We start from the raw sequence: 72,089 nt of genomic DNA on the forward strand, positions 1-72,089 counted from the left end.
GGTAGACTAGGACATATTAATTATGAATCTTTGCGTAGATTAATTAATATGTAATGTTTACCTAAATTTGACATTGATTCAAATCATAAATGTGAAATTTGCGTTGAGGCAAAATTATCCAAAACTCATTTTCATTCAATTGAGAGAAGTACAGAACCACTTGAATTAATTCATAGTGACATTTGTGATTTTAAATCAATTAAAACTAGAGGTGGGAAAAAGTATTTTATTACTTTTATAAATGACTATACTAGATATAGTTATGTTTATTTAATTCGAACCAATGATGAAACTTTAGAAACTTCCATTCAATATAAGAATGAAGTTGAAAATCAACTTGGTAAGAAAATTAAGAAACTTAGAAGTGATAGAGGTGGTGAATATGAATCACCTTTTGGTAAGTTTTGTAAAGAACATGGAATAATTCATCAAACCACTACTTCTTACTCACCTTAGCAAAATGGAATTGCTGAAAGGAAAAATAGGACTTTAAAAGAAATGATGAATGCTATGTTAATAAGTTCTGGATTATCTTAGAACTTGTGGGGGGAGGCAATACTTTCTGCTAATTGTATACTTAATAAAGTACCCTAAAAGAAAGTAAATCAAACACCTTATGAAATGTGGCATGAGAGAGTGTCATCCTACAAATACTTAAAAGCGTGGGGGTGTTTGGCTAAGGTGGCTATTCCTAATCCTAAAAAGACTAAGATTAGTTCTAAAATTGCTGATTGCATTTTCATTGGTTATGCCAAGAATAATAGTACATATCGGTTTTTGATTCATAAATCAGAACATTCTAAAATGCATGTAAATACTATTATTGAATCTCGGAATGCATCATTCTTTGAACATGTATTTCCAAATAAGACCGGACAAGAGACTAGTAATAATAAAAGATCTCATGATGCTATTACTAGTCAGGATCAAGAACATAATCAAGAACAAGAGCAAGAGATAGATCAAAATGAGGAAGAGGAACTTACGCGTAGTAAACGTGTTAGAACCTTACAATCTTTTGGTCTAAATTTTCTAACATTTTTGTTAGAAAATGAGCTCTTAGCTTTTAAAGAAGCTATGTCCAGTCCTGAGGCTCCTTTATAGAAAGAAGCTGTAAACAGTGAAGTTGAATCCATCATGTAAAATCACACTTGGAAATTGGTCGATCTGCCACCAGATTGTAAACCACTTGGGTACAAGTGGATTTTCAAGAGAAAAATAAAGTGAATGGATCAATAGACAAATACAATGCAAGACTTGTGGTCAAAGGTTTTAGATAAAAAGAAGGTCTTGATTATTTTGACACCGGTTACTAGAATAACATCCATTAGAATGCTAATTGCTATTACATCGTTGTACAATCTAGGAATTCATCAAATGGATGAGAAAATCACTTTCTTAAATGGCGAGTTAGATGAAGAAATTTACGTAGAACAACCAGAAGGATTTTCTGTTCTAAGAAAAAAAAAGAAAATGTATAAATTGGTTAAATCATTATATAGTTTAAAACAAATGCCAAAGCAATAGCATGAAAAATTTGAAAATGGCTATGCTATACGATGTTTAATGAAATCTATATTTTGGTTACGAATTGTTCTATATGATAAGTATTTTCTGAAATGATGAAATATGTTATGAACCTCCGACATGTTTATGATATGATGAGTTTTTCGAGTAATTTCCCCAAAATGACTAGATATTTTGCTATACATGAATGAGTTTTCCATTTAATAAATTATTGTGGCATGCTTGATGAATGCCTTATGATGAACTTGAAATCATTCTGCCTTATTTGTTATAAGTTAGACCGAAGGTTGTTCTGTCAAAATTTAAATAAATTTAATACTATTGGGAATTATTCCATCATCTGATAATCTTTGAAAGGTCTGCTAAGTTTCTGAATAATATCTCTGAATAACGTATTGTGTGAAATTATGAAAGGTTTGATGAACTTTGTGTATTATATATTTTTTGAAAATGTTTTTGTCTATGATGGTTTGATGAACATTGATGACATATTTTTGATGGTTTGGAAAAGGTTTGATGAACTTTGATGACATGATGTCGATTTTAAGATCTTCCAAGCGAATATGGATTTTAAATAATTATTACCTTACTGCAATTGGGAATTGTGACCATTAAGGTTTGATCCGTATTTGATTTTGCTAACAATTTATTTTGGAATTCGGGTTACCATTTGAAGTCTGTTAGGAATCTGATTTGAAGTGATAAGTTTAATTCTGATTATTTGAGCCTTCGTTGAAGTTGAGGATCTGAGCCTGAATTTGAATATTCAAAATTTAGACCTCACTTATCCTATCTGTTATGGAAGTAAAGTGCTTGAGGATACTTCAAATTACTAAAACTATTGCTCTGAATATTTAATTTATCAGTGAGCAAGGGTTATAAAGTCGTTAATGTAGAACACATCTGTTTATTCTAGACCTAATTGTTATAGTATGTTTGTACCATTTGAAACCCGATTGAGTAGTGAATGTTTCCTTAACCTTTGAGGAATTATGATAATTGAGGAGTGTTGAATACCCTAGATGAAACTCGACTTGTGGCAGGGTAAATCAAGTTTGGAGGACCAAACTTTTTAATGTGGGGAGGATGTAACGACCCCTTATGGCCTTATGGGTTAATGCATTTTAATTTAAGGATATCTGTTCAAATTGAGGAATTATCTGTTGAGCCACGACTTTAAAATTGAAATTACCGACCTTTACGGGTTCAGAAATCACAATTGAGTACTTGGGTATGTTAATGGGAATTTTTAGAACTATTTGAGAAAATTAATTGGAAATCCAATTTGTCTGATTCGTTAATGCACGTTTGTGAAGGCCTTAGAGGCTTCAGAAACCAGAACAGATGACATATTTATGATCAGCACAATTTTTAGAGTCACTTGGGAACTTTAATTGAAATTTGATTTCATGCAATTTGTAAGGCCACGTTTGGCTCTCCTTATTGTGTTAAGCCATGTGTGTGTTTGTTTATATATGTGGATGTGCTTTTGAGTGGTGGATCTCATCTTTTGGGAGCCCAAAATATCTAAAAAGAGAGAGAAGAGAACCGTGAGAGAGAAAGAGTGAAGAGAGACCAAGATTCTTGAAGAAAAGCTCAACAATCATGGGGGTTTGAAGATGATTGAGGGGAATTGAAGAAAGAGTAGGGAAATCAACCATGGAGGCTTGAGGAAATGAAGGAGAATTGAGAGGAAGACAAAGATTGAACTAAGGTATGATAATTTATCTTGAATTCTTGTGCTTAAGACATCAATTTCATGAAATTAGGGTGATATGGAAAGATTTGAGACCATTTGAGTTAAGGTTCTAAGTATGTATTTAATTGAATTCAATTTAAAGAATAAGACCCTGGGTTCTATGGTTTTGTTTATGCTTGGGTCTCAATCTTATGAATGCCATATGAAATGCACTTTAAAATTGTCCAAAGAATAAAATCAAGCAAGAATTAAGTGAATTTGTGGGTTGTGGGTTGTGTTCTAAGACCCTTGAAGATCATGAAAGATTAAGCATGAATCTTGAACCTTGAAACCAAGATTGATTTGTTTGAGATGAAAATACATTTGGTTGATGTTAAATTATTATGTTGTGGGGCAATTTTACATGTTTTTATGTGATTTATATTATAAATCAAGTTTAAGAATGGAAGAACCAAGTGGTGGCGCAAAAAGAGCCATTTTCGGACTCCAAATTGCCCAGTGCCGCACGTGCGGCGGGTTTTCCCGCACGTGCGGCAGCACAGTCCCAGAACCAAAGTTGAATCTGCTAAAAAAGCACGTTCTCCCGCACGTGCATCTCTGTTTCCCGCACGTACGGGAGACAGCTCTGTTCAGCCAACTTTGAATAAGCATATCTTTTGCCTCTAGACTCCGTTTTAAGTGATTCTTAAGCCTAAAATCAAGCCCCGGAAGTCTAGTTTCCAATGGTGGTTGTCTCACTCCTAAATTCTAAATACAGAAATAGTTATGCTCAAATTAATGACGACTGTTCACTTTCTGTCAACCAGTTTTGTACCGTTTCTTCGTCTGAACCATTTTTCTATCGATTCTTCCTATTTTCTGGGGCATAGATTACAATCTATGGAGGATTAATGAGTTTAGAACCACCATGGCTATTGATTAAAAATAAGAATGAGGTTGATTTTATCCTCATAATCTGCTATGTGCATTGTGTTTGCAAGTCAAGACGAGGACATCGTCCCATTACTACCGGGAGCTGATCACTGTGAGTAATAGTAGTGTAACGTTACGTTTCACTTACTTCTATGATTATAATTTATGTATTGTTGTTTGTGAATGGCCTATTCCATCGATATTGTGCTTTGATTAAATGAATAGATATGTTTGAATAATGGCATTGATATGGACCAAAGGTCATTCTGTCCCTATTAATAGAAGTGGGCTCGAGGCCATTATGATGTGAATGGTTCTGTCTCTATCATAGTACTGTAGTGATACATGTGCCTTTTGGTAATAGTTATTATTAATGTTCTGTTATTCGCAAGACAACTATGTCTGTAATAAATCATGGGGAAATGTATGTGCACTATGGTGTAATGGTATTCTGATGAATCTGGAGTTATTCTGTTCTGTTTACTCGTACCGTTTATGCTATGACATGATATGAATTGTTCGGTCTTTAAGACCTAATGATTTCTGGTATAGAACAAAGTGCTGTACGGAACTAAGTGCTGCAATGTGAGTCATCTCTAGAATCCGTGCGAGACACCTCTTGAGTCAATACATACATGAACTGGGCTTAAAGCCAATCTGGGCATATGGCCATTCTGTATGATCTGTTAGGCCTGAGGCCAATCTGTATTTTCTGGTATGAAATAAAGTGTTGTACGGAACTAAGTGCTACAGTGCGGGTCACCTCTAGAATCCGTACGAGACACCTCTTGGGTTCATATATGCATGAACAGGGTTGAGGCCGTTCTGCATTCTGGGCTCAATGCCACTCTGTTTAAGGGCATAATGCCACTCTGTTTAAGGGCTCAATGCCATTTTGTTCAAGGGCTTAAAGCCATTCTGTTTAAAGACTGGGCCTATGGCCGTTCTGTAAGATCTGTGGGCTTAAAGCTGTTCTGTATCATATCTGTAGGCTTAAAGCCGCTCTGTATTATATATGGGCCCGAGGCCGTTCTGTATTATTATATGGGCCCGAGGCTGTTCTGTATTATACGTGAACTTGAGACCGTATTGAAATATAGTTATGGATAAGACTTGGATATGGTTGGTATCTGTCTATTTATTTTATCTAAGGTTTTGCTTATTCAATTAACCTTCTTAAGTTGCTATTCTTCACTGAGCCTTGCTCATCCTGTTTTATGTATACTTCTGTAGGTGAGCCATCGGGGATTGATACTAGAGTTGTACTGAGGTTCGCTTGTCTGCCAAGTCACCTGGGGTATGCCTCCACATGGAGGCCTTAATTTATTGTTGGGAGTCTTATAAATTATTAAGTCTTATGTAAGAGTGTGTGAGATCTATATAAAATCTGTGATTGTATAGGTATATTTGGAATGTATTTAAATGCTTAAATCCAATTAAACCATCCTGTACGCACAAGCTCAATGGATGCTGTTTTTTTTTTTTTTGATATTGCTTTCGCTTAAGGCCCCATATGTGTTTAAATATTATTCTAAATTCTGTTTGAGGCTTATGTACGGGCTAGTCATGAACCAAACTTTTAGGGGTGGGTTTGGGTCGTGACAGTGAACTAGGCCGGTTCTATGAGATTTGTGAATGGGCTACAATTCTCTAGAACACTCATGAAAGACCAGGTTGTTCAGGGCCAAAAAGAACACAATAGTGAGAACTAAACTGTTTTTGGTGATATACTATGTGAGTTCTATTGTCTTGGTTTACACAAATGACTGAACAGTTCAAGACATCATGTTCACTGGTTAGATAGTAAATCCGATAGTGTCTCACAATGGGAGGTTCAAAGCCAAAAGCTACCTATCCTTTGTAGAATATTTTCAATTTCTGTACTCTCTGTAATTAGATCATGTTGTTGCATTTTCTCTCCATCAAATTCCATTTATGTGGGAGATTGTTGGAAAATTAGTTTTTTATAGGCTTATTTTGGGCTAACTTTGAGCCCAATTTTGAGTGGGCCCCAAACGTCTTTTGGGGGGGTCTGAAGAGGTGACGTGTTCTTTGCCGCATGGCAAGTCACACGGTGAAGACGGTTCGTCAAAACCATTTATGAGTGAATGGAAAGTTGATGTCATTTTCAGGTTTGTGGAATGAACATTTAAAAAATTAAATGTGGATTTCCTTGTTAGGCTTGTCCCACATTGAAACTTTAAGAGAACTTATATGTGTATATAAGTTATAAGTAACAACACTTAAGTTGGGCTCCAAGGGACACCCCAAGTTTTAGAAGAGATGAGTTAAGGATAAATGGAACCTTGGCTCAAACCACCATATATGCGTGCGCGCACGCTGCCGCCATCCGGCCGAGCGGAGCTGGGTGCAGGTGTGGGTTGTGGGTTGGGTCAGTTCTAACATTAATTTTTTGGACAAAAGTTTTTCAAATTCTTAAAGGAAATTATTTAAATTTCAAAATGAAATTTAATTCAAAATTTGAAATCAATTTTTTTGTCCAAAAATTGTGCCTCTTTTCAGTCCGAAATTCCAAGAGTTTCAAACTGTTTTTACAGTTATAAAACTGCCCAGACAAATTCAAATCTGTCCAACAGTTACCAACAGATTTGAAAACTGTTTTGCACATTTTTCATTCAAAACCAGACCTATTTGGGTCTATATATTCAAGGCCTGTTCCAGCAGATTTTGGTTGATAAAAAACATCCAGAAAATTCAGTCCAAACAGCTTTTCAATCTGTTGAATTTCAGACAGATTCATAACTGCCCAGACAGATTCAAAATCTGGACAGTTTTATAACTGCAGTAGTTGTAGATTTGTCCAGTTTCCAAACTGAATCTGTTCAAGGGTTTTGCATCTGTTCAAGTTCAAAAACATACATGTTCAGACAACCTTTGTATGTTTATAAATACCAACCATTTCAGCAGTCTTTGGATCAAAAAATGTACTAAAAAATTCATTTTCTTGCTGTCTAATTTTTGTTCTATTGCATATATTATTCATATCATTTTAGGAAAAAAATTTAGAGAGTATAGAACACATGTTCTAGTTCACCGTATAAATTGTTTGGAGTGCTACTACAATTTGTGAAGATCATTGTATCCTGGGAGATAGACGCCATTTGTCCGTAAGTACCGTAGCGGGGCGAATCTGTCTTAAGAACAGAGTGTTACACACTCGACTTGATCTTTTTATTATTCTATCGGTTTGGTAAGATAAATTCTGTAAGTTATTTATTTTATTTTTTCTGTAGCGGGGCGAATTTGTCTTAAGAACAGAGTGTCACACACTCGACTTGATCTTTTTATTATTCTTTCGGTTCGACAAGATAAATTCTGTAAGTTATTTATTTTATTTGTTTGATTTGGTTTCAATTTATTTATTTTATATAGAAGATTGTTCTAACAACGTTAATGTGCTTTCCCAGATTCTATCTGTACAGTGATGCTAAAGTTTTATTTCTTATAATTGTTTGAGATGATCTAAATAAGTGCACTTATTTGGATCACACCAGTTTTTTACTTTTTTACATATCTTTTAAAAAAAAGTCAAAAAATACACAAATAAGCAAATCACAAACAATCCCAATGGTACCATTTGGGAACTTAACTATTTTAGTTGACTTTTTGACTATTTTAGCTAAGCTAAAAAAAATTGTATTTGAGATGATTGTTGCCTTTTTTTTTTTTTTTTTCCAATTGGCTTGATAATTTGGATGTAATATTTTATTTTATTGATTATTTTAATTTATTTTGTCTTTATTGATTATTTTAGCTAAAAAAGCCATACAAACGGGCTTATCGACTATTTCCAAAATTTTGAGAATCGATTAAAGGAACTGTTGGGCTTAGATTACATGTTTGGGTTGCCCAATAATCTTATTCATTATTTCTTTTGTTGAGCAATAAGCTCATGGAATGGTGAGGTTGGGTTTGGCACACGGGTTTGGCGAGCTGGGCTTATAGATGGGCTCAGTGTTTGGGCTTAACCAAAGGCCGAAAACATCACATATGGGTTGGGACGGAATAAGAACAAAGTGGGCCGTGCCGGGCCACAAGCTTGTGGGCTGAATTGAACAATGTTAGGTTTGTAACCTGCGGCCCATTTGATGACCCTCAAAACGGAAATGGTTTAGTTGATAGAGATAACCACATGTGTCAAAATAATAAATAATGTTATATGTACTAATTAGTGTATTAATAGATGATGTGATATAATTTTAGAGGTTTTGGATATTTATAATTTAATTAATAGGTGGGGTCAATAATAATGACATAACACTAATTGGTATACTAATTAGTACACTAATTGGTATATGTAGCACCACTACAATATAATAGGCACCGAAGGGCTAAAAAAATAATTTTAATCTTTGACAAAAGCAGAGTGAAAAAAATAATTTTTTTGTTAAAAATTGATTTGATTTTTTAAAAATTGTTTTCAAATTTATTGTTTTTTTTTAAAGTGAATTTCTTTCCCATTTTGGTCTTCTTTTTTTTTTTTGACTAAAATATTAAAAAAATTATAAAAGACAAAAGGAAACTCCCAAAAATTATAAATGTACTAAAATTTTAGCTTGTTATTTATTTTGTTTTTATTGATTTTATTTTTTCTATATTTTAATCTTTTTTTTAAAAATATAAATATAACTAATCTAAATGCATGTAAAAAGTTTTAAAAAATTAATCAAAATATGAAAAATAAAAAGTTTGAAAACAATTTTGAGGAAATATGAATTTCTCCGATAATTTTAAAAATTACAAATATTTCATTATCAGAATTTATCATTTAACATAATTAAGAGAAAAAATAAAATTTTTAACTAATCACCTATATAAAATAAAATTACAAATATATTTTTGATATTATTAAAAATTAAGGTCTCGTTTGAGAACATACTTTTTTAATAACTTTTTAATTTTTTTGTTAAAATATGATGTAAAAAATTAGTATGTTTAGAATAACATTTTAATTTTTTAGGAAAAGATTTGTAAAAAGTACCTAGAGGAAAGAATTTTTAACTTTTTGATTTAAGTAGATGATTTTTAAAATTTGTAATGACTTTTAATTTTTAGACTAAAAAATGATATTGCCATTCATTAATAAAAAGAGATTATCTGTAATGAGATTGAGAATTTAAAAGAGTGAGATATAATTTTCACATCAAAGAGGAGAACTAGAATTTTAAACAAATCTTTGCCCTAATTTGTACTCATGTTAGAGAGAGAGTTGGAGCGAGGAGTATTGGAAGGTTTGGTCTGCCACTGTTATCACCGGTCATCCCTTGGACACAGTCAAGGTCTGCCTCTTTTCAATCCATTCCATATTTGTTCCATTTTTTTTGGGTCCGTGCGCATAAATTGACGGCATTTGTAATGGGACTAGGCGATTAGTTTCTTAATTGTTCATCAATTGTCTGCATTGCATTTTTACTCCATTTTAATTAGTTTTTTTTTTTTTATAAAAAGATGTACATAAATTGACGTTTTAACTTAGTGGCTATTTTGATCCCCAACCCTACTTGCCAAATGGGCCTAAGTGTTCGTTTGGGATTAACTTCTTTAATGTTTTTTTAGTTTTTTACAGGAAAATGTGAAAAAAATAAAGTGAATGGATTGACTTTTTGTAGCGGTTTTTTTAGCTAAATGTCGTCTTCCCAAATGAGGCCAAAGTGCCCTAAATTATTGTCAAATATCATCTTACCTCTTATCTATGAACCAATACATATTATTGACCCTCAATTACAAAAACCATATAAATGCCTTTTTTCTGGCTGGAGGGAGGTCAAAAGTGATACATATTTTGTAGTTGACCATACATATTATTGATCCTCAATTACAAAAATCATATAAATGCCTCTTTTTTGGATGGAGGGATGTCAAAAGTGATACATATTTGTAGTTGGGATCAATATGTCCAGATTCATAAATAAGGATATCATGTGATAATCTCGAGCAATGCTACAATCACACCTCTTTACACACCCATAGAGGCAATGGGTCTGTAAGTGGGTGTGTTACTATCGTTTCTCATAGTTGAACTTGAGGGGGTCATGGTATAATTAAAGTGCCCTGAACTTTAGGCATAAGTTGATACTTGTTGGTATGGACTCTCACAATTCCGGTAAGTGGGTTGGTGACTGCACCCTAACAATGATATATAAATTTTTAGATGAAAGAAACACACGAGAAGCATCATGCAAATTCATCAAGAGAAATTAGTTATGAGCAATAATTAGTAAGAAACTAGAAATCACACAGATTGAAGCAACAATACGATAGTTGAATTGTTCAAAAACCATTCTTTAATGCTGGTTTTGTCGATTTGGGTTGGTTGGAGAGGTGCGGATGTGGCCTACATTTATTTGTAGAAGTGGTTTGCCTGGAGACTCAAAACTGTGTTTTCACTTTTACAAATAAATGAAAACACTTTCAAAATTAAAAGATCTCCTCTCATGATGCCAAGTATTCGTTTGTAGAATCTGAGTCCTTGTGCTGCCAACCTGCCATGTACCCCACCCCCTGATAGCCCAATGTTCTATGGCATGAGTTTTCCCGTCCCCAACTATGCGCCACTTCCATCCTTCTCTTAAATGTCCCTGCCACGATCCTTTCTTCACCCTATGAGCTTCGATAGTTTGCCCTTTCCTCAAATTCCACTCACATAGGAACATTGTATATTTTCACACCAGCCCCAATTTTGATCTTTGCCAGATCATTGTTCCATCACCATGAGCCAAATTTCTTGCCCACCAAAGATGGGTCTCTGTCTACACCAATGAAGCCTCCACAAATGTTTCCCAATGTCCTTAACACTCTTTCATCCAACAAGAAGATTGAGTGTCTGTCTTGTCAGATAGATCACTAGTAGTCCCAAAAGCTTAAACTATTAGGAAAGAGACCCAACAATGCATATCCAGCTCTCAGTGGTGCGGCAGTATGCACTTTTTTTAATTTTATTTTTATTTTATATATATATATTTATTTTTATTTATTATTTATTTTTTTAAAGGGTAGTGGTATTCGCACTCTCCATTTGTAATTACGCCCTTCTTTTTTTTTTGTCTGATTAAGAGTAAAAGGAGAATTACTCTTCTTCTAATTTTTACTCGGAAATTATTATGGACATAATTGTCTTTCTATTCCTAATAAAAAAAGAAAGGAAGTGTATAAGGAAAAGGGATAGTGGCAATAGCAATGCCTTTTTTAACTAAACAACACTGATTGGTGGCTCAAAAAATTATGGCTCGAATGGCTCGAAACACCAAAACGATGTCGTTTTGGGTGCAAAACGACGTCGTTTTGACACGTTCGAGTTATTTGAGCCACAAAAATTCGGGCCACCAAACATTTTCCTATTCTTTTTTGACAGAAAAATGAGAAATAGCAGCAAGTACTTTTATAACCTAACCTATCTTTGAATGAAGGACTAAATTTTTCCTGTTCGAAAATGCTCCCTTGTTTTAATTTATTTATTTTTCTCTAAATTTGATTTCCTCCAATTTTTTTTTCTTTCCCCAGTTCTGATCTGCTGTTCTGCCTTTGGATGTGGCAAAAACCATGATTCAGACTTCCCCAGATAGAGGTTCCATAAAAAATCCATTCCAGATTTTGAAATCGATTTAAGTATCCTGATTTAATGTATGTTTAGACTTTGAAATGAATTTCCCAAGAGCAATAAAAGGAGGAAAAAAATAAAATAAAATAGAGATGCTCTTATTGTTAGAATAAAGAAATTATATTCACATATTTTATTCTGATTTGTTTTATTCCTTGATTGATGTAATGGCTTGTAATGAGCAGGCCCAAAATTCATGTCTTATGGCACTCCTGTAATTATACGTTATTCTTAATATAAAAGGGGATGAGGTCTCACTCATTCTCTATCTCGTTCTCTTCTCTAAACTTACATGGTATCAGAGCCATAATAGGAGGAACCTATCACCTTGTTTCCGCCAAAGGCCACCAAAACCCAAACCCTCGATTGCCCAGGCAACCAAACCCAAACCCTAGCCTGCCTAGGCCACCCACACCCTTGTCTGGGTTAGTCACACCCCACCCAGCTCAGCCGAAGGTCAGTTGGCTCTCTCCTAGGGTAGCTGGAGCCTCCTCTGCTCTCCTCTAGGTCAGTCGGCAGCCCTAGCCTGCCCTTTCGGCACTCCTAGAGGATTTGTAGTCTGCTTCCAGTCAACTTGGTTGGTTGACTAGTGTCTCCTAGTTGGTCGACTGGGTTGTTACGCATGGATTGACCTCTTGTTGTGGTCAATACATCTCTAAAGCCTTCTTTTCTGTTTTCTTCTCTTAAAAAAAGAAAAAGAAAGAAAAAAACATCTCTGTGAGTTCTTAGTTTGTTATGCTTTTACAGTGGTCGTTGTGTCTTTTCTTCCACTATTATCTTCTGGGTTTGTGATTGGCATTGTGTTTGAGAGTTACATAGGAGAGTATCCAGATTCCCTTAGCGAGTCCACTACTTCTCAGCCCCCTAAGAGCGAGAGTTCCATTATTCCTCCTACTATGACTGATAACCTCAACCTTGGCCTAAAAATCACAACCTCTCTATTCAACGGTTAGAATTATCTAGCTTGGTCACAGAGTTTGACTATTTTTTTGAAGAGCAGATGGAAGATTGGGTATGTTGATGGAAGGATACAGGCATCTAGTACCATGGACCCTAGTTATGACTAGTGGGAGATCACCAACTTTTTCATTATGGATTGGTTGATACATTCTATGGTACCTAAGATTGGAGAGGGCTACTTGTCTATGGACGCTGCTCAAGATATTTAGAAGGCTGTCGTTACTACTTACTCCAAGAAGGGGAACTTCTCACGAGCTTTCAAATTACATTGCTTCATTGAAAGGTCGGTACAAAGTGAGATGATTGTTCTCCAGTATTTTACCTTTCTTAGTAATGGGTGGAAGCGACTTGATCACCTTCAGGATTACAAGCTTGTTTGTCTCACTGATTCTACTAGTTACTAGAAGTTTGTGACACAAGAGTGAGTCTTCAAGTTCTTGGAAGGCTTCAATGTAGAATATGATCCAGTTCGAAGTAGAGTATTTGGCATGGACGTGCTTCTTTCTCTCCAAGAAGCCTTTGCGTTTGTGTAGAATGAAGAGAGTTGCCGCTCTGCGATGCTTCCTTCTGCCACTATTGATCACTTGGCCTTGGTTTCTGTACTCCCTCGCGATGGAGAGCGTGTGACTCGTGGTTGTCGTCCTTCATCTGAGAAGGAAAATCTTTTTTGTGACTACTGCCGTAGACCTTGACACATAAGAAAGACTTGTTGGAAGCTGCATAGGACTCTTTTTGGTGACCGAGGAGACTGTCTTGGTACTTAAGGGGGCAGGTCTGGTCAGTCTAGAGGCCGAAGGGCTAATGCTCGGGCACATCTTTCAGACACAGTTGAGCCACCACCTTCATTTTCAGTTGTCTCCCCTACTGCTGATGTTTCGGGGTTATCTGCCTCAGATTTTGAGATTGCCCTCCTCCATTTGCTAGACTGTCGAGCCTCTACTTCCACCACAGGTGCATACTCTTTTTCCTTGGTTAATTCAGGTAACTTGGCTTCCTTCTCATGTGCATTGCTATCTCATACGACTGTGTCATGGATTATTGATTCTGGTGTTTTCGACCATATGTCTGGTTCATCTCGTTTGTTCTCAGAGTATAACCCCTCCTTAAGTCAGGAAAAAGTGCGTATTGCTGATGGTACCATTTCGTCCGTGTTAGGGAAATGTTTAATTCATGTCACCTCTTCCTTTCCTTTATCCTCTGTTCTCATATTTCCAATTTTAGTGTTAATCTTTTATTTTTGAGTCGTATTACTTGTGGCTTGAATAGTAGCGTAACGTTTTTTCTTGATCATTGTCTTTTTCAGGACCTTATCACAAGGAAGATGATTGGTAGTGGTAGACCGAAACATGGTCTCTACATTCTGGATCAAATAGACAAGCTAGCTCATTCATCTAGTTAGTTACCACCCACCAAGGATGACCTTTGGTCGTGGCACCTTCATTTAGGACATCCCTCATTTTTATTACGCATTCATTTCCTTCTGTTTTTGAGAAAAATAGTGTCTGATTTTCAGTATGAGTCTTGTCAACTTGGAAAAAAAACATGGAGCTTCTTTTGCTCCTTCTATTAATAAAAGTTAAGTTCCATTTGCTTTGATTCATTCTGATGTATGAGGTCCCTCACGTTTTGTGTCTTTAAAAGGTCAAAAATAGTTTGTTACTTTCATGATGACTGTTCTCGGGCCACTTGGGTATACCTACTGAAAGATAAGAGTGAGGTGTTTTTTGTGTTTCAAAACTTTCATAAAATGGTGTGCACTCAGTTTGGAGCGGTTGTCAAAATTTTGCATTCTGATAATGGCGGAGAAAAACTCTGGTCTTTCCAATTATTTCATCACTCATGGCATTGTTCATCAAACTTCATGCACTAATATCCCTCAACAAAATGGTGTTGCCGAACGAAAAAATCGCCATCTTCTTGATGTGACCCATTGTCTATCCTTTGAAATGTGTGTTCCTCGATCCTATTGGGAGAAGCAATCCTTACTGCAGCTTATTTGATTAATCGTCTCACTACCCAAATCCTTCAAAAATAAACCCCTATTCAAGTTTTTTCCCCGTCCACCTCTTCTGAGTTCTCCATTCCACCTAAGACCTTTGGCTATGTTTGTTTTGTCCATAATCATTTATCCTACCGTGCTAAATTGGATCCTAGGTCTCTTAAGTGTGCTTTTCTGGGTTATTTGTTAGCCACTCAAAAGGGTTATAAGTGTTATCATCCTTCTACTCGCAAATGGTTCGTCTCCATAGATGTCACCTTCTTTGAGTCTCACTCTTACTTTCTTCCCTCTCCAGTGTTACAGTCATCCCTTCAGGGGGAGCCTTAGTGTGCAGAGATTCCTGTTCCACTACCGCTAGTGGTTGAATAGATAGAGGATGATGAGCCCGCCGTTGTTGTGGAAAAGGAAGTAGGCAAAGTTTATGTCAGAGATAAGGATAGACAGAAAGTCACCTGAATGCAAGAGACTACTTCCTCTCCTCTACTACCAACTTCTTCTCCGGATGAGTGTTCATAGTCAACCTCCTTTTCTAAGAGTCCAGGTAATTCTAATGCTTCTATCCTGAGTTTTCAGATCTTGATGTTCTCATTGCTAATAGGAAGGGGGTTAGGTCATGTATTCAGCATCCTATTGCTAATCATGTTTCTTATTCTAATCTGTCTCCCTCATATAAAGCCTTTATGTTTAAGATTTCTTCTGTGAGTCTGCCTAACAATTTTCAAGATGCTCTCTCTGTTCCTAAATGGAAACATGCTATGATAGAGGAGATGCGAGCTATCAACAAGAATGATACTTGGGAGTTAGTAGAGTTACCTAGAGGAAAAAATCCAGTTGGGTGTAAGTGGGTGTACACTGTAAAACACAAAGCAGATGGTTCTTTAAAACAGTACAAAGCAAGACTGGTTGCTAAGGGTTTGACTCAAACTTATGGGGTAGATTACCAGGAGACATTTGCACCGGTTGCGAAGATGAAGTACTCTCTCTTGCAACAAATTTGGATTGGCCACTTCATTAGATTGATGTGAAGAATGTCTTCCTTCATGGAGACCTCGAAGAAAAGGTTTATATGGATATTCCTCTTGGTTTTGCAAATGCTAAGTCCAAAGGTAAAGTGTGCAGGCTTCGGAAGTCGCTTTATGGGCTAAAGCAGTTTCCTAGGGTTTGGTTTGAAAGGTTTGCTCAAGCTATGTTGAGATATGGGTTCAAGCAAAGTCAAGCAGATCATACATTATTTGTGAAACACTCCCCTCATGGTAAGACCATAGCTCTTATTGTTTATGTTGATGATATTTTTCTGACATGGGATGATATTGGGGAGATCCCTCAGTTGAAGGAATACTAAGCCAAAGAGTTTGAAATCATAGACTTAGGTAATTTGAAGTATTTCTCGGGCATTGAAGTAGCTAGGTTCAAGGATGGCATCTTCATACGTCAGAGGAAGTATGTACTTGACTTGCTTAAGGAACTGGGATGTTTAGGGGTAGACCATGTGATACATCTCTAGAACCAGGCCAGAAACTCAGTGAGGATCAAGGGGGAAAGCCAATGGACAGGGAGAGATACTAGAGGCTAGTGGGCAAGCTCATATACTTATCCCACTCGTGTCCAGATATTGCCATTGCAGTAAGCATGGTTAGCCAATTTATGCATGCTCCTAGAACTTCCCACCTAGAGGCAGTTATGAGAATTCTGAGATACCTGAAGACTTCTCTTGAAAGGGTCTCTATTTCTCGAAACATGGATATCTCGGTGTGAAGGCATTTACTGATGCGGATTGGGATGGATCAGTCACTGACAAACGACCAACCTTTGTATACTACACATTTATTGGAGGCAACCTTGTCACATTGCAAAGTAAGAAACAGAATGTGGTTGCTAGATCTAGTGCTAAGGCAGAATTCAGGGCTATGGCACAGGGTGTGTAAGAATTGATGTATTATTGATTGATGTGTATTGTATGTTATATTTACAATGATTCCTATATATAGGAGAGGGTGAGTGTGTAGTAGGTGAGGAGTAGGTGAAGTGGAGGTGGTAGTGGTGTAGTGGGTTAGGTTTAGTGGAGTAGGTTTAAGTGGGTGAAGTAGGTGGAGAGTAGGTGGATTTTAATAGCCCCCCGCAAACTCAAGGGGGATAGGAACTAACCAACTTGAGTTTAGAGAGAGTAACAAAACAAGAAAATACATAAAAATAAAAGAGGATAAGAGACACTGTATGGTCGTGTCAGACCATTGGTGAAGACACTGGATGGTGGTGTCATAACGTTGTAGAGGACACTGTATGGGGGTGTCATAACGGTGTAGAGGACACTGGATGGCGGTGTCAGACCGATGTAGAAGACAGTTTATGGGGTCATGTCGGACCGTTGTAGCAGACAATGTTGTGACAGTTGTTGTGACAGTTTACGGAGTCTTGCTGGACTCATAAAGGAGCTAACCGGAATTAATGTCGGGAGAGTTTACAGAGTCTTGTCGGACCCATAAAGGAGCTAACCGGAATTAATGTCGGGACAGTTTACAGAGTCTTGTCGGACCCATAAAGAAGCTAACCGAAATCAATGTCGGGACAGTTTACAGAGTCTTGTCGGACCCCTAAAAAGTCGCACCCTCAAAAGGTGTGCCCAATCTTTCAAAAGGCGTGCCATCAAAAAGGCGTGCCCAATCCATAAAAAGACGTGCCATCAAAATGCGTGCCCAATCTATAAAAAGACGTGCCATCAAAAGTTGCGCCCTCAAAAGGCGCGCCCACTTCATCAAAAGTCATGCCCGACAGAAAGCGCCGAGCCATCAAAAGGTGAGCCGGAGACGCGGCGAGGCACGTGAGCGACAGAGTGGCGTGTCGGCCGCGTCGTCAGTGTCGATATAACCCAATGCGGAGGCTGTGCTTGAGGCAGAAGCGAAGACAAAAAAACCTGGGAAAAAACTTCTGAAAAACTCTTCATTTTCTGAGAGATTGCCTCTAAGAGCTGCAAATCTTGAAACACTCCCCTTCCGAACATTATCAGTCTGAAATTGCTATTTCGCTGAAACACTCAGCAACCCAAAAAACATGGCCTCTTCTTCCCGTTCAGCTACCCAGAATATGGCCTCTTCATCCCGTGGTCTGCTCACTCTCTTTCCCGACCTCAATGAGTCAACAAGAGAGAGAACTGGTGCGGTGGCCAGTGAACCTCAACCAAACACCTCTGTGTTTGCTCCGTTAAACTTTCCGATGCGGTCGGTGGAGCAAAAAATGGCGGTGCAAACTGATATTGAGGCCAATCAGTATACTCTGAAGTCGTGTGGAAACCATGACTGCGGTCACAAACTTGTCGCACCGGCTGCAGAGCAGGACAAATGAGGTGCAGCAGTTAAACGCCCAACTGGCTCTGCTCCAACGCATGTATAAGGATGCGCGAGCAGAGATAAGTGTGCTAAAGACAGAAAACAAGGAGCTGAAGCGGAAGGCCACCGTGATGTTCCGTTTTGGTGGTCCGCCATATTCTGCAGTGGAGGAGCAGGGAGTAGTGATCATGCCCAGTGGAGTGGGAAATACGGAGGCAACACCGGCAAGGGCCGCCCAGGACGGAGGCAAGAAGAAAAGACCGGCGGCAGAGTAGGCGAAAAAGTGAGGTCGGTGTGTGGCCGTCTGCAGAAAAGAAAACAAATCGGTTGTTGTAGTGGGTGTTGGATTGGCGTTTTTTTTTTTTTTTTTTTTTGGTGTGGAGAACTGTGATCAGGGTTGATCCCTAATATAAATAAAACAAAGTTGTTGTACAAATCTGTATTTTTTTTTTTTTTTTAATAAAAAAGAAAGATAAAATAAAATAAAGAAAGTGGAGCAACGGGAATGGACAGCTGGTGATTGTGTAATGTGGCTTTATTAACCGTGGGCCTAAGAAAATAACCACCGGCTAAACACACTTTACACCAAAAAAATTAGCTTCCCTTCAAGCTATAGAAACCAAGGTGCACCCACGTGAGCCCCATAAAAAATCAAAGGGGTCCCACAATCCACTCTTTACAAAACCACCAATATAATCAGCAGCTTCTTCAACAAAGCTAACTTATGGGCCCCAAAACCAACTTAAACAACATATATTAAAATGTACACAAACCTCAGCCATGTGAACCCACGTTAAGCATCTTCAAATGGAGGGCCCCACCTAAAAATGATAAGGAACTTCAGGCGGGAACAAATCCACTCAAACACGCCAAACAACTGTCACGAAATTCAGCCCACAGTTTTTCAAAACAAATGCCAAACCAGTGGTATACAACTACACGGTATTGCACTACCACATGTTCTGCAGACCACACATGAACCAAAGCCCAACACGCTTGGTGCGCGTGAGATTGCCTTCCTCTTCTTGACTAGGAACGACTGTCAGCCACACAACCACAACGCTGGTGAAAAACAAGTCGTGCTCTCTGTAGCAATGACCCCAACCAATCGAACCAGTTCAGCCCAAAAAACTTCTCTGAATGCCCTCACAGAGACGATAGCAACGGTAAACGTACCATCGCCAAGAACACGCTTCCAGCACCATAAAACAGTGCCAGAAATAACTAGCAAAATTCTGGCGAGGCTACACCAAGACAGAACCTTCACTAGAACCTCATTGTCAACTTTCTCTCTCTAGGACTGGAGAAAGAGAGGCTCTGTAAATACTCAGTGATGATACAAAACACGGTGGGTTTGTTACATGCTGCAACAAATAGTTGATCCACCAACTGTGCAAGCATCATCAGCATCTCCAAGAGGATTTTGTGTGGGAAGGTCGGGAAAGTGAAGGTATGTGTAGAAAATTCCAGCGGGCAGCGAAGGCAAGGTTGCCGGCCGGCTGCCCGCCGGTGAGAAAACAAAATACGGGCCTAAATCTTATAGCTCTGATACCATGTAAGAATTGATGTATTATTGATTGATGTGTATTGTATGTTATATTTACAATGATTCCTATATATAGGAGAGGGTGAGTGTGTAGTAGGTGAGGAGTAGGTGAAGTGGAGGTGGTAGTGGTGTAGTGGGTTAGGTTTAGTGGAGTAGGTTTAAGTGGGTGAAGTAGGTGGAGAGTAGGTGGATTTTAACAGGGTGTATGTGAGTTGCTATGGATTAGACTATTGTTGGGACATTTGGGCATCCATCAGACCGGTTCCATGAGATTATACTGTGACAACAAGGCAGTGATCAACATAGCCCATAACCCAGTTCAACATGACAAAACCAAGCATGTGGAGATTGATAGACACTTCATTAAAGAAAAGCTCATTAGTGGCACCATATGTACTTCATTTGTGAAGATTGGAGATCAACTAGCAGATGTTCTCACCAAAGGAATAGGGAGTAAACCATTTCATGATATTCTCGACAAGCTGGGTGTAGACACCCTATTTTTGACCACCCTTACGACTTGGGCACCATCACTTGCACACCCAATGATGAATGTATATGCTTGTCAAGTGCTCAAAAGTCCTCAGCGGAATGCCACAGCTCTGAGCCTCAGAACCCTGCAAACCTTGTGCCTTGTCTTTGCACCAAAGCCTTAGCCTTTTAAACGAAAAACTTGGGACCTGCAGGCCTATTTTTGTGGGCTGCCGGCCACCCTTGTGCCTTGCCGGCCACAAGTGTGTTTTGTAGATATTTTCTGTCAACTGTTTGCACAGATGCTTGCATCTGCTCTCATGTGTATGGATGGATGTTTCTGAGGGAGTGGCCTTTTTTTCTATAAATATAGGACCTCCTCTCCCATTTTTTAAGGTTAGAAAAATTAGAGCAAAATTAATTCTCTCTCTACAATTCTCTCTCTCTTGAAATTTCTTGAGCTTTTGTCTACACACTCTTAACCAAACCTTACCATCTTTGAACTGAGGTACTTTTGAGCCTTACTCGAGCTCTTGAGGGTGTGTTTGTGTTGTTTTGTTGCTTGGAAGTGCTCTCCTCTTCAAGAGGTATAAGGCTTAGCTTGTTTTCCTTGGTTTTGTTTGCTATTTCCCTATTATTTTCCTATTGTTTTTCTACTGTTTTTGGGTTGTGTAAACTCTGTAATTTTGTGCTGAAACTTGTGGTTTAAGGCCTTAAAGGTTGGAGGGGTGGTTCACCTCTTTTTCCACCTTGCTTCTCTAGCCTTTAGCCTTGTGTTTCCAGCTTTACACTATCTTTTTTTAAACTTTTAATCACTGATTTTCAGAGTTATTTCAGTGGCTAAAAACATGTTATGAAGTCCAAAATTGGAGGGGTTAGCCTCCCTTCCTTGTGCTTTGTTTACTAGCTTTCATAGCTCCATGTTCTAGCTTATTGTTCTAACTATTTTTGTCTTAATTCCAGCTTGTTTTAGGACTTATTTAGCTCTGTTTTAGGACTGTTTTGGACTGGTTGTGTCATTTATGCTTTATATTGTATGCTTGTAGTGTAATTGTCCTCATAGGTTTGGTGGTTTAGGCCTTAGCCACCATCCTATTTGAGTTGATAGCATTTATTTTATGCTTTCCATACTTGTTTTCACCTTTAATCACCTCTGCAACCTCCTTCTTTTCTTGGCTTTTTCTTTGCTTTGAAAATTGTTTCAAGCTACTTGTTTGTTTAAGGTTGAGATTGAGGTTGTTGTGCTTAATGGTTTAATCCATTGGGGGGTTCATTACCAATGGCATGACACTTCTCTCATGTCTAAAACAACTCTTGGTTTGATGCTTCTTTTCATTATGGGACTTAAATTCACTTTTGGACTTAATTGATTAAAGAATTGAAAGGTAACTAAAATGGAGTAATAAAATTGATGACTAAAAAAGGGCAAGATAATAATTTGGTTTGGGTTTAATCGGATGTTAATTGAACCCTTGAGTCTTGAGTCGTTTCATACTCATGAGTGATGCAAACGGCTAAAGATTCATTGTCAATTACTGCCTTTGATCATTCATGATAGGGAAGTGGTTTTGAGAGTGCTGTTTTGTTGCATTCATTGAACTTGCACACTTTGGTTCATAGGCCATCGTGCAATGAAATTATATAGATTGATGGTTTGTGAATCAAGTTTATCACTCCTTTGAGGTGTTTGAAGATAAGGAGGGGTAAGTTGTGCAAACAACCCTTGAGAATATCCTGTTCTTGCTCTGTTTGCTCTCTGTTGCAGCAGGAAGAACCAAGCATTAGTGGTCGGCAGGCCACCTTTTGTGGACGGCAGGCCATCACTTCTAGCCTGCCGGCCACCTTTGCAAAACCCAGCAGTGCCCTTTTGAAACAAAACAGAGTTGGTCTTGAGGTGAAAAACAGTTCAAGTGTTCTACTGTGACAGCAAAACATTGGCTTTTTTTGGGTTGAAAATCCTTGCATGCATGAGCATTCCTCGTTTCTCGAGGCGGAGTAATTAGAATAGCTAGTTTAGTACTTCTTTTCTGTTTTACTATTTAATTTGTAATTAATTAGTTCGCTTTGATTTGCAATTAATTAATTTGTTAGTTCAATTAGTTAGTTAATTTGTTGTAATAATTAAATAGTTAGTTTAGTTGATTATTTCATTCGGTTTGTAATTCGTAGTAATTAGCTTAGCTAATTAGTTTGTTTAGACCCTCCTGCGTGAGGGCGCAAACTTGTAATAATATGTATGTCTTCCAACCCCACGCCTTTCTCCCTTTTATTTAATTGCTTATGATGGTTAGTTTAGGGCATCATGTTTCGTATAGCATCTCTCATGCCTTGCATCCATTGTCTTGCATGCATTGGGCTCGGCATATCATTCTAACTTGCATTGTTAGTTAAACACTTATTTGAATACGTGCTTAGATCGCATGCTATAAGATTAATTCATATGCCATATCACTAGCCGAACCTAGTAATTGCATATCGTATGTGTTGCATTAGTCACATTCAAGGTTCTGAAAAGCGGTTGCGGTCGCTGTAACGGTGGCGGTGACGCGGTTGCGGTTGCGGGGTGTAAAGGCCGTAGTGTAACGGTTGCGGTAACCGGAACCGTGAATTTTTTATTTTTCGCACAATTTGAAAAAACCTTACCGATACACATATTTTTTTTCCATGATCATATTTATTGGGTTAAAAATAAATATTGATCAATTTTTGTAAATTTTTAAGTATGATCCAATATATTTTATATTTTTAAATCATTATAAACTGAGTTTTTTACATTTTATTTTAATAATTAATGACTTTATATTATACAAAAAATCAATTACTAACTATTATATATAAGATAAACAATAACAAAAGTAAGAAAATAAATAAGAGCCCCAATATATATATATATATATACATATTTTAACCAACTCAAATAGATAATGACCACTCTTATTATTATTATTATTATTTTCAAACAATATATCTAGATAGACATACACAAACAACATGGTTTAGTGATAGCAGTTGAATAGAATAGCATAGGTCATACAGCTTAAACAAATCGATAACATGTTTTTCGTTTTTCCTCCTCTCTCTCTATCTCTTGATCCTCCATTTTCTCTTTTCATCTGTCCTCTTCTCTCCCTCTTCTCCCATTTTTAGTTTTTTTTTGTGTATTTTTTCGAAAGAAACAATTTGGAACCGTTACGTAACAGTGCGTAACAGGCCGTTACGATTGTTACGGCGCCGTTACAACCACTACGGCAGCCGCTACAGCCGACACACCTGTGAATCTCAATCACATTGCAAAAGCGGCCGTAACGGGTGGCGGTAACTGCCAAAACCGTTACGTAACGGCGTTACGTAACGGTTGCGGCCGCTTTTTAAAACCTTGGTCACATTGCATAGTTAGGATCACGCATTTTTCCTAACTCTTTCATCTTTTTGGGTTGGAGTACTAGGTGAGCTTTTTTGTGCTTTAGCATATTGCACGCGAATGTGATTGTTGCCATGTCTAGCATGTTTGCCATGAGGCTAATTGCTTAGATGATAAACTGTTTAAATGTCTGTGGATGAAGGCTAATTGTTTGAATTAGAAAAACTTGAGTAATGTTTATATGCGATCACTTTTTCAAGTGGTACATATTCGAAACTCTTTTAAAAAAACAAACATGAATCAAGTGTTCCAATTCTTGCAAATTAGTTTATACTTGTGTGTGTGCGCATCACATAATAATGCTAGCCTAATAATCGGAACAAGAGCATATAGTGTAAATAAGATTCATATCATGATTAGTAGAGACCGATCTTTGATCGGGCAAGCGAGGGTACTTAATTCATGACTTTCCCCTCTCGTACTTAAGTTTCCGAGCTGAGATAATCTTGGTGATTACGGATACGTAGCCTTTGGTACAAGTCATAGGTTTCCTAAATTTTTCAAAAATATTTAGGTGGCGACTCTATATCTGGTAAGGCAGTCCATTTTTGGTAATTTGATTCAAAATCGATTTTTCAAAAGATTTGCTAGATTTAGTCTCTTTAGTGTTTATCTATTTCACATTGCACTTGTGAGATCAGATTCAGAGCCGCGGGAGTCCGATACTGTAGGGCTTATTCGTCTTCCGAAATGGGGCACGAAAAGTTGAGCTATAGTTTCTGGCGACTCTGCTGGGGAATTTAGAGAATTTGACTCGAATCATGATGTGAAATTTTATCTACACTTATATGTTCTTTGCATTGCATTTGCATTGGTGCGCTTAAGTCACTGTGTTTGTTATCTGGTATTCCTGGACGGTTTGGTAGAGGCTTGCCCAAAAGCTTGCCAAAAGGTTGACCGGTCGTGGGCTTTGCCATGTTGGGAACATAGCCCTTGGATCTGGATTACTGTTGTACCGTTTGATCCTCCTTTCACTTCTTAGTGTTAGGTATGAGAGGTATATTAGGTAATCTTGCTGAGGTACCCCTTTGGCCATTTGGCCTAGCTACATATAATGAAGCCATAGTGGCTGTTCCAAACTAGGACATGATACTTACCCAAATGCAGGATTGCGTGAAATCGCTTGATTGAAGTAGTGAAACCTTAGATCATGCCAAAGCTAGGACAGGGTAACCCTACCCCCCTCAAAGGGGTGTTTTGGCTCTCTTTACCTGGTATGTGCTTTGCAGTGAAATTGTACAGGGGTGCTTCATATCAGTGGTACAGTTGGTATTAGTTTGTGGGGCAGAAATCAACAAGGTGTACATTCATTCAGCTGTGATCGTATCTATTTTATGAAATTGGGCTGAGGTGCCATCTATTTTCTCTTTTGCTAGGTAGTCCTGGAACCACAGCTTCAGAAAGCCCTGATATCTCCCCAGGTACTCTGGACTCGTGTCGATAAACTTTGTCAAATCAGAAATTTAGTTCAAGGGCAACCAGTGTTTTCTTCGCCGGTGGTAAGGCAAAGAAGGACCAGACAGGGCTCACCGGTTCTACTGTTCCGGCATTTACCAGTAGATCACGTCTGTTCAGAGTACGACTATCTACCCCTATCATGGCTCAGCCTCCGACAAATCTAGAGGATTTACTAATCTGTCTTCAGCAATCAGTAGGTTCGCTGCAACAAGATATGGCTAGGCAAACTGTGATATTGCAGAAAATGATATTCAACTTTAAGGACCTCCATGAAATTGGGGTTTAAATCAAGGATGCCATCAGACAAGGGCTCATTGTGGAAGGTAATAAGCTTATGAGGAAGAATGTTGTTTGTAATTCCAATGCTACTACCAGTGGTAGCACAGCTGCGAAATGCTCAGAAGTAAACACTGTCACTAGTCCCATCAAAAACCATTTTCCTGATAATAGCCTACCAACCACTTCAACTCGGCCCCAAAGCCCGAACTTCCTATCCTCTTTTCATAAGTCTCTCTCAAGCTTTGAAAATGCTGCGAGAAAAAGGGTGCCTAGAGCTTCTAGAACCTCGATCCCTTCCAAATCCTCTTCCACTAAGACACGACCTTGCTAAATGTTGTGCCTATCATCAACAATCAGGTTATGATACAAACCGCTGCATCTGCCTCCGTCATAAGATTCAAGATCTTATTGATAAAGAGGTCATAGCTCCACCAAAAGGACCTCAGGCTACCCCTAACCCATTATCTTCACACCTCAACCTAATCCATGCACTGTTGTCCACCTACAACCCCAGCATATACATCACCCCAACCCATTTACCCAAGCCTGAGGTGTTCATTTCAGAAAGCACGAACTTGTGTATGATGAATGCACTCGAGCCCCAATCATCTCAAACTCATGAACCCACTACTTCTAAGCTAATGAGCATGATTGAAGATCTACAGAGAGCGTCAGCAGATTTAACATTTGGGGTTTTGACCCCGTCAAAAAGCTCCCCAATCTTGGGCGAGCTGCAGTTGAAAAGGGCCAACCCGAAACTATCTCAAGTTTGAGTGATGACAGATTAGCAATAAATGGGCTTTGCTCAGATGTAGCAACCCAATCCCTTGGCAAAACTGAAACAAGTGGCAAGAACAAGGCCGGGGCAAGTATTTATCCTGATGAACATCTTCAGTGGGCTATTGAGGTTTTGAAGACCAAAAGGCTGAACAAGCAGCACGTGCTTGCAGTTGTTGCAAAAACTGTGGATGACACTTTTGCCACTCAGGTTGGGGGCATTTTGAATCTAGGGATAAACCATGAAATGGGATGTCGTACCAGAAACACTTATTTCAGCTCCAATCCTATACTCGTAAGAGATCATTAAACCCAGTCAACACCCGCCAATCCTTGTAAGACTGGTAACCGCACCTACAATCCCCTTTTCATAACTTTATCCAAAGCTCTCCAAATCCTCATAGGACAAAGCCATCTCAAACCCCTTGATCCTCGGCCTCTCCCTGATCCCCTTCCATCCAGGCATAATGCTGCCAAGGATTGTGCCTTCCATCAACAAACCAGTCATGACACTGACAGTTGTTTTCGTCTTCACCATGAAATTCAAGATCTGATTGACAGTAAGGTTATCACTCCACCAGGTCCTACAAAGTCTATCGGCACTGGATCAATAAACTTGGGGATAATGTGACTACGTGATCGGAGAGGAACCATCTGCTGATGGTGCTCATTTTACTCCAGATGTGGTGGATGGCATGCACTGTTTTAGCACTTTGAAAATGTTGTTTATTGTATTTTCAGACTTGGGTATTGAGTCAGTCTTGTTGTGTTATTTTGAGTCAGTTTTGTTTGTATTGAGTCAATCTTGTTATGTCGGAGGTTGGTGATTTCAGGGGTGTTAACACGGATATTACTTTCTTATTTTGTGTTTGCCTCTTACACTCTTTCTTTTGCGTCTGTTTCTACCATTGAGCCAGTTGAGCCACAAGATCTGAATGGAATAGCAGTAATTTTCACCTGCTTCTCTGTGCCTTTAAATCATTGCCTTGACTAAAGTTTTTCAAAACTTTTCTAAACTGTGATGAAAGCAAAGAGAGAGGAATTCCTCGGGATTTGAAAAAATTTGATCAACTGAGAGGAAGAGAGGCGCGTTAAGCCCTTAATGAATGAGATCATGTTTGTTAATGTGAGTACTGAGAAGGATCCTGGTTTGAGCCAGATTGATTCTGCATTGTCTTTAGAAGAGCACGAGCGACTAGTCGCTTTATTAAAACACTTCAAAAAATGTTTTGCGTGGCCCTACGAAAACATGCTTGGAATTGATCTTGAGATTGTACAACATAGGATCACTTTCGGCCTCAAGACTCGACCCCGTTGCTTTGAAACTTTGATTCAGAATATTCAATGATCAACCAAAATAAGAGGCTTGCATGGTCGGATTGAAAGCAATCCTTGAACTAGGGGCAAGAAGGTCAGATGTGATTAAAGGAAGCTTGCATAGCTGGATGAGAAGCAACCCTTGAACTAGGGGCAAAAAAGGTCAGATATGTTCGAAGATTCAAAATTGGGTCATTTCTCAAGCCAATGAAGATCGGCAAGAAAGCCAAATCCTAGAATTGGAGAGAACAAAATTTATTGCTTAAAGACAATCGAGTTCCTATCCATGACACTAGGGGCAAACTCAGACCCAATTGAATAGGCTCTTACAACATCAAAACTATTTAATCAGGAATAGCAGCCATTCTCTTGGATTCATATGGCTTAGATATCCTACGGCCAATCAACATGGACAAGTTAAACTTTTCTATCCTTGAGAGGCTTGCTGGGCCGAAAACCCGGAAGGACGACCCAGGCAAAAGTTAGAGTAAGAAAAAGAGAAAAAGAATAAAAATGAAAAAAAAGAAAAAGAAAAAGAATAAAGAAAAAAGAAAAAGAAAGAGAAAAGAAGAAAAGAAAAATGAAACGAAAAGAAAAATAGAGCTTGCAAGGATGAAAACCTGAAAGGGCGGCCTTGGCAAAAGTTAGGGTGCAAAAGGAGAGTGTTAATACCTGAATATACCTTAATTGCCGGGAACTATGTACGGCCTGATTCCCATCTTTGGGATACATAGGCAACTTTATTTTGAAGTTCGGCCCCAACCATTTTCAACCTGCTTGTCTCATCCATGTTGGTTGGCTTATTCTTATTCAAACTTGGCTATCTTATCCATGTGCAAATTGGCTCATCTTCGGGCTCATCTTCATTCAAAATCAGGTGTCCTATTCCGTTAGAAGATTCAATTGCAAGACAAATCAAGTTCAGATTTGAGGTTGTGCATCTCAAGAGTTAATTTCTCGTTGGTCGGGTAGTAACCATTTGCAAAAACAGTTTTGAGGATTTTTAATAAAGCTGACTAATTTTCTAAAAAATTATTCCATTTTTCCAAAACTGAACCACTTTTTGGACCCAAAAAAGAAAAATTTTTAGTGCTCATAACCTGACTTACATGATTTCAAATTAGAAAGTAGAACAAGCATGTTAATCTAACTCTCATGTTGGTCAAAATTGTTTTAGCAGAAGCCAAAAACAAAAAATAATCAAAATGATGAACTAAGGGCACAGTTAAGTCAGGCTTTTTTGTCTTTTCCCCACTGTTAGCACACTCTCCAGAAAGGGCACGGTTGAAGCCAACAACAGAGGCCAAAGTTTTCTTATCCTCCAAGCAGTGAGGTACTAAGCTAAGTGCGAAACACGGATTGGAAATGGAGCTGGATATTCGATTCCCTTATTTGGACCATCACACCTAAATTGGAGTCTGAATCGGAATGGGGAAGTGGAAAATGTAATGTGTGAGACCAATCAATTGTATATCTAGCTGGTGGGACATGCTGTAACTCATTTCGGTCAAGTTAAGCCAAGGGCATCGTCAACTGATGTTAGTTACAGATCTGCTGCACATCCAATCGCACCACAACCCCTCTGTGGGAAAGCTCACTAGTTGTGAGCGAAAGAATGAGATCTAGCAGAGTACTAGGGGCAAGGGCCCACCATTTTTAGCTTATTCATCAACCATCCTAGGAAGGGATAAAAAATAAGAGAGATTAAAGAATAGAGAGATGCGCGCTGAGAGAAAAAGTAAGGAAAGGGCTTTTCAGAGAAATAGAAATTGAGTGCCAGAGTGATGTGAAAGCCATAAATAAGAAAAGGGTGGGAAACAATACCTGGAAAAGCAGTGGGCTCCCCGTAAACCGAGGGAATTTTCGCCGGTGGAAGGCAAACATCTAAGTGTTGCATTTGTTGTTTTTGTTTTGAGTCGTTTGTTTGAGTCATTTTGACTTTGGTCAGTTGTAGGCTCAATACCCGGTTAAGAACTCATTCTCAATCTCAATTTCAAAAATAAATCGTTTTGTACTCAAAGTGCTGTGCCATTTTCAACATATATGCAAAACAGGATTCGTTTCTTTATAAAACTATGTGGTCCAACCTCGATCAAAAGTGAGAGCAATAGAACTAGGACCTATCTGAAGCTACATGTGTTTCGGACTGCAAAGCAAAAGAAAAGAGGAAAAATTTGGAACATCTTAGTGTGTTTCAACTTTAGTAAATTCTGAGACTGCATTCCAGGTGCACCTTCTCAGGCCTCGCCATTTCTCTGGAGTATGAGTGTACCTCGACCCCAAGTTCAAGCCTGCTTCAAGTCAGAATGGCAATCAAAGCAGCATCCGTGGTTTTCGCATGCAGATGTTACCCCTTGTCAATATCTAAGGACCTTTGAACTGAGTTGAAGGTAACAGTTCGAAGAACACAAGGGGGAGATTCCTGTCAGAGTAGAGCGGTTTTTTGCCACTCGCCCGTGAGGTGCTTTCTAAAAGTGCCGCTTTGTTGGCTTATTGCATTTCCTCAACATCATCCGTTACATTGTTTGTCACACATACTAGATCATGCATCTATCGCACAATCATTTTGTGCATCCATCGCACAATAATCTCACTCAGTGCATCTATCGCACAATCATACACTTTATATTGCATTATCTTGCGCACCCTATATCGCACTATCTTGTGCACCTTGTATCACGCTATCTTGCGCACCTTGTATCGTGCTATCTTGCGCATCCTGTATCGCACTATCTTGTGCACTTTGTTTGCGCTATCTTGCGCATCCTGTATCGCACTATCTTGTGCACTTTGTTTGCACTCTCTTGCGCATCCTGAATCGCACTATTTTGTGCACCTCACTCACACTGTCTTGTACACTCACTGGGTCTAGGAGACCTTAAATCCTCTAAAGGTGCAATCCCTTCGATTTTTGTCGTGCCTGAATGACTTCCGATGGTCTGGTATAGCCACCTGCCTGTGTTTGTGGTAAGTTCCTAGGAGATTAACTGCGATGGTGGAAACTAGAGTTCGAATGGCGATGCCTAGAACGCAAAGGTTCAGAATTTTCGAGACTAAAGTCTGGTTTAAAAACCCAGGAGTGTATCCTCGGCTTGAAATCTGTATGGCAGACCCATAGGTTAAGGTAGCTTGTATGCACCTCAATTCTGGATACTGAATCAACCTAGCCTGTCACCCTGTTGGAGAATAGGAAAAGTTGCGAACATAGTCAAGGAGAAAAGTAATACCTGTGGTTTGGAAGCACAACCAAGAAGAAGAGGAAGATCCATAGCACCATAAGGTGAGTCAGCGCCAATTGCCCCTGTAAGGTACTTTCACTTCCTAGCTAACTATCCATTACATTGCATATAGAATTTATTGCATGCATTTATTACATCATACCATTTTATTACCTACATCCTTTTCATGTTAAGCTTAGTTTGGCATGTGCTCATGCCTTTCCCTCGTTGAAACATGGTTCTGTCATGTAAGTACCCATGCTGCGCTGAGGCCAATATTGAGGGTGTCAACGCTTTTTCTATGCTAGACGTGGTCTGTTTTGTGTCCATACATTTTCTAGGTAAGATGTGGTTCGGCCTACACCATATTCATTGCATCCATTGCATTGTACTTTGTCTTGTTGTATTTAGCATTTAGGATCATTATCTTTCCCTAGCAGATTATTCCTCATTTATATTATACCACCCAATTACTTTTACTCTTTCTCTTTCTACGAAAAACATAGTTTCGCATGTGCTCGTACCCCTTTTTACGTTGAAACATGGTTCTATTATATGTAAGCATCCATGCTGCGCTGAGGCCAGTATTGAGGATGTAAGCACTTAGCCTATGTTAGACATCGTTTGGCTGTGCCCACTTCTTTTCTATATAAAATGTAGTTTGATTTTGCATTTCCATCCCTTTATGGTATTTGTGTGGTTTTGCATTGCTTGTGGTTTGACTATTTCGTTGCATTGTATATCATTACATTGTTTTGTTACATTGTGTATCATTTTGCATTCTGCCCTTGAACTACGCTGGTTTGATTCCTTGCGAAAGGATACGTAGGCAGCTTGCGAGTGCAACAATTTACTTTATGTCTTGTTTGTTTTGCCAAAGTCTTACGGTCTTGTCAAAATGGGTCGTCTTTGGGCTTTGACATTCACTCGCGTCATTTTATGACTTCGAGTTCTGCCAAAGAGGGGCAGCTGTAGACACCACATTTTTGACCGCCCTTGTGACTTGGGCGCCATTATTTGCACACCCAATGATGAATGTATATGCTTGTCAAGTGCTCGAAAGTCCCCAACAGAATGCCACAGCTCTGAGCCTCAGAACCTTGCAAACCTTGTGCCTTATCTGTGCACCAAAGCCTCAGCCTTTCAAACCTGAAAAACTTGGGACGTGCATGCCTATTTTTGTGGGTTTCCGGCCACCCCTTTTGGCTGCCAGCCACCCTTGTACCTTGCCGGCCAAGAGTGTGGCCTATCGGCCACAAGTGTGTTTTACAGATATTTTCTGCCAACTATGCCAGCTGTTTGCCTAGATGCTTGCATTTACTCCCACGTATATGGATGGATGTTTTTGAGGGAGTGGCCTGTTTTTCTATAAATATAGGACCCCCTCTCCCATTTTTTAGGGTTAGAAAAATTGGAGCAAAATTAATTCTCTCTACAATTCTCTCTCTCTCTCTCTTGAAATTTCTTGAGTTTTTGCCTACACACTCTTAACCAAACCTTACCATCTTTGAGTTGAGGTACTTTTGAGCCTTACTTGAGCTCTTGAGGGTGTGTTTGTGTTGTTTTGTTGCTTGGAAGTGCTCTCTTCTTCAAGAGATATAAAGCTTAGCTTGTTTTCCTTGGTTTTGTTTGCTATTTCCATATTATTTTCCTACTATTTTTCTATTGTTTTTGGCCTGTGTAAACTCTGTAATTTTGGGCTGAAACTTGTGGTTTAAGGCCTTAAAGGGTGAAGGGGTGGTTCACCTCTCTTTCCATCTTGCTTCTCTAGCCTTTACCCTTGTGTTTCCCACCTTTACACTATCTTTTTTTAAGCTTTTAAATACTGATTTTCAGAGTTATTTCAGTGGCTAAAAGCATGTTTTGAAGTCCAAAATTGGAGGGGTTAGCCTCCCTTTCTTGTGCTTTGTTTATTAGCTTTCATAGCTCCATGTTTTACGTTATTGTTCTAGTTATTTTTGTTTTAATTCCAACATGTTTTAGGACTCTTATTTAGCACTGTTTTAGGACTGTTTTGGGCTGGTTGTGTCATTTATGCTTTATATTGTATGCTTGTAGTGTAATTGTCCTCATTGGTGGCTTAGGCCTTAGCCACCATCCTATTTGAGTTGATAGTATTTATTTTATACTTTCCATACTTGTTTTCACCTTTAATCATCTCTGCAACCTCCTTCTTTTCTTGGCTTTTTCTTTGCTTTGAAAGTTGTTTCAAGCTACTTGTTTGTTTAAGCTTGAGATTGAGGTTGTTGTGCTCTATGTTACACAGACTTGGGTGCGGGTGCATATCTGGGGGTCGGACATTTCAAAAATAAAAATTAAGGATACGTGGATATGGATCCAAATGTGGATACGGGTATGGGGATACATTAAATAGTTATTTTAAAAATATATTTGTTATATAAAAATGAGTTAAATAATTATTTTTTAAATATATTTATTATATGAAGATGAGTTAAAAAAAGTTGACCCAACAATTTTTTTTTATAAATAAAATCAAACATATGGATAAGTCATATGATAACCCATGTTATTGTTGAATAGAGTTTATTAACGGGCCCAAATATTTTATTTATTTATTTGGATCCAACCCATAAGATTTATTATGATACAAACCAGCCAATAGGTGTAAATTTTTTCTTTATTTTTTGGGTCCAGCCCATTCTAGTTTATAATATTAATTATTATGATACAAATTGGTGCCCAAACCTTTTATTTATTTATCTGGGTCCAGTCCATTAAGATTTATAATATTAACTAGCCAATAGCCCAAGCCTTTTATTTATTTATTAGGTCCAGCCCACAAGCCTTTTATTTATTTATTAGGTCCAACCATTAGGGTTTGATACAAACAGCAGCAGCAGCGGGTTTGACATGTCTATCTCACACGCACAACATCCAGCCATTAGGGTTTGATACAAACAGCAGCAGCAGCTTTGACATGTCTGTCTCACACGCACAGCAACAACACGATGGGTCTGTCTCCGCTTTGCTTCTCTCTCACACGCGCAGCAACACGATGGGTCTATCTCTTCTCTTCTCTCACACACGCACAGCACGATCGAGAGAGATATCGAATGAGAGAAGGAGATCGGGATAGAGAGAGAGAAGGAGATCTAGACAGAGAAGAAGATTGAAAGACACGATCAAGATCTTGAATCCATACATCAATGTAAGTATCTCAACCTTCTTCTTCCTTTTTGATTAGCCGTGTCTGAGAGAGGAGAGACGAATCCGACACAAATCCCACACCCGCACCCGTGTCGTGTCGTGTCGACACGGGTACTTCGCCCCAAAGTGCTTAGTCCATGTAACATAGTGTGCTTAATGGTTTAATCCATTTGGGGGTTCATTACCAATGGTATTACATTTCTCTCATGTCTAAAACAACTCTTGGTTTGATGCTTCTTTCCATTAGAGGACTTAAACTCACTTTTGGACTTAATTGATTAAAGAATTGAAAGGTAACTAAAATGGAGTAATAAAATTGGTGACTAAAAAAGGGCAAGATAATAATTTGGTTTGGGTTTAATCGGACGTTAATTGAACCCTTGAGTCTTGAGTCGTTTCATACTCATGAGTGATGCAAACGGCTAAAGATTCATTGTCAACTACTGCCTTTGATCATTCATGATAGGGAAGTGGTTTTGAGAGTGCTGTTTTGTTGCATTCATTGAACTTGCACACTTTGGTTCATAGGCCATCGTGCAATGAAATTGTATAGATTGATGGTTTGTGAATCAAGTTTATCACTCCTTTGAGGTGTTTGATGATAAGGAGGGGTAAGTTGTGCAAACAACCCTTGAGAATATCCTGTTTTTGCTCTGTTTGGTCTCTGTTGCAGCAAAAAGAACCAAGCATTAGTGGCCGGCAGGCCACCACTTTTAGCCTGCCGGCCACCTTTGTAAAACACAACAGTGCCCTTTTGAAACAAAACAGAGTTGGTCTTGAGGTGAAAAACAGTGCAAGTGTTTTATTGTGCAACAGAGGCATCTGACAGCAAAACAGTGGCCTTTTTCGGGTGGAAATCTGTGCATGCATGAGCATTTCTCGTTTCCTGAGACAGAGTAATTAGAATAGCTAGCTTAGTACTTCTTTCCTGTTTAACTAGTTATTTGGTAATTAATTAGTTCGCTTTGATTTGTAATTAATTAATTAGTTAGTTAATTTGTTGTAATAATTAATTAAATAGTTTAGTTGATTATTTCATTCGGTTTGTAATTCGTAGTAATTAACTTAGCTAATTAGTTTATTTGGACCTTCTTGCGTGAGGGCGCAAACTTATAATAATGTGTATGTCTTCTAATCCCACATCTTTCTTTCTTTTATTTAACTGCTTACGATGGTTAGTTTAGGGCATCATGTTTCGTTTTGCATCTCTCATTCCTTGCACCCATTGTCTTGCATGCATTGGGCTCAGCACATCATTCTAACTTGCATTGTTAATTAAACACTTCTTTGAATACGTGCTTAGACCGCATGCTATCAGATTAATTCATATGCCATATCAGTAGCCGAGCCTAGTAATTGCATATTGCATGTGTTGCATTAGTCACATTGCATAGTTAGGATCACGCATTTTTCCTAACTCTTTCATCTTTTTGGCTTGGAGTACTAGGTGAGCTCTTTTGTGCTTTAGCATATTGCACGAATGTAATTGTTTCCATGTCTAGCATGTTTGCCATGAGGCTAATTGCTTAAATGATAAACTGTTTGAATACCTGTGGATGAAGGCTAATTGCTTGAATTGACATAATTTGAGTAATGTTCATATGCGATCACTTTTTCAAGTGCTACATATTCGAAACTCTTTTAAAAAAACAAACATGAATCAAGTGTTCCAATTCTTGCAAATTAGTTTATATTTGTGTGTGTGCGCATCACATAATAATGCTAGCCTAATAATCGGAACAAGAGCATATAATGTAAATAAGATTCACATCATGATTAGTAGAGGCCGATCTTTGATCGGGCGAGCGGAGGTGCTCAATTCATGACCTTCCCCTCTCGTACCTAAGTTTTCGAGCCGAGACAATCTTGGTGATGACGAACACGTGGCCTTTGGCACGAGTTATGGGTTTCCTAAATTTTCCAAAAATATTTAGGTGGCGACTCTGTATCTGGCAAAGCAATCCATTTTTGGCAAGTTGATTCAAAATCGATTTTCCAAAAGATTTGCTGGATTTAGACTCTTTGGTGTTTATCTATTTCACATTACACTTGTGAGATCAGATTCAGAACCATGGGAGTCCGATGTTGTAGGGCTTATTCGTCTTTCGAAAGGGAGCATGAAGAGTCGAGCTACACTGGGCATGAGAGATATCTTCGTACTAGCTTGAGGGGGAGTGTTAGAATAAGGAAATTATATTCACGTATTTTATTCTGATTTGTTATTCCTTGATTGATGTAATGGGCTGTAATGAGCTAATCCATAATTCATACCTTATAGTACTCCTGTAATTATGTTTTATTCTTAATATAAAAGGGGATGAGGTCTCACTCATTCCCTATCTATTTCTCTTCTCTAAACTTACACTTATTGGATCCCGTATGCCAGATTTACAGGAGGTCAGGACTTAAAGGATGCTATACAGGTTTTAGGTCCAACAATTGTGAGGGCAATTCCTGCTAATGCAGTTGCAATTGTCATCTGGGAGTTAGCTGTGAAACTTGTGCAAGAGTGATTAAAGATGGTTCAGTTTTCTACTACCTAGAACTGCCAATCATTTCTTGTCATCCCTGCTGGTGCATGTACTGGTGGCTGTCTGCAACGACCATCATAATTCTTTTGACATGGCCTGACTGCGATATTACTTATCTGAGAAAAGGCTTGGAATGATTCTTGTGAAACAGACAGTGACCCTGGTCTATTTTTTATCCATCATGGGTGGAGCTGACCAAATTTGCAAAATTTTTTAAGTTTTTTCAATCTCTTGTTTCTAGGGCCCATTTTCTTGTATGCTTTTTCCCCACCCTAAGAATGATTGAAGAATTGTCATTTGTTATTGTCTAGTTAATGATTTGCTTAAGCATTTTTTTTAAGTTTGTTGAATTTTGGCATAGATTCAGTTCATGTGTATTTGATTCACATCTCCAGTTCATTTAATGCTGGAAAAGTTTGTACCAGAAGAAACAAACTATAATCTTTATGCTTGATGATGATCACTCATGTTGGGATTGCCAGCAGGGCTTGTTCCTTGTACATTTGTTTGGTCATTGCTTCAATTTCTTCCTAACCATATTATTTGCTAAGTGAAGAGACGGCAACTTATGCATAATATCTGTACAAGGGTGGGTTCTAGGCTTCAATCTTTTGCTAGGTTGCTTCAACTTCTTATATTGAAGAATTCTATTTTCTCTTTCAAGTCCCAATAGCTTAACAATGGCAAATAATTCAGGCCATCACTGGAGTATTATGATAACTATTATTGCTGAAGGAGATGAATGTAGAAAAATCTGTTTCTAGTGTGTAGTAGACCTATGTTGTTTGTTGTACGCCTAGGCCACTACCTTCAGATGTATATATATATATATATGACACTATCAATTTGTAGTCAGTTAAAGGTCCTTCAGTTGTGCTTGCTGGAGAGTATAATCCCCTAGTGTAGTTGCTGTTGATGGTAGAAATTTATGTTCTTTGGGATGTGAATTCTGTTAACTTACCTTGCAATGCAACTAACCCTACGTTTGAGGTATTCAATCTGCATTTGCCGTCATGGACAACTGTGCCAACACCTTTTTTTTTTCGTAGTTTGAATCCTGAGTTGAAAAAGCAAAAGTTCAAGCTTGCGTTTGGCTATGAAATATTTGTGTTTGAGAGGTGAGAGACAATTGTATATTATTTAATGTGATCACAACTCAATGGGATTACATGAAGACAATTGCTGGTGTTAATATTTTGTCCTTCAACAAGTGTTGAATTTTTGAATAGTAATACTGCACAAACAAAACAATGTGGCTTATTTAGCTAACTACTGCTCTTTTTCGTTTAAAAGATAATGTTGCCACATCATTTCTAGAAGAGTATTTTTTATATATGATCTAATTTTCGAACAATTTCCATTCATAACTGGTGCATAGTATGCACATAGCGAGGGGATAAAAAGATGATCATATACAATGGATATGACTGTGGTGCCAAGAATGGTTTATTTGGATGGGATGTCTAAAACCTTGATTTTTTTGTCCAGTCTTATATGTGAACATGTGGTTCATTTGGACAATTGAGACAAGTTTAATCAGACCTTCTTGTTGACACGTGTCCTCTTGCCAAATAACATGCCGATGAGTGCAATAATCTCTGTGTCTCTCTCTGTAAGATTTGTTTCCTTTTGTTTTTATTCATCATTCTTACACTAATGCTTGTTTTGATATCTTGACACACTGCTGGTTGTTTCCATGGCTCATTTATCTGCCTACTAGCCTTGCATAATTTAACTTCAACAGAAAGCAGTAAAATTTGCATCCAATATTTTCATGTCTTTTGATTAAATTTTATGAGAGAAGTTCTTGCATTTTGTTGTTCTTTAACATATAACAGGAAATTCAAAAATGTGCTGCAGCAAACCTGCCGGAGGCAATCTTCTCATAGGCACAGTGCTTTGTGCTTTACTGTCATTCATCTTGACTCAACTTGACAGAAGGTCTAAACACTGATTAGAAAGAGCTTCAATGGCTTTAAGGGCTTGCAGAAGATTTCTGGTATCTCTCTCTCTCTCTCTCTCTCTCTCTCTCTCTCTCTCTCAAGCTTTTGTTGACATTTTCGGGTCCTTCGATTAAATTTTATTAGGGAAGTGCATTATGCTTATGTGAGTCATATGCATATAATTATGAATATGGAGCAAAGATGCTTCCAAAACATATTTTTTGCTTCTTACTAGTAAATTGTGCCTAAATAGGATTTTTGAGCTCATTATTATTATTTTAAAATTTAAAATTAAATAATTAGTACAATTTTTGCCAAGTGTTTGCATTCAAGTTAAAAAAATGTTTTTTTTTTTTATTTAAAAAAAAAAAAATTTATAACAAAAATTTGATTATTAATCAGGCTTTAATGTAGAATGGGAAATAAGTTTGTCCGTACACTTATTGTTTAACTTTGAATTAAAAAAAATTAGTCAGGCAAAAAAGCCACCTAAATACGTTGGGAGAATGTTATAAATTGATTAGATGTTAGCAGTTAACATTGCCAACATAAAAGATTTTAAGATGGAAGTGACCCACAACATTCTAGACACCAAAAAACAACTTAAAAGTGCAAAATTAATGATTTGATCTGAAAGATATTATAGTGAGTAAATAGTAGTACATATCTCTCAAGTATATTGATTAATTATTGAAGAGCATATATAATTAATCTTGGTTTTTTTCTTTTAAATATAGCGTGAAATTTAAAGCATGTAAAAAGAAAATGGAAATTCAAGGCATGTGGCAAGCCAACTTTCTTATCTTTCTTTCAAAAACAAGAGAAACAACACAACTCAACTCCTTCAAAGCCGAATTACCCACAAGGTGACATCTTAGGTCACAAGATGTGATGTGTGCTTGTTTTAACACTTCACATAAGATGAATGTGTGTATTGCCTCAACCAATCTGTTGTTATCAATGAGTTTCCAAATGATGGCTGACTTGGAAAGGTTAATGTGAGGTTAAATTCTAGGTCAGGGTTTGGTGTGTTGACCTTAAATATGAAATTGAATCATATAGTATTTGTAATTGATCATTTAGAAATGAAGATGCATTATGACTAAGAATAATCCTAAAGGGCCAGCTGCCCACAGAGTAAATCTATACCTTCAATCATACCAACAGAAAGTAGTACTGAAATGGATGGTACACACAATAAGGTTCTTACCTGTAGGCAATGGAACTAACTCCCATGTACGAGTTTTTTTGAGAGCAGTCAACTCGTCTTGCATTGCATTAATCCAATCGGGATCAATTTATAATTCTGTATAATATTGAGGCTCAAAATAAGCATGAATAGAGGAAAGAAAGACACAATAAGAAGTAGTAAAATAAGTATTATAGAAACCAAGTCTTACTAGAGAGTACAATTATGCAGAGGATAGCGTGGTTCAGGATAATCACTATCCATCGAACCAAATCTACAGTGCCGTTAGGCTATTTTGTTTCAAACACGCACAACGCTTACATTCATATAATTAAACAACAACAACCTGGATTCCTAGAACTCTAGGATTGACAGAAGATTGGGAGCACACATAATAGATAGGTGACAATTTCTTCGTATAGAAATTGGATGATTGACAGAAGATAGAGAGCATGGTAGCAAGGATGGTTGAAAGGGCTGTTCCCTTTTCAGCCTGATCCTTCTCCATAAGACTCATATGAGCTTTTGCGGCGACGCTCATTATGTCCAGCCAAACGCCTGCGACAACTCTTTTTTGTTTCATCGAACTCCGATAGCTCATGGAACCTGCAGAAGATGATTGAAAGAGAGACAATTTTTAGAAAGAAAAAAGTGACAAGAAGCCAACTTAAAGATAACACCAAAAGCAATACAAGACAAAATGACCCCCATCTAAAAATGATTTTTAATGTCCCTATAATCCCATACTGAAACTGAGCCAAATGCCCAAACAAATATCGCATGCTGCAAAGACTCCTAATAGAGCGAAGTCACCTGTAAAAGGTAAACACCTCCCTTGTATTCCTAGGGAAACAACTGCGAGTACCCTCCATATTTCAGAACAAATCCGCATTTCTGGCATTTCCAGATAAGGCCATAGAGCCTTATGAAAAACATCTTCTGATTAAAAGAGTGAAAGGCAACCTAAGCGGTTGGAGCAGAATATCCTGTTTTCGAACATAACAACTGATTGTTACCGAAACCTGATAGAAATCAGACAATTCATGAAATCATAAGAATCGTCAAATAGCTCCTACAAGAACCCTCATATAGCCTGTTATTGACTAAGTTCATAATTTGATATCCCGTTTCCAGTTACTTCCACGCAAGGTCAGCCTTTGTGCCCAAAATTCTTCTTTGAGACTCCTTTTCCTTCTATTCTGATAATTTAGATTTCTAATGCCCTCTGTACATCTCAATAATGTTGGATAGCTTGATATGTATTGTTGGCTCATTGGGATAATTGGAAACTTAACCAATGTAACCATTAACTGAGTATTCTGAGATATTGCAGCATACCTTGCTCCAGAAAGCAGTTCTAATCTTGATCAGTTCCACGAAATCATGCCAATTGTGAAACTACATCATTACGAGCCTTCCATAAGGACCATAAACCAGCAAAGAAAATAGACTTCCAAATTCCTCTTTCCAAATCCCTATAGGCATTATCAAACCGCCATATCATCAACAATTCTAAAGATGAAGTACAAAACCCATTGATTCTTTGACTGTTGTAAGCATCCATTCCATACTTTCCATGCAAAATCACACTGAAGTAAGACATGATCAGCTGTCTCATCTGTCCACTAATTGAAATAATCGTTCGTTTCAAAAGCATATCACAAGTCGCAATTCTACTCTGAACAGTCTGTCAGCAGAAAATTGTAATTTGATGAGGACACAAATTCTTCCATATGAGAGACAAAGATGGCACAAAGAGTACAGACTCATCAAGCTTTATCTGGCATTGGCTATAACATATTTTTAAACTGAAAATTCCGTTAGTTTGTTGTGGTTGGATCATGGATTTGGGTAGGGATTTGGAAAGGGAAAGGGAAAAGGTGGGTGAAAATGATCCAAACACAGCCTTATTGTCCCATTTCCAGTACATAGAATCATCAACCTGATTCTGGTGCTGAAAGTTTTCTAATTTTGTTGGCAGACTGTCAAGCAACTTTTCTTCCCACACATACAACCCCTCCTGAAACACTTTACAATCCCCTGATACGATAATCTTTTTAAATGGATAATGAGTATAGCCTTTGGAATTTCTCTTCAATGGTTTATCCCCCATCGAAACATCATGCCGAAATTTCGTTTGAGTTTCTGAACCTACCCTAATAGCTAAACCCCTTTTTGAATATAATACAGCAAAAACAGAGACTATCCTGAAGTGACACAATGTTAGACCTTGTCTTACACATCTTGGCATGAATTGGAACAAATGGAAGCCAACAATCAACATAATATCCATACTTTTCTTCCATTACTGTTTAGCAAACCTCCACCACCATTTGGAAAGCAAACTCACATTCTTCCAAATCAATCTATGAATACCCAGCCCTCTTTTTTTTTTTTTTTATATATATATAATATATATATATATATATATCCAAAATCAAAATACTCCATTTGACTGGATGAAGCCTCCTCTTCTCCTCACTGTCACTCCATAAAAACTGTCTTTGAAGTCTTTTTTAATTGCTTTGCAACCTCTTTTGGCATCTTAAACAAAGACATATAATACATTGGTAGGTTTGAAAGTGATGCCTCAATGAGTGTCAACCTCCATCCAATAAATAAAAAATTTCCTCTTCCAGAAGGCCAATTTCTTTTTACACTTGTCAATAACAGATTGTAATGTCATAATCTTCCTTGGGTTGGCTCCTGGTGCCATCCCAAGATAAGTAACTGGGAGTGAGCCTTCTTTGCATTTGAACAAAAGGATTGCTATTTCCATGAAAGCCTCGTGAACTTCCATCCCACATACCTGACTTTTCATGAAAATGATCTTATGCCTTGATAACAGTTTAAACACTTAAAATCCTTTTAATATTCACCAACTCATCCAAATCCTCATTATAGAAGACTACTGTTGTTGTTTTTAAATTTCCAATGGGAAATCACTACATTCCCTGGTTCGAAACAAACCCCTTTTATGAGACCGATGTTCCTTGCTCTTTCAAACATCACATTCAAGCCTGCAACCACCACATGGAATAAGAACAGTGGTAGAGGGTCACCCTGTCTCAAGCGCCTCTTGGCTTTAAATTTTTTTGTTGTAGAGCCATTAATAAGAATAAAAAAGATGATGAAGTTATACACTCTTTGATCCATCTATGCCACTTACTCTGGAACCCCATTTTATCTAACAAATGTGACAATAAATTCCAATTAACAGTCATATGCTCCCTCTCTCTCTCTCAGCAACAAAAAGATGTTACTAAAAAGAGATGAAATACAAAAGAAGACAAGAAGTCACAAGGTTATGAAAGAAATTTGAAAACAAAACAAACTACAAAACTATGTATCACAAATCGCCTTCCAATCTCTAGAAATCATACAAGTGGGATCCAACAATGAATCCACATCTTCATATGCTCTCTGAAAATTGACTTTTCTTAGCACCCACCACTACCACCCTATTCCAATAATCAACCACTTCATTTGCAATGAGAACTCCATCAAGAATCTGCCCATTTTCCTCAAAATCGACCTGTGACTCACTGACAATCACTGGCATAATCTTTTTTATTCTATTTGAGAGAACCTTAGACAAGATTTTATATGCACATTCAACCATGCTAATAAGCCTGAAATCATTGAAACTAGGACCATCTATCTTTGGAACTAAAGTTACGAAAGTAGAATTGAGTCTTTTGACAGTCCTGTTTGTATAGAAATCCTGCAGAAAATTCACTAAATCATGCTTAATTATCCCCCAAGCCTTCTTAATAAAAGACAAATTGAAGTTGTCTGGCCTCGGAACATTAAATCCATCACACTCCTTAATGAAAGTTTAATACTTCATATTCAGAAAAGTGAGCTTCCAGATTTCTAGCCATATCTTTGTCTAAATAGTTCAACAGACTTCTAGACTCTAGTCAAAATAGGCCTCTCCTAATACTCAAACAAATTGCTAAAATAATTTACAGCTTCATTTTTTTTTTTTTTTGGTTTGCCTGAAGGTCATCTCGGTCCATGCCATCCACCTCATTGTGACCTACAAAATTCTTCCTAAACTGACTATTTGGAACTGCATGAAAATATTTAGTGGTTTATCCCTACTCTTTATCCACCCTTGCCTTGACTTTTGTTTCCATAATAGCTCAGCTTCTCTATTTGTCTATCTTAACAAAAATATCTCAACTGATTTCTGTTTTCCTTTTCATCTTCATTTAAGCATCTTTGTTCTTGTGAAAGATTCATTTCATGAAGTTTGCCTTGGATCCTAGCAATATTGGTCTTACCAAAATCCTTTGACATTAACAAAACCTGCGAGGGATAAAACCTGGAGTTTTTTCAACAGGATAAAACCTGCCCACCCTTTAACATTAACCTTTGCCCATTCCTCCTTTACAACTAACCATAAATTAGGGTGGTGAAGCCAAGCATCAATAAACCGAAAGGTTTAGGGTCCTCAATTACTTTCTTTCCTTAATTACAAACTGTTACCGAGCAGTGATCTGATGTTGGCAAACCCCTATGCTGAATTTTGAAAACTTGAAACCATTCTTCTGACGAAAGAAACCACTACAACCTAATTTTCATTTCATCATCTTGAAAAGTTTGTTCATGTGTATTTTCTTCCTAACATAGGTTGATCCTTTTCTTCCATTATATTAGTTAAGTCTCCAAAATCTGTTATACTCCCCTATCAATCCTAAGTTACCCCTGCGTTCAGCTAACTCACTCCATTGAAATTCCCTCCAAGCATCGGGGCATTTGAAATTTCCTTCTTGACTGTATCAACTCCTCCCAAACAGCTTTTCTATCCACTGTTTCTTTTGGAGTGTATACATTAACACAGTCAAAGTGAGAATTATATTTTCTTCTCAAAAGAATAAAATCCTTGCGTTAAATGGATTCTTCCATTGAGAAGACTTCCTCATTCCATTTTGAAATCAGCCCACCTGCTTGACAATCAGCATCAACCACTTCAAATTTCGCCTATGGCCACGGGCTTTGTAACACCTCCCTCATCCAGCGATTCATTTTTCTATCTTAAACTCATAAAAGCTCCGGCTTATAGGGTAATACCATTTTCTCAATTACCCTCCTTTTTTCACTCTATTCCCCAAGCCCCTTCTATTTCAGGTGATGAATGCATTTTAATGGGAAAGCATAGACACCCTTTTCCTCCTTGCCTTACAATAATTCACCTGTTCATCCTGAATGTGAATTCTGCCCATCCTGAATCCATAATTTGTGGTTGTTTTTTTTTCCAATTCCACTATCTTTTGGAAGATGCCCTCTTCATTATCACCAAAATCCGAGCCCAAAAGATTATTGATCTTAATTGTCACTGTTGCCACCTTTGGTATTTGTTGAGTGTGATTCGTAATATCATCAGTTGAAATAGATGACCTGCGATTGGGAACAATGAGTAGCAATACAATCAACTTCTTTGAATTCTTCTTCTTCAACACACGAGCTCTTCCCTCCTTGCTACCATTCAACACTAAAGCCAGTGATTTTTTTCTCTTACCATGAGAAACCATCTGGTCATTCTCACCATTGACAAGAGCTTTCCTTGATCTCATCCTCCCCACTTGCTGAGCCGCTGTCCTAGATAGAGACTTGACAGACATGTCCCTGTTTTGTTAATGAATGATTGGCGGTGAAATGGATCACTGAGTTGGGATTTGTTCCAATGCTATATATTCTTCTGGTTTCTTGGTGTTTAGCTTCCATTTGAATTGTTGATGTTGGATAAACTGACCTAAATGCACTTTATTGATCATAAGAACTAGAAAAACAAGTTACTTTTAATTTCACAACACAAAAACTATAATGAAAGAACTATATACATAAAAAAGAAACCTGGCATCTTTATAATAAGATAGATCTACAAAAACACTCAAGGTCTGACTAGCTAGATTAACCCTCGCAGTGATGAGAAAATCATCTTAAAAATCACCAGAAATCCACCACTAGATAGTTATTAGTATAGAACAATGAAGATCGGTATGATTGCTTTGTGTTTGGATGTCTCTTAGGAACACAGTGCTTCTATTTTAGCTTTTGATAAAGCACGTGCTGTCGTGACAGAGATGTTAAAGTAAATAGATTCACCACCACAGTTTTGAATTTGCAAAATGCCTAAACCTTATTATCTTCTTGTAATTTTGATGCAAGTAGATTAGACTTTTGAGATATTAATTTAAGCACAAGAGCTACATGCTGGGGAAAATGCTGGTTATAGTTCCTTGTACATATTGGGCATGTTTGATTGGATGGATTAGAGAATGGGATTGAGGTTATTAATCCGTGGACCCAATTATCCTATGTTTGTTTTAACATTTTGGTTTAGGAATATTAATCCAATGGATAATTAATCCAACAAATTTGTAGATTATTAGTAATGGGGTGGGAGTGGGATTATTAATCCAATGGATAATTTATTCTTTTAATCTAATTGGATAGTGAATATCACACTAATTTGATAGGATTATTAATACCTCACTATTAGTGTTGTGAATTAAACATGACTATTGTTTATTAATTAAGATGAATTGTTAATGGAATGACAAATATTAAGAATATTCAGTTTCCATTCAGTTATCAATCTCATTTTCAATATTAAGTTCACTTCTCTGAATTATGCATAATGATTTCGTACTTCCACATGTGTTAGTTCTTCTACATTTCATTCAATATATCACCATACTGTTACTTAATTTGTTCAAGGATTAATAGGTAAGTTCAATTAACATCTCTTTGTTTGTCATAGTTACTTCTACCTGAGAAATCATTTATTGACCACCTCTAACACAAATTTTTTTGTTCACATACTAAGTTGAGATCTAAAGAGATACAGAAACTATAAATATTAGGGTTTTCCAACCTGCTGCATTGCTGGCAGAAACGTTGGTGGAGTCCAGCAACATCAACAGCTGGAGCCTTAGCATGAAATTCACAGACCTTGTGTCGGCGGTGGTATGACCTGGCATAAGTCATGTCAGTTGTACAGTTGTCCACCTGACAACAACGCTGCCTTGATCCTCCACTGCTAGATCCTTTCCTGCCGGATGGTCCTTTCATCTTCTTGTTATCCTCCCCAGAGTCTAACTCTACAACATCTTCGTCTTCCTCTTCTTCCTCCTCGTCCCCCTCCACTTCTTTCATGCGTCTCTTTCCTCCAGCTTTGATGGTTTCCATCTTAGAGAACAACAAGGAAAGTGAGTAGAAAATAGTAGTTGTAGAAGAAGAAGAAGTTGATGAAGATTGTAACTTTGGGAGAATGGTGAAAAACAGAACAGGACCTATGTGAGGGCCACAATCTTCAATTTTTTTTTTTTTTTTTCCTATGTGGCAAAAATTTTCACCAAAATATTTCATTTCCTATGTGGCAAGATGAGTTTCCACCACTTATTAAATGTGATGGCCCCACGTGTACACATGGCGTTGATTGCATGAATACATACAGAAGGTGAAATAAAAAAGTGAAGTAAATGCAGTGATAAATAATCTTTCTCTAAAACAATTAGCGAAGGGCAAGAAGCAGAGTTTAAGTTGAGCTCAAAGAGTCATGACTTATCTAGCTATATTTCACTTTTAACTTTTTTACATGGGTTATTTATTATACAAGACACCTCGGATATATGCATGAGTAAACACTATGACATGAAGCATTTACTAATAATCAGTTGGTATGATCTTTAGTAATTTCTATGCTTTTCCAAGTTTACTTCAATCTGTCATCATACAGATTTTTCTGTGTTAGATATGATACTAAATTACAATCTCAATTTCATCCCTAGTTTGAACCTTAGTGCACAAGCCGTGATTTGAACCCGCACCACAACCTTTTTATTTCTACCAATTGCTTTTATTTTATTTTATCATTGCTTATATATTTGTTTTTCACTTGATAAATAATTATCATTGATGTAATTCTATTTTCTTCGGACCACTTAAGATCGACTATATAAATCATGTTTTTCCATTCTACTCTATCAAAATCAATTTTGACTGGCTTATTAAGATCTTCATTGTAAGTTAGCGAAATCTAATTTACCATAGTTGCTGCCTATGCTGCCAAGCCACCGACCCACCAGCATTATTTCCCTCACATGCACTGGATACCCCACATCCTCTACTTTGTCTTTTAACATTCGAGATTCATTAGAAACTACCAATTTTTCCCACTATGTTGGTGGAGCCTCTCTCTCTCTCTCTCTACATAGTGGTGATTGGAAGTCCTTTTTCTTGACAGTTGTAATTTCTTTAGGTGTATGATTAAAAAAGTGAAAGGAGAATACTTGCATGGGCCAATGGTTAAATAAAACTTGCTCAGATCTGGTTGGACTAGTCCTGTACCTGTGTCTACTTTTATATGTCCTTGCACATTATTTTGCCTCTTCCATTTATTTTAAATCTGCATTTGTGTAGCCAATTCATTTCCAGCATAGTGGCCACCTAGCTTTATCTATGACATGGTACTATATTCATTATCACATTTGGGTTGCGTCCCTTTTGAATGACGAAAGCTCTTTCTCTAATGTCCATATAATTTTAAGCTCAAATCTTTGTTATAAATAGTTCAAAGAAAAAACAAAAAGCAAAAAGATAAAAATGCATCTTTTGAGGGAAACATTGAAAAGATATTCTGGTTGATTAAGAAGGATTTCTTTCTTTCTTTTTTTCGTTCTGTTTTGTTTTTTTGTTTTTTTGTGAGTTAAAACAAAAGAAAGAAATAAAATCTACAAGAAACTAATCCTGATGCATGAACATTTCTGGATTAATCGACTTGGTGGGGATACTCTTTTGAGCAGTGATTGAATTAGTTGATGCATACATATGTAGCCGTATATTAATCTGTGAATCATTGTAACACATCTTTTTATACCATTGATATACCTTGGTTTACTGGAAAATGACAATGGTGTAATGTTTTGTTTTGTTTAGATGGTCGTGGTTGGTGAGTTTTGTGTCTGTCTTGTTTAGCTCTCTGTTGGGTTTATTTTTTTGTCTGCTCTTCTCATGATCTTTAACTGTATTGTTATCTTTACTGTTATTGTTTTAGTAATCTGGTTTTTGGGTTTTTTGTTAAATTATCTAGGTGCCCTGTTTGATGTTCAGGTATCTGTCTTTCTTTATGTTCCACTTCTAAAAGTCCTTGTCCTACTTCCCTTTTTTATGACCAATGGAGTTATTTTCTTTGCAAAGAAAAAGAAAAGGAGATGGGTTCTCTCTGGGTGAACTAGAGGGTTTTGTTCGGGTTCGTGAGCTTATCATGGGTCGCATTCTAATAATTTAATATATTTATTTTGTAAGATTTTGTGCGTAGATCATTTATAAAAAAACATCTAATTGATTTGATAATCATAATTACATGATTTTATCATATTTGTTCTAGCAAAATAAATATTGTGTTTTTAAAATCATATTTATCACTCACTTTTTATGACATGTCAATCAAATGGCTATGTTAGTTGCATCAATTTAATTTTTTTCATCAATAATTTATATATAAAATTGATAAATAAATAAATCAAATTATTAAAATAGGAGTCGTGGTGAGCTCACGGGTCTATACTGCACTCTATTTTTCGAACTGAAGAAAGGCTTGGCCAAAAAAAAGTTAAATAAACCCCTAATTTGGACTATTTGCAGGCACGGTCTGTATGTTGTACATCTATGGACTCAACTTGAACCTAGATTCTGTAATAGCAAAATGTTAGGTCTATATGTTGTACATCCATGGACTCAACTTGAACTTATATTCTGTAATAGAATGATGTTAGATACTCCAAATATTTTACTAAATATATTATATAGGTGTGAAGTCTATGTGAGTCCCATATAATTTTCACATCATATAAAATATTTAATAAAATATTTGAAATTCTTAACATTCCTTTCCGTAATATATATGCTCAGGATTTTTCAAGTGAGGACAAACTGTCTTAACACTGTAATATATATGCTCAGGATTTTTCAAGTGAGGACAAACTGTCTTAACACTTTGTGGTGTGTGTAATGTGATGCCATGTGGGTCCATTACTTGTACAATCCTTGTCGTATCTGCTGTGGGCCTCCTTGATGGTTTTTGATGAGACAAAAGTGGGCCTCTAGAATTCAAAAGTTCAAATTGGATACAAAATCTTTGTCGATGATGGATCAGATGGGCCATTTTGACATGGGCTTTCTGGTCCATTGAAAATGTAGGATGATGTGTCTTGGCTTCGATTTGAAATGGATTGATTTTGATTATTTTGTCCATGGCAAAAGATAGTTTGTGTATCACATATATCGACCAAAGCCAACCTTTTCTGATGGGCTATTTTGATACGGGCTTTTTGGTCCATTGAAAATCTAGGATGATGAGTCTTGGGCTTTTATTTGTAATGGATTGATTTGGAGATTTTTTGTCCATGGCAGAAGATAGTTTGTGTATCACAAATATCCACTGAGGCCGGCCTTTTTTGTGCTCAAATGTAGGGTTTAATTCATTTATAATTTTATTTATTTTTGTTGGAAAGGGTAGGTCTAAATTTGGATTTGTCTAGAGGTAGATTGGGCGAAATTTTGGGCTAAGTATACTGCCAAGAGTGTCATGGTCTTGGAGGCTCAATTTTGGTTGGGCCCAACCCAAGTCTAGTATTCAAATCAAAATTTTTATTTGCTTTTAAGATAAGTAGGTCCACTTTAGAACATCGTTTTTGGGCTAAACAATTACTCAGCAAGTGGAGTTCTAACAATAATACCAAGGAGGCCTATTTTCCCAAAGCACACGAATTGTTTGATTCTGGTAATGCGAGAAATCTCTTGGATGGCTTTGAACAGCAAGCAAAGCCCTTTTTTTTTTTTTGAAGGGGTGAAGGCTAAACTGGTGCCACCTGAAAGGCCAAGGCTTCGAAGGTTAAGTCAAGGTTTGCCCTGCCTTTCATGGGCAACCCCGTGACCGCACGTCAAATAAAAATAAAAAATCATCTCAAACATATTTGAGAAAATGAGGATACCATCGTATTGGCCTTGGAGTTTAGAATTTTTTTCCCCCCTATTATCCGTTGTAAGAATTATTATAGAAAAGAATCCATGGGCATACAACAATGTTACAGTGATTAGATTTAGGTACGAATAGTTCGGTATCATTTGTCAGTAATAAAATCATATCCAACTTTTAGAACTCAAATGTAGTTATAGTTGTGTTAATAGGCACATTGATATCAATCTACATGCTAAGTTTTTTTGTTGGTCTAATTTGTAGTTTACTTTCACAATCTTATGTTTGATAAGCAACACAATCAGGAAAAAATTGGGGAAAATTGCTGAAAAATGGGAAGTAGAAGTAATTGCAAAAGCGATGGGAATAAAAAAAGAAATTACAAAATCATGGAGGAATTGACATAATTGCCCCTTTCATTTTACCCTAATCCCTCTCTCTCTTCCCTCTGTTCTTTCTCCTCCCTGCTCAACCTCTCCAGCTTCCAGTCACCCCTCTTAGCTCCCACCAACCCCACACTTACCAGTCTTCGCCCTTCCTAGTCCCTTCCCCAGCATTTTTCCTTCTTGTTGCTAACCTCAACCCCTACAAAAATAAATTATTAGGTACTCTTGAAACAATACTTAACATTAATTATCAATTAATAGAGACTTGTTATCTCCTGAAATAACGATACAGAAGTGATGAATCTTACTATCTAGATGAATAATCATCATAAAAGTAAACTACCATGTAATACTTGTCCCGGGAGTACACAAAGAGGACCACAAATCATGTTACAGACCATTGCAGTAGAATGGTCCCCTAAGTTGGTAACATGTGGCTTGATTAGTGGATTTTGTAAGATTGTCTGTGGTTAAATTAAAATTATTGCAACTTTGACCCTTCTATAATTATGTTAACAAAAAACATGATTATGTGGACCAACCAAGCTGAGTCATCTTTATTTATTTTTTGTTGAGTATATTAAGAAATAATTAGGAACAGTTTAGTACCCAGAATTCTATTCCAGGAAAATGACCCAAAATATAAATGAAGGGTTGAGTTGAGATTCAAATGATGTATTGTGGTGTTCATGTATGAATTAAATTTAGATCACACTTTCATATTTTTAGGTAATTGAAAAAAAAAAAGGGCCTTGCTCAATTAAAGAATAAAGTTGTAGTTGAAAAATAAAAGCAAAAATTAAAGAATGAAGTAATAGAGGAAACTACTACAACATATTAGATAGAACAAGTACAACTATTACAACAACATAATTTGTTTTAAGGGAAAAGACACTTAATAAATACAAAAAGTTTAGATAAACATTTGTAATTATGAATAAAAAAAAACTTTTGTAATTATTGATAAACAAAGACTTGATGATGTGTTTGTGAGAGCATAATTAGGTTGGAATTTGGCTTGGTTGCACTTGCTATAGGTTTTTTTTTTTTTTTTTTTTTATTTTTAAAGGAAAGAATTCAGATTTATATCACATTGAACATTCAATTATTTAGAAAAGTCCAACAATATAATATTACAATCAAACTACAAATTCAATTAAAAAAAAAATAATAATAATAATATAAAAATAAATATAAAAATAAAATTCAAAGACAAGTGGGGAAAGACTTCCACTAGCATATGAGAAGAGTCGAATTTTTTATTATTTATTTATTTATTTTGTCTTTTGTTGAAGTGCCATGATCAAGTATTATAAATTGATTTTATTGACTAATATGATGTTTTAGGAAGAAAAGGAATGCAAGTGAAAAGAATTTAGGTGATGTAAGCAAATCAATATAAGATCAAAGAAAATTATGCAAAGATATGACATTGAGAATTTATGCAACTATCAATTCTATAATTTGTCTGTACTATATATTAATATCAAACTCAACATGACCTGTTTGACAGCTTAGTAGAGAATGACCCTTGTCACTAACATTATCATATCTATATCTATATATTTTTGCTTGCTTTCATTCTCAGATTTGTTTAATATGATCATGACATTTGTTTATTATGTTGTGTTTATCCTTTCATAAATTATAATCATATTAGTTTAATATGTCTTATTACTCGTATAATAAATAAAATAATTTACAAAAATATCAATTAGAATGATGTGATAATGACAGTGACAATATTAAAATTATAAATTATAATGAAATGTGTTTTGGTTAAAAAATGAAATCACATCTTTCTATATAAAAATTTTGTACAAAATTTCTATTTATATATCATTAGTCATCTGACCAAAATTTGTAAATTATTAATTTCATAATGTTATAGAATGTTACCAATATCATGATTGTATAGATGTAAAGCATTCTAAAGGGCCCACAGGACATAAGGCACTGGAAAATGCCATAAGCAACGGTCCATCTGACCATATGTGAAAGGGAATAGAGGGGAGATTCTTTGAACATGCATGAGGGGAATAGATTGATTTTTTATATTTTATTTTCATGAACCCTAATCTCTTTTTATTCTATTTTAAAACTTTCATCTCTATCATTATTCTTATTTCAATTGATTATTAGATTTATTTATTACCTATATTGTACGAAGACAATTAGTTCTACAATTTTATTCACTTAATTCCAATCATTTTTCACATTTTGAAGGAAATTGAGTGATTTATTCTTTCTCGAACTTTGAAGTATCGATAGATACTATCAAGGAACGAGTGTTTTGGATCAATTAGTATCATCAGACGAAAATAAGAAATGAGTTTTTTGAAACATTGGGGAAAAAAAAAAAGAATCATTTTGTCATTTAAAGGGAAAAAATATTTTGATTATTATTAAGAACTCAACTGAACCTTGCCCTCATTTTAGTGTACTATTTACAAATTTTGGTGAGGAATTAGCAACCACCTAATTTTGTTTACTAATGTTATGCTTCTTTTTGTTTTTTCCTTATAAAAATATCTACTATTATGAGGCCTGAATATTTCAGCCCCTATTTATGAAGAAGTTATTTGGTAGTTTTGGGGCAATGGTTCATACCATTTAATGTATAACATTTGTCCAATTGTTTTCTAGAAGTTAACATAAAAGTGGTCAGTTTATTATTTCAATCAATAAAAATAAGTTGGGGATCATCACATGAATTTATCCCAAGGTTACCATATAATTTTCCCTCTTTATGTACACCATTTGTCATTTATTTTCGCTTGAATAGTGTGAAAATAATTTTATTTTCGTAGTAGTGCAAATTTTTTTTGTGTCTAAGGAGTCGTTTGGCAAACTTAGTTTTTTGATTTTTTTGACTTTTTTAGCTTGAAATTTTTTTGTTCATTTGGTATTCTTGTTTGGTTTTTTGGCTTTTTTGCATTAGAATGACAAAATTGCCCTCCACTTGAAAATGATTTTTTTTTTTTACTTTTTGTTTGTAAATGGGTCAATTTGATAATTTTGCATTAAAAGTCAAATATTTTGTCATTTTGTGATTTTGTGACTTTTTTTCTATCCTTATATACTTATTTAGTTCCAACATATTTACCAAACCAAGGTTTAGTGCAAGTCTTTTTTATGCGTCAGGCTTGCACACCTGTAGTGAAATTATTTTAAAATTGTCCGACTTATTTGCAATTTTTACTGATATATATTCATAGCTTGCAAGCACAATTGAGTATGGTATCCTTTTCACTCATTACAAATACAAAGTACAAAGTGAGGTACGTTATAGCTGAGTCATCATATGGGGATTGCATGGTGTACTATCAATAATGCAATACAAATAGGAAAAAAAAAATATATATATATATATATATAATTAATATAGAATGATGTAGTTACATTGTGAGCCTATATCATTTTAAAAATAAAGAGCAGATCAATATGTTTTTTAATTATAAAATATCACTGTTATATTATTTTGATATATATAATATACAATTAATATAGAATGAATTGTGAACTTCTTACTTTAGAAATAAAGAACACATCAATGCCTTTTAATTATAAAATATTATTGTCATGTGATTCTGATTAAAAAAAACATAAAATTTCAGAAGAAAAAAAAAAAACATTGTCAGTATTATATAATAAGAGAATTTATTCACATTCTCTCTTGAACATCACAAATGATATGCTATATATGCATAAACTAGGGTGCACGATAGATTAGTGAGAATTATTATATGTAATACAAAGAATTCATTCACATTCTATTGGGCTTGGGGACATAAGAAATATGATACTATAATAAACAATGCATTTTAAAATATGCATAAACAATGTGATTAATTAAAGAATATGAAAGCCTTATTTCTTATTATTTTTCTAAGTACCTCCTTTGAGTCTAGTTGGTTGAAAAGTCATAGTTATCCAACTGGCAAAAGGGATTAAACTTTAGAATAAACTGTAAATTGAGATATCTTAAGTTTGACTATTGATAGTAGCTCTTGAGCTTATTTGATATTTGTGATTTACAGTGATTGTAGGTATTTGGAGTTTATTATGCAGAGATGGATCTAATTTGGCACTGTCTCATAGAGATTTCTTGGATTTAATTAATGTCTTATAGGTATTCAAAATTTATTAGGTAGAGATGAATTCAATTTAACCGTCTTAAAGAAATTTCTCGTCATTAAAAAGAATATATATATATATAAAGAAATATAAATTTAGAGAGGGGCAATAGTGTACAAGAAACTATGATAGGGGCCTGCAGGTAGATGCTAGTATGAAACACTGTGACGATGCTCTAAAGAAATTAAAAAGCACCAAAACCAAAGGGAGTGTGAGATCCTTGTCTGCACATTGTTTGGGGTGCGATGTGGTCAGCCTTTGATGTGTACAGTGGGCTTGGATTTGATGCTTTGGTCCCCCCCCCCTAATCCTCTCTCTCTCTCTCTCTCTCTCATCTTTCTTTTCTTTTTCTTTTCTTTTCCATCACTTCTTCTTCTCTTCTCAGATGAGGCTGAGGCTGAGGCTGAGCGGCAAACAATCCTTTTAACGTGAGTGTTGGGTTTCTTTCATGGTATGCCAAATTGGAATCTCTTGCCCACTGGTGTGTAGTGGAGGATAGTGATTACTATAAGTGACTGCTGTGAGAGAGAGAGAGAGAGAGTTGAGATGTGGGTTAGGTTTTGGACCCACTCTCCACCTCTGATTATGACTTGTACCATCCCTGTCCTTGGAGACTGAAGTTTTTTTTAAGGAAAGATTACAATTACACCTTTAAGGTTTTATTTAAATAATACATTATTTTTTATAACTCTAAAAATTATATTATGTTTCTTAAAATTTTTAATTTCATAATAAACAAGTTTTTTTATTAATAAATTATCAAATTAATTAATAGTTTTGAATAATGTTAAAATTTTATTTCAATTAATAATTCAGATAATTTTATTATTGTAAAGGTGAACAATTAGAAATTTTACTTTTTTAATTAATTATGTTAAATAAAAAATTCTGACAGGGAGATATTTGTAATTTTTCAAATCATAGGAGACAATTCGTATTTTAAGCAAATTTCAGAGGATATATTTGTAATTTACCTTCTTCTAACATTAATATTGCGAACTTAGGAGTGATTAAGAAAGTTGGTTAAAAGTTGATTTTTTTAGTGTTTTTTGACTTTTTTATTTTTTATGTGTAAAAAATATGAGAGGTGATGTGACTTAAAATGAGTTAAAAGATAAAAGCTAATTTTTAGCTAGATTCCTAAATTTCCTCTTAATTACTCATAAATTATTTAAAATTATTATTTTATGATTTAAATTTATTTTATATATAAATTTCATATTATATAAATTTAATTTTCACTACATAATCATCTACCTAAAAAAAAACTCTGAGTAGTTTTGTTAGGCTTCTCAAACTTTTTTATTTTTTATATTTTTTTATCGTCTTTGTGCATTGTTTCACATCATTTATTTTGCAATGTTTGTTTTCTTATTTTTAAAAAATTAATATAAAAAGAGTGAATTTTACTATTTTAACTAATAAAAAACAACTTGAGCGGGCATAATATACACTACAAGAAAATACAGAAATTGTGACTAAAAAAATTATTTTCGTCGCTGAAAGTGCCATTTTCGGCGACTAAAATGGAATTAGTAGCCAAAAGTGAAGACTTTTGGCGACTAAAACAATTTAGTAGCCAAATGTATAGTTATTGGCGACAAAAAATCAATTTAGTCGTCGATTATATGGGTTTTACAGACTAAAGGTTTTTTTAATAGCCAAAAGTGACGGTTTTTGGCGACTAAAATAATTTAGTAGCCAAAAGTACAAGTTTTGGCAATCAAAAAACAATTTGGTCGCCGATTATATGTGTTTTGGGGACTAAAAACAGTTTAGTCGTTGAAAGTGAAGCTTTTTGGCTACTAAAAAAAATTTTGTAGCTAAAAACAGGTAATTGACGACTAAAATTCAATTTAGTAGCCAAAAGGGGATGTTTTTGGCGACGAAAAACAGGTTTAGTCGCCAAAACTGTTTATTTTTAGGCTGAACTTATTTTTTTAGCGACTAAAAAATAATTAGTAGCCCAAAATTACAGAATTGGCGACTAAATAATGGATTTAGTCGCCAAAAGTGGCCTCAATTTTTTTTAGTAAATAATTATTTTTTACATAAATTATATTGAATAAAAATAATTATATTTATATATATAGTTTTATATTAATACAGGTCAATATACTATATAAATAATATATATTGTATATATATTCATGTGGTGTTGTAGTGGCTTGCTAAAGATTTAGAATGTGGGTTAGGTTGGTGGTTCGAATCTTAGAAAAAGCAAAAAAGTTGGTTTTTTTTTTTTTTCTCACGGAAGCACCTTTGGCGACTAAAATTATTAGTCGCCAAAAGTCTTTATTTTGGCGACTAAACAGTTTAGTCAGCGATTCAGTGAGTATTGGCAACTAAAGGATTAGTCGCTAAAGACCTGTTTTTTGCCGACTAAAAAAGTTTTAGTCACCAATACCTCCGGCGACCATGTATTCGCGACAAAAGCGGCGACTAAAAATTTTAGTCGGGAAACTAAAAAGTCGACTTTTGGCGACTAAAAATGAACTTTTGGTGACTAAAAATTTAATTGTCAAAGGTAATTTTTCTTGTAGTGATAATTTTTCTCTATTAAGATATATGCACACTCAATGCATGCATTCTTAGGAGGATTAGCTATGTAGTCCAAGTCATATAAACAGATCTCTAGATTTATTCATTGATATATTAATTGATTGTGTATTGGTGATATTGATATGTATTTTCATTCTATTATTTGAACTTGCCTAAAGTTTATTGTGAGGGAAGGTTTACAGATTTTCGTTGTGTATCATTTGTTACTAGATCGTGTCATCCTATGTTCTTAGATTGCTTAAGTTCTTCCCGTCTGACTCCTCAATAAATAAAAACCTGTTATGATCATAGCAATAAAAATTAGAATAAATTTTAAATACATCTATTGAAATTTGTTTAAAATACGAATTGTATGTGATTCTGAAAATTACACCTCGCCTCTTAAAGTTTCTAATTTCGTAACAAATGACCAATTTTATTAATAAACTATCAAGTTAATTAACAGCTTTTAATGATGTCATAAATTTATTTTACTCAAGAATTTAAGTAATTTTATTATTATCTAGGAGAACTGTTATAATTCATTTTTTTCCAGTTAATTAAGGTAAATAAAAAATTTCGAACAAGAGAGTATTAGTAATTTTTCAAACTATAAATTATAGAGAATAATCCATATTTTAAGCAAATTTTAGAGACAACCTTTGTAATTTATTCTGAAAATTATTATGCATTGATCACTCCCTCAACCTTTCTTTATTGAGCAAAAAAATATAAAAAAATAAAAAAATAATATTATTAATGCAATTGAATGCTACACCCATTACAACTCAAATTAAACAAATCTCGTCCTAATTAGGTGTTCACAAGAAAAGAAATACTAATCAACATACAAAACAAACCAACTAGAGTTGGCAAGGGACTAACCTAAAAAAATCCCAAATAACAAACAACAAAGTAGAGACTCAAACCAACATACAAAACAAACAAAAAACAACTCTAAAGATGAACTCTTCCATCATCTCTATACCTTGTTTGGTCACCCATCAATAGCAACAACCAATACAGAAGCAGCATCTCCCCCAATGGATTCTTGAAACAAGTCTAATTAATTATGCAGTTCTTGAGTAGCTTCATTCATTATGCCATCCTACTTCACTAGTAATCAATGAGTTGAGATTTGAGGCACCAAAAAGCTCTAACTCTAAATTATTCATAATTTATATGAAGATAATTTTTAATTTTTAATTTTTTTGGAAAATGATGGACAAATTACACTAGTAGTCTCTATAATTTACCCCTTATATCATTGTAATCCCTATACTTTTAATTGACTCAATTTTGACTCTTAATTTTAGATTTTGTGTCAATTTTGTCCAATTAATAATATTGTTAATGTTTTTTTTTATATATAAAAAATAATTACTAAATTGGTTGAGATTAACTTACTAAGTAGACCAAGTTTGTAATTTTGTTTCTAAAAATATGACACATATCACTTATGTACATATTTTTTAGGAGTTGTTTAGAATGTCTTAAATAAGTGTACTTTTTATCTTTTTGGACTAAAAAGTTGAGGAAGAAAATATGGATGTTTGGATTAACTTTTTGACTTTTTATGAAAAAATGTGTATTAAAAAATTATATAAGTAAGTGTGTAGGAGAAGATAGGATAGGAGGCCGTACGGACTAACAGTGGATTGGCAGTGGAGTCGGTTGGGTGAGTAGATGAGAAAATATTGTCCCCTTCTCGGGCTTTGATTGGATGGTATTGTTTGGCCCGTGGGGGCCCACCATGAGTCCCTTTTTTCTAATCAGAACCATTCAATGTGTAGAACTCGTCGAGTACTATATGCTTGTAAAAAATCACGTTAATTGGATATCGATAATTATATGATCGTGTTAGTTTTTTTGTTAACTGTTAACTATAACACCATCCATTTTTATACAAAACTGATTTGATCATGTAGTTAGCGATATCCGATAGACGTGATTTTTTTGCAGACATATAGTACTAGATGAGTTCTACATATTGAATGGTTCAGATTATCAAAACGGGACCCATAGTGGGCCCCCACGGGCCCAACTTTACCATCCAATTTTGTGATTGGCCAGTTGTAATTTTTTTTTTCTCTGTCACTGACTAGTTGATCACATCAGTACCAATCTTGGGCCAAAAAGTTAATTTATTTTAATATTTGTATATTAATTTTTTAATATTTTTTTTAGTGAATAGTGATAACTTTTTAACTTTTTTAATAACTTTTTGACTTTTTGAATTTTTCAAAGGTTGCCAAACCAACCCTTATTAAAAAATGTTAACATTTGTAATCAATTAGACTAAATTGAGACAAACTTATAAATTCGGGTAAAAATCGAGCCAATTAAAATTATAAGGACCAAAATGATACAAATGCCAAAATAGAGGGGCTACTAGCGTAATTTGTCCAAAAATGATATATTTTGTTATGACATTTCATTTCAAACCAAAATATCAATTATCATAACTTAAAAAAAATACTATTATCATATTATTTTGGATGAAATTTTTATATGAAAATCAGGTTAAATTTTGTTTTCTTTTAAATTTTAGGCTTAACTTGGGATATTTTGAGTTAAAAATCAGGTTAAAAAGTAGTTTTTGGATTAAAGAAATCAAAAGTAAATAAGCCCTTTTATTCGTTTCTTAGGGGCAATTTGTGAAGCAAATAAAAAGTTAGCTTTTAATTTATTTTGGGTCACATTACTTCTTATAATTTTTTACATACAAAAAGACAAAAGTAAAAAAAACACTAAAAAAATCAATTTTTAACCCAATCCTCAAATCAGCCCTTAGTCAACAAAATTTTTTTTTATTAATGAAACAATCGCACAGTACAAACCAAAAGGAGTAAATCAGTAACTCAAGCTATGGAAAAAGTGTATGATGGGTTAGAAACTGTATCCGAACTAGGTTGGCATTTGAGAACAAGCAAAATTGTACGCAAGCCCAAACAAAACACTACAAAATAATTAAGATTGTTTGGATGGTTTCTCCATGAAAAAGTAATATTTTTAGCAAATTTATGAAATGATGATTTTACTCTCAATACTTTTAAAAATTCTACTGTATCCTTATAAGGGTTTCACAATATTATAGGAATAACCAAAAAGCAAGTTTCAAAAGATCCAAAAAATTTCTTTAAAAAAAAAAATAAAAAAAAATCAAATACATCAATTTTTATTTATTAATTTATTTTTATTATTATTTTATTTTACAGAAAGAGCGATACCAAAACCTCACCTTACGGTGTGGTACCAGAATGGCACCTACATTAAGCAAATGTGCCTTGCTAACAACCCTGTATATTTTAATTAAAGAAATGTGATTAGATTATTGTGAAGAACTGTGTTATTAAATATTATAATAATTATCATAAGATCAAAAATTAAATAAGAAGAGAGGTGCAAGATTGGATAACAATGATGGGATGTTTGGGGGATGAGAAAATCCCTTGGGAGACTACAAAATCCCTTTGTTCCCCTAATATTATTTGCTTTACTTTTTTATTTTATTTTTAAATTTTTTCTTAAAAAAATTTAACTGACATTTGTTCCACTAGCCATACCATATGAATCTTGTTCAAAGTTCAACCCCCTCGTTAAATTGTGTTTAATTATGATTTTTTTTAAAATTATAATCTTAAAAATATTAGTTATGACATTTGCAATAATCAATTTCACAAATGTCATAAATTGTTTATGATACATATTTTTTGAGGTTATGTACCATAGCATGACCTTTATACAATAGTACAGATATAGATAGATATATGGATCATGCTAATAATAATTGAAAAATACTAAACATTAATATTGGTATATTGTAAAAAAAAAATTTAATAGAAATATATAAAAGTATCTGAGAATATATATATAACGTATGTATTTGTTGCCTTATTTTTTCTATGAAGAAAAATATCATAAATGCGAGCGTGTCAGCAAGGATTGAAAAATCTTTACAAATTAAATTCAAGCCAATTATCAAGCGATTGTGTTGACAGTTCTTTTGCCTCAACAAAGAGGACTTCAAAATTGTCAAAGTGTAGAGAAAAGAAAAATTAAAAGAAGAATGAGGGAGACGGAGAAAGTTGATTGAGGGAACAATCAAAGTAATAATTACTTATCTTTACTCCTATGTTTCGAAAAGGAAGTGCATTAAATGCTTTGAAAAGGAAATGTTGAAAACAAATGTTTTGAAATATAAATCTATGTTAAACTACCCCCTAAGATAAGAAAAATGACAAGACATATTGAAATCAATTGTCTTTAATCTGAATTCTGGATTCTTTACAATATAGCCATGAATGACTATTTATAGACAAATATTTATAGAAAAAACTTCTAGCAATAACTACCTAATAACCACTTAAAACTACCCACTCTTCCATCTTCATTCCCACAATGCCACATATCCCTCTATGTCTTCATAACTTCCTTTAACCTCCCATTCATTGTCTATGTTCTCCATTTTATTCTCTATCATCTTTTCATATTTCATAACTTCTCATAACCTCCAATTGAGTAGGAAGATGTCACATGTCGTACAATTATATAAAAAATAAATAATAATAAAATTACAGATTTATGGTGCTAACAGTATTAAAATGCTAATTTTTTAGTCTTAACAAACACTCATTGGACTAGCAAAAAAAAAAAAAAAAAACACTCATTCGACAATAGTTAGGAATCATAACAATTTTATGATTGTTTTCAAAGTAAAAATAATTCTAAAGTATTTAGAATTTTAACGTATTCGTTAGATATTTTCGAAAATGACCACTCATTATTAGATAATTAAAAATTTGTTATATACATATATATTTAGAAATAAGATTAGACCATTGAAGGTTCACCCAAATCCACCCAGTTTTTTTTGCCGCCTTTGTTCTTTTTTGACAAATGTGGGATAGCTACGCATGTTGTGTAGCCAACTTCTTATAAATAAACAAAACTTGTCTTTTGATAAAATAAAATAATACTAGGACGCTAAAAGATTATTGGGATAATTATATAAAAAAAATTTCAGTATTTGAGTCTTATAACAAAATAAAATTTGAGTTTTTAATTTTATCAATTTAAACCTTAATTTTTTAATTTGTTTTCAATTTAAATCATTCACCTATTTTTGTCAAGTAAAACTGACAGAAAAAGAGTATTTTAGTCATTAACCTCAATGTAGTTATACATAAAGTGTCCAAATAACTCTTTTTAATTGAGTTTAATAACTAAAATATAAAATTTTTTGTCAATTTTACTTAATGAAAATATACAAATGATTTAGATTGAAAATAGATAAAAAAATTTAGAATTTAAATTGACAAAATTAAAAATTTAGGGTTTAATTTGTTATAAATGTCAAATTCTATTTTATTTTATTTTTGTAATTTCCCCAAGATTATATTTCAAAAATTACCTCAAAAATAAAATATATAGGGGATTAAATTTATACTATGTATGCCTCAAAATAAACCAAATTTAAATATATTATACACTCTGTTTAAAGTGCTTATTTTTTAGGTATAGAAAGGATTTTTTCCTCCAAACCAAGGGAGGTGGAAGCTGAAAAAGAAGAAGAAGTTTGCACACAACAAAGAGCTTTGGGAATAAAGCATGGCCTCACCATGTTTCAGTCTGAGAGATGTGCACTACCACATGCTCTCTCTTGTCCCTCTCTCTTGGAATTTTCACTACGTATATACAATAATATAATTGTATATAGAGAGAACAAGTGGATAATTTTCTGCAAAAGTAGCATCACATCTTTCTTATATTGCTTCTCTATCACCAAGGTGCTGTGTCATGCACCACCCAAAATTTTATTCACACACACACCAACTATACCAAATGTATTATAAAATGCGTTGAGTTTCTATTTTAGCATGACAAATCTGGTAAATATCATACATTAGATCTTATTCAGATCGAACACAGTCTTTATTTCTTTAATTTTATAATCCCTAACTAATAGAATGGAGAAAATGAACACTAGTGGATGATTTGCATTAACCATGTATCAATAATCATGTTATTGTAGCACTGGATGATAACCCATCAAAGGAGCATTGGATCATGATCAGATAGATAAATAATATTAGGATTAGTCCATATGATAGTTGTGGTTCTATACAATTTGAGTTGATTTATATATGTATTTGAGTTACCATAGTAGAATTTAGAATATAGTAAGAAATTAAATATGTATAGGATTCAGTTAACTAATCATATAGAATTAAGTTTCTTATGAGTAAACTATTATAAATAGCGAAGCAAGATATATAGGTTTTTGGTGAGATTGAGATGAGGAAAAAATAGAAGCGTAATTAAGGAGTGAGAAAAAAAATACCATTATCTTTGAGTATAGGGTTCGATCTCATATGTATTGCCTATTTATTTATAGTCGAATTGCTTTCCTGCATATATAGATAATTTGTGCAGCCTGGTTGGTTCTCTGCCTGCAGCATTGGTTTGGTTTTTGGTCTGTCTCTCTCGTTGGTTTCTCACCAACTTTGGGGTGCTATGCACTCCTCTTTTCTTTATTGGTGTAATTCTTTCGTACCTTGTACTAGTCTTTACATCAATGAAGTATCTTTTTTTGCTGATCAAAAAAAAATTGGTGCCGAACTACATAACTTTGTGTGTGATTTTTTTTAAAAAAAATTGTGCATAATGTGCTTCCGTTTATATTGATGAGATATGAAACAAATTCTAACAAATATGAAGTGGAATTTGTTGTAGAGAAGCAATTATTATGAAGGCTCATAATGCCACGTACTAAAATGTTGGAGTCACCGTATCACTGAACTTTAAAAAGATAAAAAAATTACACACGGAAATTTTTGTGACACAAATATATATTTTTTTTATCCAAAAAAAAAAAGTATTTGTAATCACTCTACATTCTATTAAATGGACATGATACACCCTTTTTTTTCATTGCGTTTGTAACATAGATGTTAATATTATTAGTGGGTATATAATACTGGGGAAATTATTTGTCAATATTTTTTTTTGATTGGTGAAAATTAATTGTTTAAATTAATACTCATAAAAATTATTTAAAAATAATTAATTATTCATGAAAAAATTTATAAAATTAATGATTAAAATTTATAAATTTTATCATTAATTTAAAATTAATTTTACAAACTAACACTGAGCAGTTATTTTCCGTACAATATTACTATAATTATGATTATATAACTTTAGAGAAAGTGAGAAGTGGGATATGCCGGATTAATCAGTGGGTGATTGGTTCAGTGGGTGACGATTGGGTCTTGATGTTTGCTCCCTCTGAGGTTTTAAGTTTCAATCTCCTAGTTAACAGATACATATCTTGGGGTCACAGATAGCAGGGCGTTAGTCCTATTTCGGAAGAAGACTTATTTGGGCCGTAAAGATTAGTCTAATGGGCATAAATTGACCAAGAATATCCTAATTAAAAAAATATATATATGCCGGATTTACAGCCTCGGGTATTGGGTTCTGGGGATTCCACCTCGCTCTCTCTCTCTCTTCAATCTATTTTTCTATCTCTTCTGGTCTAATCTAATTTAACACAGGAAAAAGGAATATGTATGTATGTATAAGTTAACGTAGTGATGTTGTAAGGGTCTGCAATGTCATGTAAATGTTCTCTTTCTTTCTTGGACCCCTCCAGATTCATCTGTGACATACTTTACCTCTCTGTCATGTTCTTGGATACTAAAAAGAATGTGCATGTCTTTGATTTTTGTTTCCATCCTTTTCTTTTTTTCTTTTCGAATAAAAAATTAATCTTGTTTCATGTTAACCATACCCACCCTGCCAAATTAAAAATAAAATAATAGGAAAATAATTTATGAATTTTAAAATTGTGATCCACTTTGATGCATGTGCCTTTTGATTTAAAATAACCGAATATAATTTAGTGAGTAGTGATGGTTGAATATAATTATCAATGGTCAAAAACGACATTTAAAGATAGTGTTTGGAGGTGATTTCAAGAGGTGGTGGCCACTTCTAGTTGATGGTTGCCAAAAGTGTCTGCTGGCCGCGTGCGGTGGTGGCTAAAAATAGTTTTTAGCAAAAGTTGGTGGCTTAAGGTGATTTTTGCTCGTGGAATGTGGTTGGCAGTGGCCGGAGAAAGTGTTGGATGAGGTGACCGGTGCTGTATAGATTTTTTTTGTATAATATATTTTTATTTATATATTATTATTCCAATCAATAACAAAATTATCTTGCAAAGATTACTGGCCATGTTTGGTTTCATTTTTTGAATTTTTTTTGAAAAAATAGAAATTAATTTGACAAAAATAAATATTAAAAAATAAAATTTTAAAATTCAAACTAAGTACATATGACCACTATTTTTTAAAGATTTTTTAACAAAAATTTTCACTGAAATAAGATGATAGTGATATTTTATAATTAAATATTATTTGTAGGACACTGTTTTAAAATAGTAAATCTCCAAATAAATTATTTTGTATATAAATTATATATTATTATTATTATTATTTTTAAAGTTTTTACATCACCACTGTCTCTTGCCAATTCCCTCTACTTCAAGCCCATCAAGAATGACCCACCCACGTCTCCACCTGTTCTTTGTCTGTTTACTCTTTGTTTCCAACGATTCCTTTCAGAGACAAGAAAATATGTTGGGTAACTGTGAGAAGATGCTACTCATCTCTTCAACTACCAACGAATGGCCACAGGTTCATTCCTCTCTCTCTCTCTCTCTCTCTCTCTCAATTATTAGGCACAAAACATGACCCCATTTTGTTTTCTAGCTTTTGGAATTAGAATCTCTATCTTGTGTTGTTATTTTTACCCTAAAACACACCCATAACCTCTCTTTCTTCTCTCTCTTTGCTGCAGAATCAGATAGATGAGAACATTTTGATTTCCTCAACAAGTAGGGTTATGGAGAAACCAATCCAAGACCAAAGCCAAATCCAAATTCATCAAGCCCTCAGGTGTCCTCGCTGTGATTCATCAAACACCAAGTTCTGTTACTACAACAATTACAGTTTGTCTCAGCCAAGACACTTCTGCAAAGCTTGTAAGCGTTACTGGACCAGAGGTGGAACCCTACGAAACGTTCCGGTCGGTGGCGGGTGTCGAAAGAACAAAAGGGTCAAGAGAGCACCCTCCTCAGCTTCAGCCATTGATGCACCTTCTTCTTCATCATCAAACCGTAATGTTCCATCTGCAAACCCTAATGTTCAAACTCAGATCGACATATCTTCATCCTCAAACCCTATTAATCCGTTGTTTTATGGATTACCCACTAACCCTTCTGAGCTCACTCTTCCATACCCTAGGTTCAATTCAAGTTCTAGGGTTTCAAATGTTGATACTGTTTCTGGGTTTGATCTTCAGCCTCAGTTGAATGCTCTTGGATTAGGGTTTTCATCTGGACTTATGGTCAGTGCTGTTCAAAACAACGATTACCGAAACGGGTTTGATCCAAATAAGCAAATCCAACAAGTTGGTAATGCTAATTCAAATTCACTTCTCCAAAGCTATTCCATGTTTGGATCTTCGGCTTCTTCGACTATGGCTTCTTTGTTAGCTTCTTCAAGACTTCAACAGAAATTTGTCTCCAATGGCTTGAAGGATCTTCGGGAAGCTAACGGTTTTCAAGGATTAGTACCTTATGAAGATTTGCCAATGCCGGTTAGCGATGAAGCTGGTATAATTATGAAGGAAATGAAAATGGAGGAAAGCCAAAACAGGTTGGATTGGAATGTTAATGTCCAGAATCAGATCGAACAGATCAACCCGTCCGATCCATCTCTTTATTGGAATTGGATTGATCCTGCAAATATTGGGTCCTCAGTCCCTTCTCTGATCTAGCAAATCAAACTTTATGGTTTCTTTTACTTGATCTCCCTTTTATTTTATTTTATTTCAATTTTTTTTTTTTTTTTTTTTTTTTTTTTTTTTTTGGGTTTCATTACTTCTCTTTGTAGTGAATTTTATGGCCACAGTGGGGATGGAATTACCGAAAAAACAAGAATTTTTTTCTCGTGGAATGGCAGCATTGGTGAGAGAGGAGTTTGGATCGGAGCGATCATGTCAGCTGCAAAGAATTCAGCTCAGCCTATAATTTTTTAGTATCAAAGGTTGAGAAAGCCCATTTGCTCTGAGAGGAACCTCGGATCCTCCTCGTCTCATCAGTCATCAACCCAGGTTTGGCTTCATCATCATCATCATCATCATCATCATCAACTGCACAGTGTTGAAGAATGAACTTTGGGGGTTTAGTGAGTTTGGTCTCCTCTTTGTATGTGTATATACTGCATGACATTTCTAGTGCGTATTTGCTTTTAGGTTGGTAAACTTGGGGTTGAGTGGGGCTATTAATTATTTGCAATTTTCTCTTTTTTCCCTTGTCAAGATTTTTGTTTTTTTGGTCTAAGGTGGGAAAAGGTATAGTGGTAATGTGGTATAGAAGAGAGGGGGATTTAGACATTTCTCATTTGAATGTGAGTTATTCTTGTTGATTTGGTTGGTCATGCTAAACTTTGTAATTTCTAATGCTATTGATAAGCAACTAAGGTTTTGGGAAATATTTATTTATTTTCAAAATCTTTTTATTTAAACATTTTATGTGATAGTCATTTTCACTATGTAACTAAATCTTATGAATACATTATGCATCATCACTATATTGACGAAATATAGTAGCGAAGAGATGCGATACAGTAATGATAAATGGAAGTGTTAGAAGAAGGGACAGATCTAAATTAACATGTGCTAGTGTAGTAAATAGAAATACGAACCTCCTTAATTTGAATAACGAAATGGCTTTCGATAGAGTCGAATGGAGAACAAAGATTCATGTAATCAACCCCATTTGATGAGACTTAAGGCTTGGTTTATCTTGGTTTGGTTTATGAATCTTTATGTGCAGTCCTGATTAAGCTGATGTAATTTCTCAAATTAATAAATCCCTTGTTTTCTAATTCCAAAACAAAAGAAGAAAAAACCCCACAAAGTTTTCATTTGAGATTGAATGAGTATCTGAATAAGGGGTGGCTAAAGGTTCTGGTCCTGCGAGTTTGGCTTTTATCGGGAACATTAAGAAGCTACTAAACCATATTTAGGACAACATTGCAATAGTTCATACTCAGGCCCCGTTTGTTTTGGGCTATAGGGAGGGTATTGGGACTAGTAATACCAAGGTATTACTAAAGTCCCTGTTTGTTTGCAGAGAAAGGGTTGGGACTATTAGTCCCTTGGTATTGCTAATACCCTTGGAAGGGGGATTGGTAAGGAGGAGGTAGAGATGGTATTAGAAAATAGTGAGGGGATTAGAAATTTTTTTATTTTTTATATATTGGGAATTTTTTTTTAAATATAATGTTTAATTTTTTATATTTTTTTATTTGTTTTATTATTTTATATAAAAATAATTTAACAATTCCTCATTATTAATCCCCTCACTATCAATCCCCTCACTATTAATCCCCTCACTATCAATCCCCTCACTAACAATCCCCTCACTATTAATCCCCTCACTATCAATCCCCTCCATTCTATCTCCCAAAACAAACGGGCCCTCAAGCTACTGCAATACACACACACACACACATATATATATATACACATATACATATACATAGTCTATAGAGAGACTTGGTAGAATAAAATGGAGCATGGAAGATTGTTTTTTGTACTTCAACAAGAGCAAGAATTAAGACTTAAATTAGTTTTTAGTTAAGGTTTGGTTTGTAATGTGTTGGCCATGTCCTTAGTGGAAGAGATGAGAGCTTAGTATATTGCACCCTTTGACACAACGTGGATTTTTGTATGTGTGCTGTAATGTAATTTTTTGATTCTTTACTTTGGTACATTCAATCGATCGATAAAGAGAGGCATTTTTTGCATGTAACTGAGAAATTTCACAATTGTTTGTGTATAATTGAGAAATTTCTCAATGACCAACTTTAGTGTGCTTAACTCAGAAATTTCTCAATTAACAACTTTTTTGTGCCTAAACTAAGAAATTTCACAAGTCATTGTAATTGATAAATTTTTCAATATAAAGCCATGGCAAAGTGCCGTATGGAGTAGTCCTAAAAAATTATTTGCATTTAGGAAATTTTGAACTTGAGACTTTGGAGAAGCACATCCCCGAGTTACAAGTCTTGACCACCAAGGCAACCCCTTATGATTTATAAAAGAAAACAAATGAAAACAAAATAATGTGTTTTTACTAGTTTGAAATCATGTTTCCATACTTTCATCTCCTCTTATTCAATCCCTCATATGTGCAACTCCCTAATTTTTCTAACAACTTCCTCTCTTACGTTACCTCTTTTGCCAACTCTCACTCTAACAATTCCATCCCTTACCCTATGGCAACTCCCGCATCTAACTTTGTCTAGCTAGTGCTCTTATTTGTCTCTTATCTTTTCTATGTTCTAGCACACATTATATTGGCTACGATTTTGACGATTATGATGGAAAAAAAGACATCTCGCTTACAACGCCAATGACAAAGAAGACCTCTGCAGCTTCTCATTTTTTGTGATCTCCTCGATCATTTCCCTTTACTCAAAACCGCTACCCAACTTGCAATTTCGTCATCTAAACCTTTATTCCTACCTAATACTTTCTCTCATCTCTACATCTCCATTTCTCTTCTAATATGATATGCTTCTTCTTTATGTATTTCGTTATGTATTTATGTAAGGAAAGACTATGTTACACACACACATTTAAAATGTATGTATCATATGCATCTTATAACTAAAGAAAAAAAAAAGTATAACTTTATATTTTTTGAGTCATAATTAAAAAAAAAAAAAGAGCAAACTTCACTTTACCCTCTGTGGTTTGGGCTGGATGCGGATTACCCCTCTGACATTTAGAAATCACCACATAACCCCCATGTGATTATTGGATTGAAGTGCACACTAACTTTTGTTAACAAAAGTTATAAATTGACGGTTATACCCTCATTTTCATCTTCATCTTTATTTTCATCTCCACCAACACCTGAATTTTGCCCACAAAGGGACCTTCGTCAAGGTGACCCATTGTCACCGTTTTTATTCAACATTGTAGCAAAGGGCCTTAATATATTGCTGAGTAGGGCAAAATAGTTAAATTTAATTAATGGGGCAGAGGTGGGGTCAAATGGCTTAAGAGTAACTCATTTGCAATTTGCGGATGACACGATTTTGTTTTGTGAAGCTAAGAAGGAAGAAGTTTGTAATATTAAAAGAATCTTAAGATGCTTTGAGATGGCTTCGGGGCTGAAAATAAATTACCACAAGAGTGCCATTTGTGGTGTTAGGGTTGATGATGGACTATTGCAAGAGTTTGCCTTTAATCTAAATTGCCTTTATCAAAAGCTACCTATAATGTATTTAGGTTTGCCTTTGGGGGTAAACCCAAGTAGGAGAAGTACTTAGAAACCTGTTCTTATCAAATTCAAGTAGAAATTGGCTAATTGGAAGAGAAGACTACTTTTTTTTTGCCGGGAGATTAACTTTAATCAAGTCAGTTTTGTCCAATCTGCTTGTTTACTATTTATCATTGTTCAAGATTCCTGTTGGAGTGGCTAAGGAGATTAAGAAAATACAATCAGCTTTCTTGTGGGGTGGATCAGACCCTAGAAGAAAAGTGCATTTAGTCCGTTGGGAGGTGATTACAAAGAATAAGAATCTAGGTGGTTCGGGGTTGAGGATGATTAGAACATTCAATGACTGCTTGTTGCTAAAATGGTGGTGGAGGTTTGGAGCTGAGAATCACACTCTGGAAAAAAGTGATCTGCGCAAAATATAATGTTCAATATGGGAAATGGTTGCCAACTTTGGAAGGTAGAGGTTCTAAGATCTGGACTGATATGATTAATGTAGCTTTGTTGAATCCAGACTTGCATAATTTCTATATTCATAATTCTCTGATAGCTTTGGGAGATGGGAGTAGAGTTCACTTTTGGTTGGACAAGTGGATTGATAATGTGTGTTTAAAGGAGGAATTCCCTATACTCTTCTCTCTATCTAATAATAAGCATGGGGTGGTAAGGGTGTTTTTTGAGAATAAAGGTGTAGCTGATGATTGGAACCTTGAGTTTAGAAGATCTTTGTTAGCATGGGAGGAGGAGGAAGTACTTAGATTAGTTTGTTTGCTCAGGAGTGCACCAAATCTTTGTAGTGAAAAACCAGATGTATTGAAATGGACAATAGAGTCATCTGGACTGTTAGTGTAGCATCAGCATATAAATGGATTGGTCCAGTTATGGCAATGGCAGGCTCTATATGGAATAATTTTTCTCCTCCTAAAGTACAATTTTTTGGATGGTTGACATGGCTTGGTAAGGTCAAAACTTCCTATTTTCTTCACAGAATTGGTATACTTGATGGGAGTGTCAATCTTAAATGTGTGTTCTGCCATAATGATGTTGAAACCATGGAGCATATTCTTCTTGTATGTCCTTTTGTTTGGAGGCTTTGGTCAAACATTGTGAGATGGTGGGGTTTTTAGTAGGTCATGCTAGGTTCTGTAGATGGACTGCTGCAGTGGTGGTATGGGTGTAGAATGTCAAAATTGGAGAAGAAAATTTGGATGGCCATTCATATGACAGCTCTTTGGTCTACTTGAAGGCATAGAAACGAGTGTGTTTTCAATGGGTTACAACCAGATTTTGAAGCTCTATGCGACATTGTGAAAGTTTGAGTA

The 72,089-nt window shown here is 35.4% G+C and overlaps 2 protein-coding genes and 1 long non-coding RNA gene across 4 annotated transcripts; 2 read left to right on the plus strand and 1 right to left on the minus strand.

Moving 5' to 3' along the window:
* The first annotated feature begins 9,296 nt into the window (after positions 1 to 9,296).
* Positions 9,297 to 36,724, plus strand: LOC145799074 (uncharacterized). The gene is made up of 2 exons (XR_014341072.1): positions 9,297 to 9,438; positions 36,080 to 36,724. It is a non-coding gene; the product is annotated as an uncharacterized LOC145799074 (long non-coding RNA).
* A 2,809-nt stretch (positions 36,725 to 39,533) lies between these two features.
* Positions 39,534 to 46,650, minus strand: SPL3 (squamosa promoter binding protein-like 3). Its single transcript, XM_028221262.2, has 2 exons — positions 46,243 to 46,650; positions 39,534 to 39,962 (listed from the first exon to the last, which is right to left on the minus strand). Exons 1-2 carry the CDS (start codon positions 46,554 to 46,556, stop codon positions 39,845 to 39,847), a joined length of 432 nt encoding a protein of 143 aa, XP_028077063.1. The 5' UTR covers positions 46,557 to 46,650; the 3' UTR covers positions 39,534 to 39,844.
* Positions 46,651 to 65,950: 19,300 nt separating this feature from the next.
* Positions 65,951 to 67,999, plus strand: LOC114279082 (dof zinc finger protein DOF1.4). 2 transcript variants are annotated; one of them, XM_028221261.2, is made up of 3 exons: positions 65,951 to 66,106; positions 66,270 to 67,225; positions 67,367 to 67,999. In XM_028221261.2, exons 1-3 carry the CDS (start codon positions 65,969 to 65,971, stop codon positions 67,509 to 67,511), a joined length of 1,239 nt encoding a protein of 412 aa, XP_028077062.2. In that variant the 5' UTR covers positions 65,951 to 65,968; the 3' UTR covers positions 67,512 to 67,999. The 2 variants fall into 2 exon arrangements, with proteins under 2 accessions (XP_028077062.2, XP_082742865.1); XM_082886739.1 differs by lacking the exon at positions 67,367 to 67,999 and having other exon boundaries at positions 66,270 to 67,357.
* Positions 68,000 to 72,089: the final 4,090 nt, after the last annotated feature.

Source organism: Camellia sinensis, chromosome 9 (assembly GCF_055761805.1).
Source record: "Camellia sinensis isolate YWXY chromosome 9, ASM5576180v1, whole genome shotgun sequence".
Classification (NCBI taxonomy): Eukaryota; Viridiplantae; Streptophyta; class Magnoliopsida; order Ericales; family Theaceae; genus Camellia; species Camellia sinensis.

Excerpts from the sequence above, each read along its gene's own strand:
- SPL3 (XM_028221262.2), bottom strand. The coding sequence starts at position 46,556 with ATGGAAACCATCAAAGCTGGAGGAAAGAGACGCATGAAAGAAGTGGAG. Across the intron at positions 39,963-46,242 it reads TTCTGCCAGCAATGCAGCAG|GTTCCATGAGCTATCGGAGT; the intron begins GTTGGAAAACCC and ends CATCTTCTGCAG.
- LOC114279082 (XM_028221261.2), top strand. The coding sequence starts at position 65,969 with ATGACCCACCCACGTCTCCACCTGTTCTTTGTCTGTTTACTCTTTGTT. Across the intron at positions 66,107-66,269 it reads CTACCAACGAATGGCCACAG|AATCAGATAGATGAGAACAT; the intron begins GTTCATTCCTCT and ends TCTTTGCTGCAG. Across the intron at positions 67,226-67,366 it reads ATTGATCCTGCAAATATTGG|TGAATTTTATGGCCACAGTG; the intron begins GTCCTCAGTCCC and ends TTCTCTTTGTAG.